We start from the raw sequence: 63,538 nt of genomic DNA, 5'->3' as shown, positions 1-63,538 counted from the left end.
GCGAGGCTCGCCGAGTGTTTTAAATATTTTAAATTTAACTGTCGAGAGTGGATAAATATCGTATTACACGAGATTTGGTGGTGGAATCTGTTTCTCTAATGATTTTCAAACAATACGCAGGCAAATTTATTCCTTCTTTTCGAATGATCTGCAAAAAGATGCGTTCTTTCTATGTGACGTCATCAGGCATGGTCGCCTTTTTTCATGCCGTCACAATAGGAAATTTAGAGGAAAGCAAGAAAATTCGACGTCATAATCGGATTTCAACCAATGAAGAACTGAGATCAAACGAACCACACGTTGATTAAATTTTTTTATACAATGGGTGCAGAAAGGGATAAATTGACGAAGAATTAGAGAAAAATTGTTATAAGTAACAATTCCCGTTAGTAATTTTACAAAGGAAACTTTCAAATGTTCAAGTTTGAGGACGTCATACTTGTTATTTAATTTAAATAGTAATAATAAACTCGCCGAATGCTCGTTTAATATTATATTGAAATTAAATAACTAGGGTTGATATCATGCGATATCCAATTCTCGCTCGTTATAAAATCTGTAAATATACCATCAAATTGAATATTCATAAACATGAAATCCTCAATTCATATGAAAATATTTAAGGAATGACTGTAATATTTTTTCTGTCTATGAAGAACTAACACCAAAAATGTGGTGCACCTTGAATAACCCGCTGTGTGGGTTATTTAAAAGCATGCATCATATTTTTAAGGTTATTTCGAATAGACAGAAAAAATATTACAGTCATTCCTAATAATTTAATTTTAAATTCCATTTTTAAGGAGTAAATTTTGAAAAATAAACGTTGGTGACGTCACGGTCACATGACAAATTATGTCTATGAGCTGAAAGATAGAACACTTTCAGCCAATCAGAAGACGTGTTACATCCAAAATTGAATTATTTCAGAATGCTTCAAATTCTTCAAAATAGTGTAATACATGTTTTTAGAAACTTATGTTTGCGTTTAGCAGAATGATAACGATTCTGCTACATATATTCCATTTAATTCCATAAAGTTAACTGAGGCTTGATATAGACTGGACATGATTATATTTTATAGAAACCTTATTATGTGCCACGTGCAGGGTTATTTTAAATATAGTATCAATCTCAATGTAAATTAATGTTTATCGTTATTTAAATAATTGAGTTTTTTTTATTGCAGTTTTTGGGAGAGTTTCCTTTGAATTTATTCACAACTTATACACTCGAGACGATTAAGAACTTTAATATTGTAGATACATCTGTCTGTATGTTGCCATCTCGATGTCCGTTGGTTACTTGTGTCATTAAGTTGCTGTCTCATTGGCGTATACCATACATTTCCTTAATTTTTCAATAGGAGTGATAACTAACGGAGTTGAAATTAACTCTAAACGAAATGAGACCATGTGTATTTTTTATGAAAATGCATCACCCGTCATACGTTTCCAAAAATGTTAGACGGTACCATAATCAATAGTCATAAAAGAACAGACAAAATTGTGACCAAAAATAAAATATGGAAAGACAACAGTAAAAAATTAAAAACCCACTGAGAACGATTCAAACCAAAAGCTTGGAGTTAATACGTTATGTAATATCCAATTGTAACAGTTAATACCAAGTACGTATAAAAGGAGGATAATTATCATGTATGATACCAAGAACATATATAAAACGGATAACATGTATCATACAAAGAACATATAAAACCCTGATATAAGATAAGCTGTTATCTATTTTCTATTGTATAATCCGAAATGGGAATTAAGAAACAGTAAACTGTAAAAAGGTGTAGTATGACATTAATACTGTAATATCTATTTTTCTGGATTAGGTCATAAACTATATCATTAATCATAATATTGAATTTAGATTATCATGTACAATTCCGCATTTATAAATAAGAAGATGTGATATGAGTGCCAATGAGACAACTATCCATCCAAGTCATAATGTAAAAGTAAACAATTATAGGTCAAAGTACGGTCCTCAACACGGAGCCTTGGCTCACACTGAACAGCAAGCTATAAAGGGACCCAAAAAGACTAGTGTAAAACAATTCAAACAGGAAAACCAACGGTCTAATCTATATAAACAAAAAACGAAAAACATTTATGAACCACACCAACAAACGACAACCACTGAACAACAGGCTCCTGACTTAGTGCATAGGTGCATAAAGGTGCAGCGAGTTAATATAAAGTGGTAAATGTTTACGTAGTAAGCAGTTATAGGCCACCGTACGGCCTTCCAAAATGAGAAAAAAACCCTTACCGTATAGTCGGCTGTAAAAGGCCCCAACATGAAAAATGTGAAACAATTCAAAACGTTCAAACGAGAAATCTAACGGCCTACAAGTAATTTACAATTAAACAATTAATGAAAAACAACTAAGACATACATAAACCAACGACAACCACTATACTAAAATTGATCGTAAGTTATACTGAAATGTGTATGACTTACGAGTATTTTTACTCTTAAGATTTTTTGTGAAAAGAGCCGCTGACTTGGGACAGGTACATAAAGAATGTGGAGGGGTTAAACATGTTTATCAATAGTTTAATAAACATTATGACAACAACCAAAATAAACTAGAAAAAAAGTAAAAAGCCGACACTACCAACTGCTGCTCCCCGAACTGCACATGCATTGACCATTTTTATTTCAAAGGTTTAAATATAAATATGCTTAGAGGGACAAATAACACATGCACTTTTATTGCTAGTTTTTACCTAGTGTTACAAGTCATTATGAGATACTTGAGTTATCACCCAAAATCATTAATTTAGCAAGGACTGTATGCTCCATGGAATATAAAAATTAAGGTATCTAGAAACCAAAATTGTAACCAGTACTTTTCCCAGAGTTCCAATACGAATAACAGCCCTTTTTAGGGAATCCAATACAAACAAATTTGGCAGGCATTTCCCTGACCCTGTATAATCTGAAAGGTCTAGAAGCACGTTATAGAAACCAACAGTTGTAAGAATTTCATACTACGTACAACTATCCTTAGCAACTTTAACCTTTACGTTTGACACACTGCCCTTGAATCTATAAGCCTCCTACCCTTTTCTACATTAAAATACAACAAGTATACCCCAAAATATCACCCAGAAACAGCAAGTTGCATTTTTTTCCCTTAATTTTCAGTCTATTTAAGCAGTTGTGACCTTCCGCATTGATCTTTTGACCAGAAAATCAATAAGATTGTCTCCCCTTTCTATCTCTTTCATCTGTACAAGTTTCAGAAAGGCAACTAAAGTTACCATTCTGAATAAAAACTTTCTAAAACACTATTTTAGTAACAGTGACCCTGATCTTCACTCCATTGACCCTAAAATCAATAGGCTTATTCCCTTTTCCTAAATCTTCCATCTGTACAAGTTTGAAAAAAATCAATAAGCCGAAGTTCAAGTTTCAATTTTTTTTCTGTTTTAAGTAACAGTGACCTTGAACTTTGACTGGTTGGCAACACATTAGTAGGCTTTTTCCTTCCTTTCTGTTTCTATAATCTGTATTTTCATTCCTATCAAGCAGGGGTTACTCAAGTTATCATCCAAAAACCATTTGTTTCAGACACACAGAAGGAAGGACGGAAAAAAGCGATGGCCATGTACTCCCGAATTTTTTTCGGGGACCATAAAGAATCAGTTAAAACATGACAACTTACGAAATTGAAAAAAAAAATAAGTTTGCAACCTCTTTAGGTAAAAATAATCTTAGACATCGTATACTTCTGCTCAGGCATGTAGCTGTTGCAATTATTTTCATACTTATATCATGATAACTTTTAATGTTCAACACGATAGAATGTGTTCACCAATCTATATGTATGTCTCCCCCTACCCATGAAATTGATAATCACTCTTTCTGTTAAGTGATACAAAAACTCTAGTCTGGCGTACAAAATTTTAAGCTTAGTATCTTTGGTGAGTTTATTAACATCAGCCCTCGGATTTTTAGTTGAAATGAGCAACACGACGGGTGGCACTGTAACGGGGTATTTTCTTGGTCAAATACAACAAAACAATATTTAGACCCTAAAACATATAATAACATAAAATAAATATTCACATGACAAGATAGTACATGTAACAGATAAGCAAAGGGAAATAACTACAATCTACACTTATTCCTTTCAAATGTCTATATATTTAAATAAGGCCTCTAACTCTTTAATTACCTTTCAAATACAATATTCATATGTATCTCATAATAATAACTAATTGTATACATCTCTTTTTTTCTAGTAATATTTTCATTCTGTCAATAACGACATATTTGTGCTCATTTTATGCCAATTTCAACGCCCTATAGTAGACACAAAAGTCATGATTAGGTACAGATAAGAGGGGATCCTATAGTTCTGCTTATTAAAAGTGTTTTATTTTCAAATTGGTATTTATCAAGTTCTCATTATCTTTGGCTTAAGGTAGGAATTTGCTTTGAACAAGCAAACAACTGCTGTGCTCACTTTTTGAGCACTGACTATTATGTATTAGTTTGATTGTCATTCTTCAAATATAGGTGGACTGATATTTATTAAACACCAAATAATTTATATATCATCATCAACCCTGCAGTCAGTGCTTCATCACTGACATCATATATGACATACATATCTCAAATTTATATAAATAGATTTAGACATTATTGATAAAAAGAAGTTGCCAACTTCCTCAGGCAAAGTTGACCTTAGACACGTCTTAGATGGTTTAATCTATTCTGTTTTTAAATTTTCCTTTTGGTCATATAGCTCAAGTATTTATTTATCCTCCGCTTTCACATTTTTTTGTTTTTAAAGTTCTTGAAGAGGGTACATCCAGAAAAACGCTTCTGATGCATCATATTTATGAAGTGTTTATTTTTATTTTTAGCATTGGGGGAAACTGCTGCCGTTAGACTATCTCAAGGAGGATCATCAGCCCAGTAGTCAGAGCTTTGACACTAACATGATTTATGACATACATCTGTAAAATTTTCCATTACTATGTTTTAACAAAATAAAGAACTAAGATTTCAACTCTCTTAAGCAAATTAGGCCTTAAAATGATTTGACTATCATGTTTAGTTCCTTATTGGTCATTTTAGCTCCTCTACTGTTCAGTTATTTAAATATTCTTGGTCATCAAACATTTTGTATTTAGCTTTCCTGAAGGTTAGTCAAGTAGAGTGTTATGGATGCACTAAAATCTGTGTTATTTTTATATTTTTGATATATTTTATGCTAAATCTTTAGAATTTGGTCAATTAGTTTGAAAGTGACTGCTTGAAATTAAAAAAAAAATTTCATGACTTAAACATATATATGTGTAACATATATATATATAAGTAGAACTCTGATGCAATTGTTTTTTTTTTTAATATGCGCAACATTGAGATGTGACATATAGAATATGACAGGACAATTTTTCACTATGTACCATTTTAGACTTTTCGTTTTTATTTACAAATAGTCAGTGGATATTGATTATTCCTGCTCTCTAAGTTTAGTTAAAGTCTTGTAAACTGATGTTTGTCATTAGCGTCGAATTATTTGTCATGATTTTGTGGGTCTTGCGCAGACCTTTGAGATTTGATTGTCACTTTGGTATCTTCCACTTCATTTCTAATGTATATACGAAGATTCAGAGATTTTCCTTTTTGAATATAGTACATGTAACAAGTTGTTAGGCATAAGTGTACATTATGTACAGACTGTAGACTCAGTGATTCGACATTTTTTAAGGATTTATATACTTCACTGATTACAGTGAATATAGCGTAAATCTAAAGCTAAATGCGCAATGGATTTTTTTTTAAAAGTCTTTTAGATATGTTCAACAATAAACGATGTCATCATAACTACAATTCAATGTGAATCTAGTGATTTTGCGTGAATATTTTGATGTTGGATAGGTTAATACAAAATAGTTCAAAAAGCCGATAATGTTTTCGAGATTTTATATACTTTTGAATAAAAATAAGACATTTCAAATAGCTTCTTGTTTTATTGACAAAAAAGATGACAAGAGAATACGCACCAGCTATGTAAATATACAAACATAAAATTGAGAATGGAAATGGGGAATGTGTCAAAGAAACAACAACCCGACCACAGAACAGACAACAGCAGAAGGCCACCAACAGGTCTTCAATGCAGCGAGAAATTCCCGCACCCGGAGGCGTCCTTCAGCTGGCCCCTAAACAAATATATATACTAGTTCAGTGATAATGAACGCCATACTAAACTCCAAATTGTACACAAGAAACTAAAATTAAAAATAATACAAGCCTAACAAAGGCTAGAGGCTCCTGACTTGGGACAGGCGCAAAAATGCGGCGGGGTTAAACATGTTTATGAGATCTCAACCCTCCCCCTATACCTCTAGCCAATGTAGAAAAGTAAACGCATAACAATACGCACATTAAAATTCAGTTCAAGAGAAGTCCGAGTCTGATGTCAGAAGATGTAACCAAAGAAAATAAACAAAATGACAATAATACATAAATAACAACAGACTACTAGCAGTTAACTGACATGCCAGCTCCAGACTTCAATTAAACTGATTGAAAGATTATGTCTTCATCATATGAATATCAGGCACAATCCTTCCCGTTAGGGGTTTAGTATCATACCATCATAACATATATGAGAAGAACATAACCCGTGTCATGCCAACAACTGGTTTTTAAATAAATGTGTTTAGTGCCGATGCAAAGACCCTATAAGTGAATCAATATTAACGCCAAAATATGCAATCTTTAATGACCTGACAACAGTATCGTAACTATATCCCTTCTTAATAAGTCTATTTAAAGGTTTTGTTAGTTTCAGAGGTGAATACTGACATTTTTGTGCTTTATAAAGAATATTTCCATAAAAAATTGGATGTGAAATACCTGAACGTATAAGAAGTCTGCATGCATGAAAGTTTCTCTGCTACACAATAAATTCTGAATTTATTGCATTATGTTCTTCTAATTTTGTTACCTTCCTTAAAGTAGTGGAATAAATATTTATTCAAATTAAAGGAACTATAAAATTTATCTTGAATACAATATGTATAACATGTATAACTCTGTAAAAATATGTACACATTAACAGTTGAATAAACCTTAAGGCAACAAATCTGAAATTTTGAAGTTAGGGACTTAGTTGTTTCAGAGGAAAGCTACTTCAAACTTCACAATAGCTATGTTGTTGCAGTATGTTTGTACATTAATCGTCGAAAATGATCTTCTATGTTTTGCAGAACGAAATCATTTCTTTTTCATTAATGACATGATACGTTATTTCTTGTCCTAATTTCGATGACCTATCAGTTTCCTCTGTTTCGAATTTTGTTTGCTGAGGATTTTCTTGTGGGCCAAATAAGGACTGTATGTTTGTCCAGGAACATATGAAATGAAATAGTGTTTGTCTATATTTCCAAACTATGACAGTACCTACAACAAGTAATCCTAACGAAGCAATACAAGTCATATATATGACAACGTTATCATCTGTAGATTTCTGATCTGAAATATTAAAAAAAAAGGTCTACTATAAATATTTTGTGTTTAAGAGATAGGTTGGGATAATGGCAAAACCTTAAACCTACCCATTTATGACTACTTATTTTATCTACATAGTCTCTAAAGAGTTGTTTCCTTTTGAGCAGATACCACATCTAGTATCTCCACTGAATATTTATCCTAAACTGAGTCGAATTTGGCTCGTGTGAAGTGTTTGTTTTTGGTTTTTTGATTGCCAGCGACTGTATATAAAGTTTTCCTTTGGAGCATCTGATTCATTATCTCACTTTGGTGTAGTAACGGGAGATTTGATCGCATGAAACTAAATACGTTCGGTAATTTTGGGTGGTATGTGCATACAAAAGGAATCATTTTATTGTCTACTATAAATATTTTGTGGTGATGAGATAGGTTGAGATAATGGCAATGTCAACCGCACGTGGCAGGTTCGCACTTCTCCAATGTTTGTTGACTGGAATTGTCAGTGTTCCTACTGGTAGTCGGTGATTCTCTCCGGGCACTCCGGCTTCCTCAACCAATAAAAACTGCTCGCTACGAAATAGCCAAATAGTGATGAAAGTGGTGTTAATCACCAGTAAATCAATCAATCGATCTGGATCATTAAAAAGTTTAAATAAGGACTTACTCTCATCAGCGGCTGCCATCGCTTTATTTTTCTTCTTGTTATCCAATGTTGGTATTGTTTCCTTTACAGCAGCTGAAAATGTCATGCAACGTTTTTCAGTTCTTTATATCCTTATGTATTTTGTATTGTTTGAATGCATGTTCCGCTACTAGTATATGAACGCATGAGACAATACATTTGCTTAAAATGTTTTTCATCGTCTCTTTTGTTATCGCTTGAAACTCACCAATTGAAAACTTCGAATTTAATTCTTATATACGCACTTAATATATAAAAAATAATAGAATCAAATAATCAATTATAGTACTAATAGAATTGCAATGTTATATTATTTACAGCGGTGTTAGACGTTTCAAAAGTTTAATCCGTTTCCATACGATATGAAATTTGCATATTTTTCATATTTTTCATCTCACAGTAATAATTTCGACATTTAACCGGCCGTGAGAGGGAATTCAGTTGAAGACTGCAGCTTTAAACATATGAAAAACTAGAAGACAACAAAGGGAAATTAGAGAAAATACACGTGTAAAATGACAGGCGGACAACATCATGACCAAAAGAAAGAAGCAATGTAAACAATTCGCAAAAAAAAGTATTAAGCGACAGGAAACCTATTTAAAATCCGCAGTGAAAATAGGTACTACTGAAGGGGAACCAGTTGCTGCATCACTTCATCACAAGTTGGAACCTTAGTTTCTTAATGATTTCTTTACTAGTAATATTATTATATATAATTTATTTATAAAGAGATAATTTGAGATACGGTATTCCAGGCCTTGTATTTGCTATCATGATTTCCTTGATAGAGGGTTGCTGCTAACAAGGAAGCTATCAAACCACGAGTTCTATGTGGTGAAGTTGAAATCATCCCTTCATAAATTCTACGGACGCCATCACGAGTTGGTTTGACCGTAATGTAATATCCGTTTTACACATGACAACGGATATGTTCCAATTGTCGTATCTACATTCTTGTCCCCTTTTTCCCCGAATGTAATCTGCCGAATAAGACTTATCACCGGGATTGTACTAACATGTGCAACACGACAGGTGCCACACGTAGAGCAATATATGCTTATCCTTCCGGAGCACCTAAGATCACCCCCATGCACATTTTGGTTGGGTTTGTGTTGCTCAGTGTTTAGTTTTCTACATTGTGTTTTGCGTACTTTTGTTTGTCTGTTTGTCATTTCTTTTTTAGCAATTACGTTGTCAGTTTTTTTTCGACTTGTGAGTTTGAATGTGCCTTTTGTATCTTTCGCCTCTCGTTGAGAAATAAATGTATGTTATAAATCATAATTGTACGGAATAAGTGGTGTCATTCAGAAACGGATTTTTGTCGAGCCTGCGACTTTTGTCGCAGAAAGCTCGAGATAGGTATAGTGATCCGGCGGCGGCGGCGGCGTTAGCTAACTTCTTAGAAGCTTTATATTTTAGAAGATGGAAGACCTGGATGCTTCATACTTTGTATATAGATGCCTCATGTTACGAAGTTTCCGTCAGTTACATGTCCAATGTCCTTGACCTCATTTTCATGGTTCAGTGACTACTTGAAAAAAAAGTTAAATTTTTTTGTAATGTTAAATTCTCTCTTATTATAAGTAATAGGATAACTATATTTAATATGTGCGTACCTTGCAAGGTCCTCATGCCCGTCAGACAGTTTTCACTTGACCTCGACCTCATTTCATGGATCAGTGAACAAGGTTAAGTTTTGGTGGTCAAGTCCATATCTCATATACTATAAGCAACAGGTCTAGTATATTCGGTGTATGGAAGGATTGTAAGGTGTACATGTCCAACTGGTAGGTGTCATCTGACCTTGACCTCATTTTCATGGTTCAGTGGTTATAGTTAAGTTTTTGTGTTTTGGTCAGTTTTTCTTATACTTTATGCAATAGGTCTACTATATTTGGTGTATGGAATGATTGTAAGGTGTACATGTCCAACTGGCAGGTGTCATCTGACTTTGACCTCATTTTCATGGTTCAGTGGTCAAAGTTAAGTTTTTGAGTTTTGGTCTTTTTTCTTATACTATATGCAATAAGTCAACTATATTTGGTGTATGGAAATATTTTATGATGTACATGTCAGTCTCGCAGGTTTTATTTGACCTTGACCTCATTTTCACGGTTTATTGCTCAGTGTTAAGTTTATGTGTTTCAGTCTGTTTTTCTTAAACTATAAGCAATAGGTCAGCTATATTTGTTGTATGGAAGGATTGTAAGCTGTTCATGTCTACCTAGCATGGTTCATCTGACCTTGACCTCATTTTCACGATTCATTGGTCAATGTTTAGGTTTCTTGGTTAAGTTTGTTTCTTAGAAACTATAAGCAATTACAGGTCAACTATATTTAGTGTATTGGATGATTGTAAGGTGTACATGTATTTCTCGTTTGGTTTATATGACCTTGAACAGTCTCCGGGACAAGTTTGCACTTCCGCTGAGTGCAAAAGTTGTCACCTTAATTTTTGGAGTTAAGTCAAAATGAAGTTGATAACTTGGTTGGTATTGGTTCCCTGATATTTGTCCTAAAAAATTTTGGCTCTAGCACCACTGTTGAAAAAGTTATGCCCCTTTTTTCAACAATTTCCTCAGAGGAAAAGTAGTTTTCCTCAAGGGAAATCAAATTTCCCTAAAGGAAAAAGATTTTTCCTCAAGGGAAATTGTATTTTCTTCAAAGGAAAAAGATTTCCCTTAGGGAATTTGCTGCATTAATATTTCCTTTGAGGAAATTCTATTTCCTGTGAGGAAATTTGCGGCTTCAAATTTTCCTTTGAGGAAATTCTATTTCCTCTGAGGAAATTTGAGGCTTCAAATTTTCCTCTGAGGAAATACTTTTTCCTGTGAGGAAATTTGCGGCTTCAAATTTTCCTTTGAGGAAATACTTTTTCCTGTGAGGAAATTTTGCCAACAGCTATTTCCTGTGAGGAAATTTTTGACAGACACTTTTCCTTGAGGGAAAATTCAAGACCACAAATTTCCTCTAAGGAAAACATTGTTCTCCAAATTTCCTCTATGGAAATTTCTGTTATTCAATTTTCCTCTATGAAAATTTCAAAACAGTAAAAACAGTATGAATATAATTTTTCTGAGACTGACTAATTGATACAAAAGATAATTAAAACTTTAATAAAATGTTCACTGATGAGTAACATGACATACAAAAACAATAGGCTAGCTGTTTGAGACAATACAATAACAAGCAAAACGCTATGAATATCATACTATTTGTGATGTTATTAATATTGTGCTCATAATTTGCAGATTAAATAAAATAACCACTTTTCATGTTAATTTAACTTTTCTTCTGTTTAGGCTGCTGCGTACAATTATTCAATCCCCTACATAACAGTTCAGTGAATAAATAATTACATCCACCAGACATCTTCCTTCAATTGGTAAAGAATACATTTTTGCAATTTGTTCTTCAAACGTCTTCCTCTGTATATTTGATATGACAGAGCTATGTACATGAATGGATAAAGCAGGTGTTTATTTCGACAACAAAATACTATTTTTTCTACATTTCTCCATAATCCTTCAGTGAATATGTAGGTTGTTGCAATTACATAATTGTGTTCTTGTGCATCTATGATTGTACTCCATTTTGTTTACAGCCATTTTGTAGAAATTTCCTATTTTCTTTTTCCAGGTAAGCACACATTTCATTTCACATTAATCCAATTAGCTCACAATGTAGAAAAGTACTCTTCTGTATTGACCTGTTGATGATCATGAAAACCAAGAAGTCTCACCTATAAATACACAAAAAAATAAATTGAGAAAAAAAACAGCAATATGAAATAAGCTTATTTTATCATGTTTAATATGAACATTTTGAGAAACTTAAATTTGATATTCTTACTAATCATGATTATGAGTTCTGTTATTTCAGTGCTTTGTGTCCACGACTTAATATCAGTCGTTTTAGTGCCTTGCAGTGATAATGAGTTGAGCCACTTGCAACAGTTTTTACAGTTTGTTCATATGATGTGCTATTTGAACCACTGTCCTAGATTATGGTTAGGTGGAGTGCTCACAGACATGATTTTTTTATTAATTGTTATTGGCTTTGAACTAATTTGGATTGTTTAAATCTTTTCATGTTGGGGTCTTTATTGGCTGACTTATAAGGTATGGGTTTTCTCATTATCGAAGGCCGTCATTGGTTTTTAATTGCTTGCATCCACTTCTTTGAACTCTGGTGGATAGATAACTCACATACCACATCTTCTTATTTTTATAATAGGTACATTCATGGGCAATCACTTTTATTATATAGAAGTGGTCTTACCATTTAGGCCTTGTTGTCTTCTGTTTATGTTGTTTTGCCGATCATTTCTACTGTACAGTTGTAATTGTTTATATTTTTCTTTATCTTCTATATTTCTTGCCCTAAACTTAAAAAAGGTAAAAACTATAATTTAATGACTATAACTATTATTGTACATCAGTATGTGTTTTTCTATATACCATGATATATAAAAAAGGAATGAAATATTTGTGCTATTTCATTTCACAGACTATTTGCCAGTCAACAGTTTCAAAGACATAACCACGGTCAATAGTTTAACAAACAAACATTCCCGTACTTTTTCATCGTGTTCATACTAATTTTTCAATGGACAACAATGACGTGATTAACTATTCTTCTATGATGTGTGTGCTTGACAACATTAAACTCTGAAATATTGTTAACGGTATAATCTGTATGTGTCTGTCGTCAAAATTTCAAATTAATATATTACTTACAGAAGCAATTAAAACAAGAGGCTCACAAAATGAATGGGATCTAAGCACTTAAAAATTTCTAATTTACCTATTCAAACCATATCATTATTATTTGCTTTAATATATAAATCATTCAGAAATAACAAAATTTTAAAGAAAACAAAAGGAAAAAAAGGAAAAAAAATCCCCCCCAAAAATGTTTTGAACCCCCTTATGATTCATCACCCCCAAACTCAATCCCAGCCTTCCCTATGAGGTATGGTACCTTGCTGTACAATTTTAGAGAGATCCATACACTTGAACACAAGTTATTGTCTGGAAACTAGAAAAATGCTTGTTTTTTGGCCCCAAATTCCTAAACGTTTAGGGCAATTACCCCCAAACTCAATCCCAGCTTTCCCTTTGTGATATGGAACCAAGTAGTACAATTTCATAAAGATCCATACACTTACACACAAGTTATTGTCCTAAAACTAGAAAAATGCTTGTTTTGGACCCTTTTTGCCCCTAATTCCTAAAATTTTGAGTCAATTACCCCCAAAATCAATCCCAGCCTTCCCTTTGTGGTATGGTACCTTGCAGTACAATTTCAGAGAGATCCATACACTTGAACACAAGTTATTGTCTGGAAACTAGAAAAATGCTTATTTTTGGCCCCTTTTTGGCCCCTTATTCCTAAACATTGTGGGTAATTACCCCCAAAATCAATTCCAGCTTTCCCTTTGTGATATAAAACCTTGTAGTACAATTTCAGAAAGATCCATACACTTACACACAAGTTATTGTCATGAAACTAGAAAAATGCTTGTTTTTTGCCCCTTTTTTGGCCCCCAATTCCTAAAATTTTGAGGCAATTACCCCCAAAATCAATCCCAGCATTCCCTTTGTGATATGGAACCTTGTGGTACAATGTCAGAGTGATCCATACACTAACACACAAGTTATGTCTGGAAGTTACAAAAATGCTTATTTTTGGCCCCTTATTCCTTAACTGTTGGTACCATAACTCCCAAAATCAATCCCAACCTTCCTTTTGTGGTATTGAACCTTAAGGTAAAATTTCATAGAGATCCATTCACTTAAACTAAAGTTAGAGTGCGAAAACCAATGTGTCTTTGGACGACGACGCCAACGTCATACCAATATTTTGACCGCAAAATTTTTTTGCGGTCCTATAAATACTGCAAAGTTTCCTTAAAATTACCAATCTAGTGGCAGCAACCCAACAATGGATTGTTAGATTCATCTGAAAATTTAATGACTGATAGAACTTGAAATAATGAACAATTTTACCTCACATAAGATTTGCTCTAAATGCTTTAGTGTTTGAGATATAAGCCAAAAACTGACAATTTTATGTTTAAAGGGTCTATAATTTAGATTGACAACTTCAGACATACTAATATTTGACCTTTTCAAACTATACATTACCAAATAACTACTTAAGGATGTTCGCTACTCTGTTTCAAAATAACAAGCTTTTTAAAAGACTGTTATAAATTGAAAGTATATGAATAAAGGAACTAAAAAAACAGAAAAATGAAGGGTCCGTGTGCTTGTTTTTAAGATATAAGCCATTAAAAATTTGGCGGGAAGTGATTCTCTCTAGACTTTTCATACACTTAACACTGGCACCTTTTTCTTTCAAAAGCTATGGAAAAATAACAAGGATTTTATAAGATTTTCAAATATGGCTTTTTAAACTATGTAATAAAAATATGAAGTAGGGATTTGCGGGCAAAATTTTTTAATGGCACTGCATGGATAAAACCAGAGGATTCCGAATATCTGGTAAAAACTCAAAATCAAGAGGAGCGAACATCCTTAACCTAAAAAAATTGCCACATTTTTTCCAATGTAATTTGGAAGGAGTATGAAAATAATTTGCAAGTTATACACTATCCACACTATCCACACTATAGACCTAATAGAGCATGTAGTCAGAGTAGAAATACTAATTTTAATCAAACTTGGCATGAACTCAGATTAGGGAATTATAAGACAGTTTACCTAGTTTCGTGGCAATAGCATATATACATTAAAGACCATAAGTTCATTCTTATATTTGAACTTTGGGTGTTAATTTTTTGCCGTTTAATGTTTAATGTTTAACTATCAAGATTTGGGCCTACATAATTTAAATATTGCAAAAAACTGCTTTTTAAATGTCTTTATAACTATTTATATATAATTGTGTATGTCACATGTATGTACATGATGTATTTTAATGTAAAGCAGCTGAATACTCATTTGCTGTCTCAGATTTATTTCAATTCTTCAAAAGTCAAATTTATATGAGCCTATGCCTGAAAATAAAGATTTCAAATTAAGGGGGGGGGGGGGGGGGGAGGCTAATATAAAAATTCTTCATGTATATTTATAAAGATATTTGTATTTCAAAAGGAAAGAAAGTTACTTATCTGCTTATAGCATACCACATGAGTAGAACAAGGTCCCATTAGGCCATGCAAAACTGAATAACATTTAAGGTCAATATAGGCAGTAACACATTTTTACATGTATATGAAAAGGCATACACATAACAATGCATAAGCTAGAGGAAATAAAAATGTGTTTCTTTTTGGTAATTTGTAGGCTAAGGTGACATCATACAAGAAGTATGAGTGATTCTTAAACTAAAATAAAATAATTTCATCCCCCTACTTCATTGTACAATTAAGTTTACTTTTTATGCATAAAAAATATAAATAAATAAATTTTGAAGTAATACATGGTCCACACTAAGGAATCTTTTTGTAAAAAATGAAAATCAATGGATGATAACTATGAACTTGGAATAACAGTTAAGATTTCACATGCTGAAATGTCTCGTCAGCCCAATATCTCAGTCAGTGAAATAAATTATTGTTTCTTCTTCTTCTGGTATACAGTTACAGCTTCATTTATATTGAAGATTATGAACTGTTGCATGCGCGGAGTATATGATTAAAATAATTAGTTTGTTTTTTTCACAGGAATCGGAAATTCTATCAATAAAATTCTGTAAATAATAAAGTCGACTATCAATAGAGCTTCTCGTAGAGAGGCACAGGAATTGGAAATTCTACCAATAAAATTCTGTAAATAATAAAGTCGACTATCAATAGAGCCAGAGACATATGTATTATATGTCTCTGATAGAGCTTCTTCTCTTCTCTACGAGAAGCTCTATTGATAGTCGACTTTATTATTTACAGAATTTTATTGATAGAATTTCCGATCGGAAAAGCTCTAGTGATAGTCGACTTTATTATTTACAGAATTTTATTGATAGAATTTCCGATTCCTGTGTTTTTTTAAAGTGATATGGAAGTAGTCCAAATAATAATGACGCATTGCAAGGCTTTTTTTTCTCTCTCTGACGCCGTAGGAAGTAGAAGTGAGTTGACATAACATGTATGTTATCATGCAAAATCAACAGTAATGAGTATACCTATGATTGTCATCGTCACTGCAAAAGGATCATTAATACCAGGGGGAAAGGAACCAATAAATTGATCGGATCCGATATGAAGTTCCCAGTAACGGAGAACCTCTAACCTGCTAACTTTGAGGTAATATTATTAGTGTCGGTGGTCTCACAAATGAATCAGGGTGAAGTGCAGGTTACATTAATTAGCAGCGAATCAACTTGATATTCATTATCTCGCAGTTATTTACGGTTAATTAGCTGTATATATCCCAAAACAGGTGCTCGGAGCTAGTACTAGTCTATGACTAATAAGTAACAATTATATTTATATTCACAATCAGTGGCGGATCGAAGGAGGATGGGATCCGGGGGTTTGACTCCTCTTTTGGTGAACGATCAATGCATTTAATGGAGACATATATTTGGACCCCTTTATCCTGGCTGGAATCGCCCCTGATATTACATGTAAATCAAGTCCCGGGTTACTGTTAGCATAATAGCATAACGGTAATCACAAAGAGTGTGGTAATTTTAAAAAGGACGAGGATTTATAAATATACAATTCTTGAAGGTAAACGGACAGAAAGTCACAGGACAAAAAGTCACAGGACATAAAGTCACAAATTGGATAGGACAAAAAGTCACAGGACAAAAAGTCACAAATAATTTGTTGACAATTGTTTGAATATATAAGAGAAAGATCTTCAAATAATTTCTTTTTTTTACATTTATTCATGTTTAAGTTTCGGAAATTGTTCATAAGCCTTAATAAATGAAAAATTATTAAATTTTAATCATGCAAATGATATATTTTTTTTGGAACCATGCAGCCATTCAAGTGCCAAACCACTTTGACATTTTGTTATCATAACAATTATTTGATCATCATTGATATTTATTGAATAAATTTTATTACAATGTTGCTTCATATATTATAGTTCAAGAAAAAATCAAAAATTTATTTTTAAAATTAGTGTTTTCTTGTTCAGAGAAAAATAATCTCAAAACTGAATTGTGACTTTTTGTCCTGTGACTTTTCGTCCGTGACTTTTTGTCCTGTGACTTTCTGTCCTGCATTCTTCTTGAAGAGGGGGGAGAGTGCACTTTACGATAATCGAAAAAAGTGCCTTGCACGTTATTTTCATCATCTTGTCTGAAACAGTCTGAATAATGAGCTCCAAGGCGAAGCTTGAAAACAATAAGTCATGTGAAATACTAATGACAAACACGTTGTACGGACAAACCCTTAAATCCCTCAATATTATGTCAAATGAATTATAGCGAGGAAAGGTAAATTTAATTTAATATCAAAACTAAATATTTGTTATATTTCGCTCCTGATTTCTCAAGAAATCATAGAATCAATAAATGTATAAATTTTAATTATGCATGTCTGTGTGAGATCCATTTCATGAGACCAAGGATTTCTATAAAATCCTTGATGGGACCCTTTATATATACAGTTTTCTATTTTCCCTGGAAATTTAAAAAAAAAAAATATAATCTTTTGGGAAATAATCCGATTTTTTTGAATTATTTCCCTTCATAATTACGATAAATCCTTTTAGTTCTTCAATTTTAAATTAAAATAAATATTTCATTTTGATCTAACGACAAACTTTTTAAATTGTAGTGGCATGGTCAGTCAACTGATTAGTTGCATGGCTGATTACCAGTTTACTGGCGACCCAGTAATTTTCCATATAACAGTGGCGTGTACCCTTGGGGTGTGTATAACTTATTTTGAATACCTTAATTTTCTGAGGAACATCCTGTCCACGTGTAATACTTAGTATATATTGCAACAGATGACATTAAACAAATTTTCTTTGTAGCATCGGTGTCCATTTCATGTTCAACCACTAAAAAATTTCACAAAAAAGATAATATAATAAAATCATTAAAAAAACACTAGCAAATAAACTTCGCAATGAGTAAACGGATATTTGTGTTTTAAAGGGCTTATTTCCAGTGGATATATTTCATACTAGATAACTAGACCTGAGATAAACTTTTTTTTTGTAATATATATTTTATTATTTTCATAATTGTTACAAATTAAAAAATGGTAAGTCAATGCCCGATGTGCCGCCGTCTGTTGCAAAACTACGATTTAATCTTTTAAATGAAAGACGTGCACTGCCTTCATCGGAACAGAGGAAAGTCCACCTAGTGTACATTAAAGAGTATCCGTTTGTTTTGCTGAAAAAAAAGAGATCATCATAAACTTTTTAGCAGATCTTCTCGTGTAAAAAAAAAACCAAACTTTTAACTGAATTAAACAAAAAATTATCATGCAAAACTCATTAGAACACTCATAGCAACATTTTGTTTAGACCTGAGATAAATTATAGTAAGATTATTTATATAGAACAATTAAAAAAAAATGTCCGATCTGATACACGTACCTATAATGTACAAAATTTTGAACAGCTTCAAATATATGGCCTTATCATTGGTAATATATCATATTTGTATCAGTTATTGCTGAACGTGTAAACAAATTAAAATGAAGAAATAGGCTCGAAACCGCATTAGACCGTATCACGGGCGGTCTCAATTACAAGACCTACATGTACCTATCATATATTATTCGGTACGCCAGACACACCCGACATTAATCAACCAAAAAACTCAATATTTTACAGTAGGGAATGAATATCTCCCACGTTCACTTGTCCCTTGAAGGATCAATATTGAATTTCGTCCAATCGCCCCCTCCCCCCCTTTTTTTTATAAGATTACATTATGGCGTATTTTTTTTTAAAATTTTACGAAAGACCAACAAATCGATTTTTATCACCAAATTTGTCTGTGCTGAGATTAACACTAAAAAAGTATAACAAAACGTAACGATTGAAAACTCACAGTTCAGTTTTTAAGATATTTTTTTCTTTGGAAACTTACAGACTAATTTTCAAAAAGTTTTTTCTTGAACCATTATTTATTAAAACGAATTTGTAAACAAAAGTTATTCTTAAATATTGATAATGATCAATGATTGTAAAGAAAAATCCATCATAGTAGTTTGTTAATTTACTGGATCCATGGTGTTAAACATGTCACCTTTCTTTTACAAATAACTGATTAAAAATATGAAGCCTTTACGGTAAAATAAATCATTCTAATAAAAATAAATTCATCCAGATTTTTCTCTCATAACCTTTCAACAGTTATTGTAAACTAATTTATTCGAACTATAATAGTCCTATGACTTGCTGTCCGTTTACCAATATTTATACTTTATTAAGTGTTTTCATATTCATTGATCATTAACTTCATGCGAATATTTATAAGGGGGTAATTATTATAGCCAGTAATAGCTAACAATTTATCTAAAGAAGACGAGATGCTATATTCAAATTCTGAGATACGAATCTAGTTCTTTAAAAAAAAAAATGCTCAACAACAAAATTCTACACTTTCATCTATCTTGGTCTTTTTGTCTCCGCTTCGAAGCCGCCATCCCGTACCAAACATATCTATTCGTTCGCCAATATACAGTCATGTAAGCAATATACAACAGGCAGTAGATCTGAATTTGTAAATTGTTATTTTGGATTTTACCTGATTAGGACGTGTCTCGTTGAATTTTCAAATAAACTTACACACACATAATCTGACTTTTAATCGTAATGTTATGAGATCTATAAGAACATAGAGCTACTGTATATATAGGCCTAGTTGCATGCAAGTCTTTACAACTTATATATTTTGGTATGCTATAGTTTGTTTTTATAGACTATTTGTCATTTGGTCGGGGTTTTTTGTTGTTGTTGTTTTTAGTTTTTGACATGGCGTTGACTCGAGTTTGATATATTATGCATCTTTTGTGCTGTATTTTAACAATTATTTACAAGAATGCTGCATGTTTACACATTCATCACTATACCGCATCTAAATATAGCTTTATTGTAAAAAAAAATAAGGAGATGTAGTATGATTGGTGATGAGACAACTATCAACCAGAATTTAAAATACCTGATATAAGCAATTGTGACTAACTTTCTTTACTCAGAGTGATCGTGAATTAATCAGATAAGCTGGAGGAGGTTTTGTTTTAAACTGTTTTTGACGCGTGCTAAAAAATGCAGCACCTGGTTACATGGGCTCATTTGACAAATTATCACCTTTCGTAATTTAAGTTATAAAATCTAAATTTAAAGTGATCTAAAATGTTCATGACTAACGAGTATTTTCACTTGTACGCTGTGAAATGAGTCTAAGAGTATATACATGTATATCGGGATACTGACTGCATAGTAAAATATGTATGTACCTATTAGTTGCGGCTCATTTTGGTCTTTTAAGTAAGTGTCCTTCCCCTGCATTACTTGATCGCTTTTGTAAAAAATAAACAGCACAACAACAGCACTCGACATCAGTATAATTTGTACCAAAAAATGAAGAAAATATTCAAAAAGAAGGCTCATAAAATTCAAATATTGGTAAGCACGCACACTAACTTGTCACTACGGACATGATCTTTTTGTTAATGCGCCAAACTCGTTTCTTCCACAGGACGATGTCGATGGTGGGGGAAATGACGTCTTGCAAGGCTATTTAGGCGTCCCAGAAAAAAAATTAAAATAGCCTTGCCAGACGTCATATTTATTTGGACTAGGGAAAACCCAACAAATCATTAGTTCCCCAAATGAGTATCCTAGTTGAAAGGTTTTTTAATATGATATAGCTATTTCATATTGGAATGGCACATATTCATGAAAAATCAACAAATGATCCGAAAGTCGGAAAGATGAATATAGTCCTCTGACTTCACAAACTTGGAAACAGTTGTGATGTTGCTTCACTGAGCTATAGATAACCGTACGACCATCAACAATGAGCAAAATTCACACCATATAGACATAGGTGCTTGAGGACAGGAGTCGAGATTCACGTTGATAGTAAACATGCATATTAAGAGTAAAAATATGGTATATTAGTATATATATGGCACAAATAAGTGATATATATTGAAAAATCTAAGATTTATGATAAGAAGGGGGAGGGACTATGGTGTGTGTGTGTGGGGGGGGGGGGGGGGGGGGGGGGGGGGGGGCTCAAAACAGGATCCTGTCCTCAAGCACCTATGCATATAGAAAGCTGTAAATATAATAAAAGGCCTCGAAATGACAAATGTAAAACAAAAAAAACAAGAAGCCTAACATTTATAATAGAATTTAAAATAAAATTGAAAATAGAAATGGGGAATGTGTCAGAGAGAAAACAACCCGCCCAAAGAGCAGATAACAGTCGAAGATCACCAATGTGACTTCAATGCAGCGAGAAAATCCCACAACCTGAGGCGTGCTTCAGCTGGCTCCTAAACAAAAATGTATACTAGTTCAGTGATAATGGACGTCATACTAAACTCCGAAATATATAAAAGAAACTAAAATTAAAAATCATACAAAACTGACAAATGCCACAGGCTCCTGACTTGGGACAGGTGCAAACATATGGTGGGGTTAAAAGCCTATATACTGTAAATTTCAGAAATTATTGCATGCATTTACTAATATTGCCAATTAACATAATCAGTCAAGGATATAACTCTATAGCATGTATAGGGTTATTACAGAAAAATAACATACATTTGTTATTGTGGACTAAAAAATCAAAGAACTGTGATAACATATGCATGTTACATGTTTCAAAGGGACAATATACATCATTAGTTTTCTTAAAATGTACACAGGTTCTATTGATATTACTATTGTCTTTATGTATACTTAACTATAGAAAGATATAACAGTTCATAGCTCGCCAATCATGCATAGTACACCTATGTTATTACTGAAAAAAATATGCCTATAATAACTAACGGGTGTTATTACAGCTCCTCTACATCATTCCTAAGCATTTGCTCAGACATTCATCATGCTTAATTACAATGTATTTTAATTTATTGTAAGAAATAATGATCAGAGCATGTAATGAGGTTCTGCGCAAGCTTCCCAGTAATTCCCAAGTGTCTTATATAACAAGTTAAATGCCTTTAATAACTAATATAAAAAAGAAGATGTGGTATGATTGCCAACGAGACAACTCCCCACAAGAGACCAAATGACACAGAAATTAACAACTATAGGTCACCGTACGGCATTCAACAATGAGCAAAGCCCATACCGCACAGTCAGCTATAAAAGGCCTCGAAATGACAATGTAAAACCATTCAAACGAGAAAACTAACGGCCTAATTTATGTACAAAAAATGAACGAAAAACAAATATGTAACACATAAACAAACGACAACCACTGAATTACAGGCTCCTGACTTGGGACAGGCACATACATACAGAATGAGGCGGGGTTAAACATGTTAACAGGATCCCAACCCTCCCCCTAACCTGGGACAGTGGTGTAACAGTACAACATAAGCCTTGTTATTACAGCTAAGTTTATCCCTTAAAAGCCTCGTTCATTGATTTGCCATGGTTAATGAAAAATGTATTAATTTAATTCAAAAATTAGTTATCAAGGCTATGCATTTAGTTTCTGCGCAAAGTTTCAAGAATTCCCTAGAGCCTACTAAAAATCAAAATATTTATGATTTATTTTACAAATAACAAATATATGTTATTACAGATTTAGAAAATTTAAGGATTTAAGAGTAGACAACTCATGAAAGTATCTGTAATAACACATGCAAGTTATTTTCTGTAATAACCCTATAGAGTTATATCCCTGACTGATAATCATGATAATTTCCCTTTCAATTTTAAAAAAAATCTGATTTAAGTTTTTGTTGTATATTGGGACTTTGGATAGTCTCAAGAATGCTTTCACCAATTGTTATGAAACTTTGGTGAATTGATTTTATATATTGACATAAACTCCCTTTTCATTGTTATGACCCTTAGTGGGTCAACCCTTGACCGTCTGTCCCAAAGTCATTGGTTTTTGTTCTCTAATTAAGTTTGCCTCAACCAAATGTTATAAAACTTTTACAAAAGCTTATTACCACAATACTCAGATCAAGTGTGGTGGTGTCAGTGTTACCGTTCTAGAGTTATGCCCCTTTACAAATGGAAAAATTGCTGAATTTTTGGTTTCCCGCTCTCTAACTTTAACTTTAGTTTGCCTCAACCAAATGTTATGAAATTTGCACACAGTGCTTATTACCACAAAAAAACAGTTTGAATTTTGGTGGTGTCACTTTTACTGTTCTAGAGTTATGTCCTTTACAAATGGAAAAAATGATGAATTTTTCGTTTCCGTCCTCTAAATTAAGTTTGCCTCAACCAAATTTTATTAAACTTTAACGCAATACTTTTTACCACAAAATCAGATCAAGTTCAAATTTAAGTAGAATAAATTTTACCGTTCTTAGTAATCTTCCTTTATAACTTTATATGATATGCAAGCCGGAGTATCATCCTCTATTTATTTTTATATAAGATGCAGAGTTATGGAATTTTAGTTGTTGGAAAATTGTTTAAAATTGTCCATTTTCACACTTTGGAAGGTTTTAGAATTGTATTTGTTCAAAAATCACGGCCTTAAACTTGTATACACTTGCAATATCCCTAAATGGAGCCAAATTATTTTCATGTTTTGTTTCAATGTATACCACTGTGTGCATGTCCTTTTTTAGCTCACCTGGCTCGAAAGGCCAAGTGAGCTTTTCTCATTACTTGTCGTCGTCCGTCGCCGTTGTTAACTTTTTATATTTTGAACTTCTTCTAGAGAACCACTGAATGGAATGGAAATAAACATGGCATGAATGTTCCTTATGAGGTGCTGACCAAGAGTTGTTACTTGATCCAAGATGGCCGGCAGCGGGGGACTTAGTTTAAGATAGGACCCTATAGGAAATACATACAAATGTCTTCTTTTAGAGAACCACTGAATGGAATGAAACCAAACATAGCATGAATGTTCCTTATAAGGTGTTGACCAAGTGTTGTCACTCTGTAGCCGATCCATCATCCAAGATGGCCGCCAGCGAAGTACGACAATATTAAACCAAATATGGCCTCAATCATTATTAAAGTATGTGTTATGATTTTTATCTTTTTTTATATGATTTCAAAAACCCAAATAGAGTCAGGTGAGCGACACAGGCTCTTTAGAGCCTGTAGTTTTTTTTTTAGGGGGGGGTGGGGGGGGGTCTTAGTTGCGCAGTGCTCACAGTTTTTCTATAATGATTAATGTAGTTGATCATTAAAATTCATTTAAAGCATAAACCCAAGCTAAAAGGACAACAAGCTTATCAAGCACTCATGGTACAGCTTTTTATTAAACACGCATTGATATATATACATTAAACAGCAAAATGATTATTGATGCAAGATGTCATTAAATAATAATTTTTACTCGTTGTATGTGTAGGACAAGAACTATAGAAGATACAGAGAAATTATAAACAGCAGAAATGATAGGCAATTTTAAATTTGCAGAAGTCAACAAATCCTAAATGGTAAGTAAACTCATCATAGATACCAGGATTAAATTTTGTATTTACGCCAGACGCACATTTCGTCTACAAAACACTCATCAGTGATGCTCGATAAGACTCATAAGGCCACTTTTATAAAAATTATTGCCCTTGAAAGATGATTATCATGATTATTATAAAAATAAAAAAGATGTGGTATATTAAATATGAAAACTATTGATCATGGCTCTTAGAAAGCAATTATAGGCCAGGGACGGCCTTCAATAATGAGAAAATCCATGCCCTATTGTCAAAGTAGTCATAATAAAAGGCCCTCAGATGAAAAATTGAAATAATCCCAACTGTAGAACTAATTGCCTAGTTTATAACAAAACAAATTAAAAAAAAATAAATATGACAGATATGAAACAACTACAACCACTAAATTTTAGTGTCAGAATAAACTACAGATTCCGAACTTGGGACAGGCACAATCAGAATATGGTACGGTTATATAAAAATAAGAAGATGTGGCATGATTGTCAATAAGACAACTCTTCACCAGACAAGAAATGACATACCGGTAGATTTCTTGCAAAAAAATAAACAGTCCGGACTGAGCAGGAAATTTATACCTTTCCCTTAATCGAAAAGACACAAAAGATCTGTTAGTACTCACAGTTACTGACAGCTAGTTAAAAATCAATAAAAACTAATACATGTAATAAAAAAAATCAGGTTTGTGAGCACTCAACCCTACCTTAACTTTGGACAGTGGTTTAACAGCTCAACATATAAAGAACAAACTGTAAAATAACCGTTGCAATTGCCTCAATTCAAAAGATTGATAAAATGCACAAAATCAACAAATATAAAAACCCATAGACAAAAAGCACGGAATTGAGAGAACTCACAAGTAAGAAAGGAAATATTCTTAAAATGTTCATTAACATGACAAAATAAGCTTTTTTATTGCTGTTTCTCTCTCCATTTATAACATTTTATTTGTTTATTTTGTGTATTTATAGGTGATCAGACATCTTGGTTTTCATGATCAATAGGTCAATACTGAAGAGGACACTGAAAGTTGATATCTATCTACATGGTGCGCTAATTGGATTAATGTGAAATGGAATGTGTGCTTGCCTGCAAAAAAGAAATAGGAAATTTCATCATAATCACATGATAATGGCTATAAACAAAATGGAGTTCTATCATAGATGCAGAAATTCACAATTGTATACATGTAAATGCAACAACATATTATATATATTTGTCGAAAGAAGGGAGAAATGAAGAAAAAAATAGTATTTTGTTGTTGAAAGGAACACCAGCTTTATCCACTCATTTCATTGTTACCTCATATCAAATATACTGAAGAAGATCTTCGAAGAACAAATTGCAAAAATGTTTTCTCTAAGAATTGAAGGAAATTGTTAAGTGAATGGAATAATTTATGCATTGAACTTTTACGTAGTGGATTGAATAACTGTACACACATGACACAGCAGCTGAAACAGAGGAAAATTAAAATTTACAAGAAAAGTGTTTATTTTATTATTTAATTTGCAAATATGAACGCATTCTTAAGAACACCACAAATGGTATGACATCCAAATTGGTTACTTATTAATGTATACAATTGAAACAATAACAAAGAAAACAGAATACTTTGCTACAAAAAATTTTTAATAAATCAAAGTTAAAGTCTTATAAAGTATGTACAATACCTTGACCTAAACAGTCAGACTCACTGTATTGTTTTTGTATGTCATGATAATTTTGAGGCAAAAATTTATTAAAGTTTTAAATATCATTTTTATCATTTATTAAGTCTTGTAAACATTATGTTCATACTGTTTGTATAGTGAAGAAATTTACAATGAGTAAAAATAGGGGAAACCATTTCGTACAGGGAAAGTTGATGTACAGACATTTCCTTTGAGGAAATTTGGAGAATAATGTTTTCCTTAGAGGAAATTTGTGGTATTGAATTTTCCCTCAAGGAAAAGTGTTTGTTAAAAATTTCCTCAAAGGAAATTGCAGTTGACAAAATTTCCTCACAGGAAAAAGTATTTCCTCAAAGGAAAATTTGAAGCTGCAAATTTCCTCAGAGGAAAATTTGAAGCTGCAAATTTCCTCAGAGGAAAATTTGAAGCTGCAAATTTCCTCAGAGGAAATAGAATTTCCTCAAAGGAAAATTTGAAGCTGCAAATTTCCTGAGAGGAAATAGAATTTCCTCAGAGGAAATATTAATGCAGCAAATTCCCTAAGGGAAATGTTTTTCCCTTGAGGAAAATACAATTTCCCTTAAGGAAAAATCTTTTTCCTTTAGGGAAATTTGATTTCCCTTGAGGAAAACTACTTTTCCTCTGAGGAAATTGTTGAAAAAAGGGGCATAACTTTTTCAACAGTGGTGCTAGAGCCAAAAATTTTTAGGACAAATATCAGGGAACCAATACCAACCAAGTTATCAACTTCATTTTGACTTAACTCCAAAAATTAAGGTGACAACTTTTGCACTCAGCGGAAGTGCAAACTTGTCCCGGAGACTGTTCTTGACTTCATTTTCTTGGATCATGTTAAGTTTATGTAATAGTTGTAGTAAAGCTTTCATTTAGGACTATCAACATAATATCAATGGTTAGTAAAGAAGGCGAGACATTTCAGCGTGTGCACTCTTGTTATATATTTAAAAGATCTACTCCTAAATTTTCATTTACATGAAATATAATTTTGCAATGACAACAAAGCTTTTGATATTTTTTTCAAAGACCTATTTTATTATTCACATGCTTAATTGAAATACCGACTACATCGTATCATAAACAGAACTTTTTCTATAAAAATGAAACTCGTAAATACAAATTCCTGGATTACAGTCTTGAAAAAAATGTTACTTTGTGAGGAGCAATAGTGATTCAAACAACAAATAGACCAAATATGAGATAATTAATTCTGCACATCTTAATTGACAACTTATTTTTCTAATTTGGTGGAGTGATATTTAATCAAATAGTCAGCATTCAAATGAGCATTTAGAAGACAAAAAGTACCTTGCAAATTTCATTTATTTGGAAATTTTTATTTTAATAAAAATGATTAATTACTGAGGAAGAAATTTCCATTCTTGCTAGATTTAACTTTTTCACGGATTCATTTTTTTTTCTGCTCTTAACGAATTAAATTTGTTTAATTGCTACTTAATTTCATCCTAAGTTTGTTATAACTTTTCTTATTGGATTATCAGTTGAATTCTACTCACTTTCATTTATCTGTTAAATAAAAAACCTTTTTTCTTCACTCCAAGAATTGTTTTCACACGGTATTATTTTTGAATTTGAGTTGAAGCGTCGATCAACAATTTTGATAGTTTATAGAACATTTTTAACCCGCCCACCCGTGCCCTATTAGACGTGTTAGGAAAGGGATTTTAGAATATAGCAAAGTGCTCTCGACCAATGAAATTATAGGATTTGGTGTTTCTTAATTGTGAAGAATGAATGAACTCATGTTCTTAGTAAGGGATTCTCCTGTTGTTTAGGCCTACTTACAGTTCAAAACAAAAAGTTTCTATAAGCGAGTTACAAATGGCCCGAAGCTTGAAAGAATCTGTGATTAAAACTGACTAAAAGTTGAATATTGAAACAAACAAAAAAATCCAATTAAGATGAAGTTTACTGGTGCAATAACATTGGTACCGTTAATGTTATTATGAGAATATTAATAACTTCAAATTACTAAAAAAAAAAAATAAACAATATCAAAGCAATGCAAAAAAAGAATAAAAAGTTTTAGAGTTAAATAAAACCTAATCTAATTCTTTAGCTTATACTCTTTCAAAAACTCAGACTATTGGATGCGCGGTTGGTGAGAATAGTAATTTCCAATATTCTGATAAAATTAAAAAAAAAAAGAAATTTAGTTTAATTTTTTAATATATTTTAAACTTTTAAAACTATGTATTTGAACATTTCCCTGACATAATGAAGTAGTATTTGATGTTAAGGACTGGACTAAAATATTAGCTGTAAAATAAAATTTAGTTGTAACTCAAATTTTAAATTTATTGATTTGAACTGGAAATAAACAAAAAGATAATTCCTCGCTAAAATATTACATGATTTACATTCATACTCACAATCAGGAAACATTTCTTACCATTTCATTGTACTGTTGTGTCATCTAATGTCTAACACACAATCTATTATATTTTCCAAAATTATAAGAAAGTCCTTACATCAATAAAACTAATCCACAAATGAAATGCCTAAAAAGGAAGTCATGCATTAATTACAAACATTGCACTGACAATGGAACTAATTCTTAAATACAACCAATCAAGATATCATTTGAGCCTTGATCACTTTACAATATTCTAAGTTTGTAAGAGAATGTTACACCCCAGTTCTATTGTTATACTTCATAGTTTCTATTTCTGAAACAAGAGTAAATTGAATAGATCTATTGTTAGGAATAACAATGGATTTTGACCACAGGGTGTGACGAGCGGGGTTTCTGGAAACCCCTGCTTCTACATCCCGAAAACAAAGTCCATTGTTACATGTATTCATTACAATAGAAATTGATTATTTTTTAAATAGCATGAACATAAGAAATCACTAATAGTGTTCACTACAAGTTGTTTCAATATATTAAAAAAACACATAATAGGAAATTCCAATAGCGATAAAAATATTAAGCATCTATTTTAAATAAAAAAAAATCCTTTAAGGGAAAACTAATTTGATTGATAGCGTTGAAAACTAAATAAAATTGTTCGCAAAAAAAACATACCCCCCCCCAACATTGAAGTTAAAATGGTTGCTCCCTTAATACTCCTTTGCTTGAAGGTAAAATTTTTGATCCCAGTCATACGTCTCTATTCTAAAGCATTGATCTTTAAAAAAAATTGGGGATTCTAACTCCCGGACCCCCCCCCCCCCCCCCCCCCTCCCTGGATTGCCCCAAAAAAGGGAGTTCCTAAATATTCAATCTGTATTTTTGTATATTGAGCGTGTCCGGTCGTCGGATTTCTAATCCAGACACACCTATCCCTCATGAATGTCTGTTTATTCTCGAGAAGAGGGGGGGGCTTCTTTTTTTTTTTTATAAAGCCTAACATAAAAAATACATTTATGATTACCTTCATTAAACTGATACAGGTAAGTACTTTGGATTAAAATATTGCCTTTATCTTTAGTCTCTTCTACCAAATCCAACGCTTGACTCAACCTGTCGTCCGTCTTATACCCGTCCATATTGACAACTGCATACAAGGAGCATGATATTTTTTTTTGTAATAAGAATGCACGAAACGGTCAACCTTAAACTGCTGATCCATATTAGCACCAGGATTTAACGGGAATATGCAAAACAGCAACTTTGACATTTGTAAAATCTACTCACTTGTCAAAGTTTGAATGAATATAGCCAAAGTAAGGTTACTTGTGGGGTTTCATGTAAAAAAAAATGTTTTTCTTATAAATCATGGTTTGATTTTGTCAATAAATATGCTATCCGTTCTTTTTCATTTAATAATCAATGTTAACAAATATAGGGTTTAGCATTGGGTGTAAGTTAGTTATACACCTCGGGATACGGCGTGTCTGGATAAGAAACCCCTCCGGCCTCCGGCCGTCGGGGTTTCTTATCCAGACACGCCGTATCCCGAGGTGTATAACTATCTTACACCCCATTCTAAACCCTATTTGTTAACATTGATTATTAAATGAAAAAAAAAAAAAAAAAAACGATAGCATATTTATTGACAATATCAAACCATGATTTATAAGAATATTTTTTTATTACATGAAACCCCACAAGTAACCTTTCTTTGGTTATCTTCGTTCATACTTTGACAAGTGAGTATATTTTACAAATGTCAAAGTTGTTGTTTTGCATATTCCCGTTAAATCCATGTGCTAATATGGATCAGCAGGTCAAGGTTGAGTGTTACGTGTATACTTATTACAAACAAAAAATACATCATGCTCCTGGTATACAGTTGTCAATATGGACGGGTATAAGACGGACGACATTTTGTGGCAAGCGTTGGATTTGGTAGAAGAGACTAAAGATAAAAGCAATAGTATAACCCAAAGTACTTACCTGTGTCAGTTTAATAAAGGTAATCATAACTGTATTTTATAATTAACGACTTTATCAAAAACAATACCCCCCTCTTCTCGAGAATAAACAAACATTCATATTCGAACATACTAAGGGATATGTGTGTCTGCATTAGAAACCCGACTATCAGACACGCTCAACATACAATATTTAATATTGAGGAACTCCCTTTTGGGGGGAGGGGGTCAATCAGGGGCTGATCCAGCCGGGGATTCCCAACCCAAGAGAAAAAAAAGGGGGGGGGGTCCAACCATTCAAATGCATTGATTTTTTAAATAAAAGTCAGGTCCAACCCGCGGAACCCCCAACCCAGGATCGGCCACTGGGTAACTGGGGGGGGGGGGGGGGATACGGGAGTTAGAATCCCCATTTTTTAAAAGATCATTGCTTTAGAATAGAGACATATGGCTGGGATAAAAAAATTACCTTCAAGCAAAACTAAGAGTATTTAAAGGATTATTTTTGTATTCCATATAGATGCTTATTGGAATTTCCTAAAATGTGTTTTTTTTCTAATATCATGAAACAATTTGTAGTGAACACTATTAGTAATTTCTTATGTTCATGCTATTTAAAAAATAATCAATTGCTATTGTTACGAATAACAATGGACTTTGTTTGCGGGATGTAGAAGCAGGGGTTTCCAGAAACCCCGCTCGTCACACCCTGTGGTCAAAATCCATTGTTATTCGTAACAATAGATCTATTCAATTTACACTTGTTTCAGAAATAGAAACTATGAAGTATAACAATAGAACTGGGGTGTAACATTCTCTTACATATACTAAATACTGCGCTGATGTTAAATACCAATACCGGTACAAGATTTAAGTGTGGACTTTCTCAAAATGCAATTGCATTGAAAAGTATCCCGGCGTAGTATAGTTTAGCTTTGTGATGGGTTTGATACAATATGAAGCAAACGGTTAACGTCGACTCCAAATTTTAAGACGTGCATTGGTCTTACGTTAATCTCCATACATTCATGTGTATTTGTTTGATTAAGGAGCGCAAAACAAAACTTTAAAAAGATATATGTAAGGGTCAAGATTGTGAATGACGGATTTTACGGCCTCAAGTCCAAATATATATATTAAATGATATGAGTAGAATATGTTTTAATAGTCAAATAACTCAGTTTGCTTCTCCACAAGTCCAGAACACAATTCAACAATTTGATTTGATTCGTGTCTTTAATGTCTCCACAAAGTTCCGACAACCCTAAATGTTTTAAACGTCTGATGGCGTGTTCGATATAAACTTGACATTCTGAAATTCTTCTATTTATTTTGTTTGCATTTTATTCTTTTCCTTTTCAGTTTTGTCTTACTAGGTGTCTCCTATATGGCATAACAATTGGTGGAAGGTTTGCATAAATCTTATCACATAGATTGACACAGTTTGGAGGAAAATCCAATTCCAAGTTGGTGCCAATTCTTGGAAGAAGGTTGTCTTGCTGCGCATCGTTTTAATGTTCAAGAAAACCAATTTTCATGAGCCGTATGTGATTCGTATCTGGGTTTAAATGCAATGAACGGACAGATAGACGAAAGAACGGACGAATGCACCCATCCGACCAACACTCTATATACTGTCCAATTTAGAAGCGGAGTGTATAGTGAATATTAGGCAAAGCAAAATGAAGGAAATCGGAAAACAATTAGACGATATATAATTTTAGCAGGATTTGCAAGAGGTGAAAATGATTATTCCATTCTCAAAATATCCTCCTGACCCAAAGATAATAAAATTAACTTCTCCATATGAAAGTTTAACGCCACTTTCAACAGTATCTTAATTTAATCGTGGTGTTCTGTTTTGTTTGTAAAAGAAGCCGTGATACAAAGGAAAAAAACTTCCGACCCTTCACTGAAACGTAAATTTAACATGCTTGAATAATGCCTAAATGTGGTAATCTTTTAAAACTTAATTCGATAACCTCTTTTGTTCGAAAAACTAATTGACACAAGTTGATAGAAAGAAAATGTCAGTTATAACTTGAATTAGAATAATTAATTCACAAATGTTAACGTTTTTTTTTTTTTTTAGGTATTGTGTCTTTTCAGCATTACATTAAATTGCCAGAATGACCTTTCTAGATAAAATAAAAAGAGAAAGATAATCAAATTGAATACTCTTTTGTTTCATTCTTTTATTTTTTTTTACTGTCAAGTACACAAATTTCTAGTTTTTTATTAGAATTTTAAGCTACACATAATTCTCTATGCTAGAAAATAATATAAAATAAGGAAATTTGGTATGATTGCCAAAGTAGATAACTTTCTATTAGAGACCAAATGACGTCAATGTTTAAAATTATAGGTCACTGTATGGCCCCCAACAAGGAACAAAACCCATCCTGCGTAAAAGCTATGAAAGGCCCCGACATGAAAAGTATATTTTAAATAAATTTCAAATGAACGAACATTTTGAACAAAGATTGTTGTAGATTAAAAAATCTGATTCAGGTGTGATTTGATTGCAGTGTTTTTTTTTATTCATTAATTTGATCACTTTGCAGATTTTCCTTGTAGTCGTTCAACAAAATAGTAAGAAATTGGGGAACAACGATCTTAAACCGAATCGATCACTACTATGAAACAATGTAGTTTTATGATGATAATAATGATCGTGTTATTTTGCTGGATCCTCGTTCGTGTATTGCAAAAATAAATTGTTATTATTTTATTGTTTAAAAATCATCTCAGTATTATTAAAACAAACTCATGCAGGTATCTTTAATGAATGATTAGCTGTACTTTTTGAGATGGTCCCCACTATAGCCTGTAGTGGTATTGGTTTTTAACATCAGCGTCAAAATCGTATTGACTTTCCTAACACGTCTATTTATAAATGGGTATTACATTATATTTTTCTACTGGTCTTTAGGGTTAATTTTATGTATTAACAATTTTTGAATTTCTATCTTGGTTATTCTTTAATGTGTTTATTGATTATTATTGAACTATTGTGTTGCGTGAATCCATCTCATTAGCCTAATAAATGTTTTTATTATATTAGTTGTTTCATGTTTTTGAAAGTAATTTCAATTTCAAATATAGATGATGTCCTGTCACTCAACAAACATTTCAGTGAGTGCTTTCATCTCACATAACCCAGTAGACACCTCCGAAACTAGAACGTCTGCTTAATATTTTGATCTTTTTTTTTTTGATATAATGACACAGATTGAAGACTTAAAACTAGAAATTATGACAAACGTGATGATTTATTTAAACTCACTTATTGTCAACTTCCAATTTTGCGGCAGTAACGTACCATCTTCCAATCGTACTGCATTTATATATCTCAACTAATACATAACGCTTGCGTATGTTCTTGCCGCAACAGAGTTACGCTGTCTTAGATTTTTAGATACCAGTCCTGATTCTGATTTGTACATTTTGACTAAGTGTAGATTCACATGGCGGATGTTGCACCCATAGCATTAAACGCAATTTCACTATGACATGTGTGTAAGACTGGATAAAACTAGAAAGATATTTATATTTGGTCAATTTGTTATCAAATCTTCTCATCTCCTCTTTAAAAATATGTGAACAAATGACATTCCACTTGACATGCTGTCTGTTTGTTCACATATCAATAGACAAACATGCTATCCTTTGGAAAGGCATACTAACAAAAGTGTTTCTTTGTTATTAAAATGATTATATGAAAACAAAATGTACATTTACATACCAGTACAGCCTTTAACGTTATCACACCTGCAATTATAAACAATATTATCATATGTATACTTATAATATATATGGTTGTATTCAACCATTAATTTTAGAAGAATGAGAAGTGAATTCTGTAAGTGAGGCAATCTTTATGAAAAAAAAACATGATGTACGAACCACTATTAATTCTCAACAATGAACAACGAATTAGAATATGTTTTTTATTTAAAGGTATTATTTGAGTTGCAGTGCTTGGATTAAGAACCTCAAACTCGACACGGAGCTTTGTTTTATCTTTACATTCTACACTTGAAGGCATTTTCACTTTTATATTCTACTTTTTTAAATACTATCATCACAAATGACCTTTACCAAAATCTAGAGAGATTTGTTACCAGAAAAAACAAGGAAACTGGCCAATGAATATGGTGGTGCAATATTAAAAATCGATATAGACTAATATACCACAATTAGTACGCATATTTCCCCAAAACCAATATATATGTATATAGGAAAACCGTTTAGGCTTACCCCATTAAAAAGACTTTGAGAAGGGTTCCTCTGACAGAGCTAATTACATACGGGTTTGAAGAGCACATGTCCACTTATACATGTTATATGTATGAACAAAGTTCTAATTCAAGATATTTCATCTAGAAATGAAATAAGGTTGTTCTGTGCTTCCTTGAAAGACCTTATATACACTTACCCTTTTTTGGAACATTATACAATGATCCGATTCGGGGTTTCCCCGACCCTGTCTTACCCGCAGGTAGGCATATTCTTAATATGAAACAAATGCTTTCTGAAAGGCCTTCAAAGCAAACCTTTAGTGTTAACTGATCCATCAGGTCAAAGGTCACTTGTTTGCTTATATCCGACAATAAGATGTACAACAAAATTAAAACAAAACTATGATGAATAACTAAATGTGTTTATTCTTGTTTTCGTAAACAAATTAAAATTGTATTTCACATTCACTTTGAATATACGGATTATATTTGTTCCGTTTGACATGTTCTGTATTTTAAATATTCCTTTCCATTCTCTATTTTAGAAGCGTAGCAGTCATTTTGAATATCTTAAAAAAAGAGATTAAACAAGGAGGACGAAAAACTTCTGTTTGATTATTTGTACCGTTATCGGTATTGTTTTCAGTTGGCTTTATATACAACAAGTGCTAGTTTCTATAGCATAATATGAATATTCCTAGAGAAATAAAAAAAAGATAAGAAATGTTATCCCAAAACCAAGGTTTAGAAAAATATCATATAATAATTCATGCAATGTATAGGTGTCATCAATGTACCAGACTTATGTGTTTAGTTATGTTACCTTCACTTTTGACCATTTGACAACATATATATACTTTGTTACCTTCCTTCTATATGCCATTGAATAAGTAAAACTAAATGCAACACGTGTACCTCAATTAATTTCCTGGAAAACTCATATTTCTAATCATCAGTCTATCTTAAGTATCCGTTACCTTCACATTAGATCCATCAAAAAGCAATATGGTGCTTTTCAGTCATTTATCTATTATCTGCATAAATTTTACCATAACCTTAAGATAAAATCTTAAATTATCATCCGGAAACCAGTTTTTCCCAAGAAATATTTATTTCTAATTACAGCGGTCTTGACTTACGACCTATTGATCCAAAAGCAATATAAAAAAGAAAAAAAAAAGAAATTAAAAACCAATTGTTCAGAGAACAATTGAAGATCTTTCCACAAAAAAAAACATGTATTTTAAAATGTAAATAGTAAAATTCGTTTTAAAATGTCATTTCCAGGTTCAAAGATAGTTTATTGTACGCTGATTCCAAAAAATATATGGTTTCTATACAATATTTTTTTAATAAGGGAGATAATTTGTTACTTTCGGTTTGAAAAATGTTACTTCCGGTATTATTCAAACGTTAAATTGACACTGATACCAAAAATATCTGGTTCTATAAACTTTTACATTAATTAAGTACAAAAAAGGCTACTTCCGGTTTACACAAGGTCACTTCTGGTTGGCTTTTCTAAGGTTAAATGGCTTGAAACCTAATGCAAAAAGTCCCATGGCTTTATCATGTATACATATGAGGTAAAAGCAAAGGTCAAAATATAGAACGTCAATTTAACCAATGACCTTGAGCTCAATTTCAAGGTCATCAACCAAGGACCTCAAACCAAAAGACCCTAGATCTTAATTATATTTGGTTCATGAGTTATATCACTATATGCAAATTTTTAAATAAAAGAGGGGAGAAAACTCTAATTTGATGTAAGCGTACCCTTTAAACCAAAATGTATGTGTTATGACATGTCGCAACTTACAATTAAGTAAAAATATGTTGTCGATATCTTATATTGTGTTTGAAAAGAGGTGAAAATAAACCAAAATCCAAATTTAGAAATGACCTTGACCTTTGACCTTGACCCTATTTTTTTTTGGACCAACGACCTCAAATCAAAAGACCCTAGGTCTCTATCACTTATGGTTTACTAATTACAATTACATGTTACTTATTCTAAATACAGAAGGGCAAATAACTCTCGTATGGAGTTTCCGGACCGCTTCGCTCAAAATTATTTTCAAGATCCTGAGGATATAACGAGCAAATTGGTGAAATAATTTTGTCGTTATCTTTAACGGTTGCGAAGGAGATGCGTACACAAGAATAACAGTGTTTGGGGAGATAACTCTTACAATAAAAAGTGTTCGGTTAAACAGGGTCAGTTTCAAAGTTGCAATAACTGTTCGATATCATATACAAAAAATCTAAGCGACATCTTGCGAAACAAAAAAGTACCGTCAGAAAAAAAGTGGCGGAAGAAGAAAAAAATAATAATTAAAAACCAATTGTTCAGAGAACAATTGAAGGTCTTTCCACAAAAAAACATGTATTTTAATATGAAAATAGTAACATTCGGTTTAAAATGTCATTTCCAGCGTCAAATGATAGCTTATTGTATGCTGATTCCAAAAATATATGGTTTCGATACAATATTTTTTAAATAAGGGAGATAATTTGTTACTTCCGGTATTATTCAAACGTTTAATTGACACTGATACCAAAATTATCTAGTTCTATAAACTTTTACATTAATTAAGTAAAAAAAAAAGCTACTTCCGGTTTACACAAGGTCACTTCCGGTTGGTTTTTCTAAGGTTAAATGGCTTGAAACCTAATGCAGAGTCACATGGATTTATCATGTATACATATGAGGTAAAAGCAAAGGTCAAAATCTAGAACGTCAATTTAACCTATGACCTTGAGCTCAATTTCAAGGTCATCCACCAAGGACCTCAAATCAAAAGACCCTAGGTCTTAATTATATTTGGTTCATGAGTTATATCACCATATGCATATTTTTAAATAAAAGAGGGGAGAAAACTCTAATTTGATGTAAGCGTACCCTTTTAACCGATATGTATGTGTTACAACATGTCGCAACTAACAATATAAGTAAAAATATGTTGTCGATATCTTATATCGTGTTTGAAAAGAGGTGAAAATAAGCAAAAATCCAAATTTAAAAATGACCTTGACCTTTGACCTTGACCCTATTTTCTTTTTTTTGGACCAAGGACCTCAAATCAAAAGACCCTAGGTCTCTATCACTTATGGTTTACCAATTACAATTACATTTTACTTATTTTAAATATAGAAGGGGAAATAACTCTCATATGGAGTTTCCGGACCGCTTCGGTCAAAATTATTCTTAAGATTCTGAGGATATAACGAGCAAATTGGTGAAATAATTTTGTCGTAATCTGTAACGGTTGCGAAGGAGATGTGTACACAAGAAAAACAGTGTTTGGGGAGATAACTCTTACAATAAAAAGTGAACGGCTTAACAGGGTCAGTTTCAAAATCACAATAACTGTTCGATATCATATGCAAAAAATCTAAGCAACATCTTGCGAAACAAAAAAGCATCGTGACAAAAAAAAAAATGGAGGAATAAGAAAAAAATAATAATCAGAAGAAAACCAATAGGTCTTTCCACAGAAAAGTGGAAAGACCTAATAATCAGAAGATAACCAATAGGTCTTTCCACAGAAAAGTGGAAAGACCTAATAATCAGAAGAAAACCAATTGGTCTTTCAACAGAAAAGTGGAAAGACCTAATTAAAAACCAATTGTTCAGAGAACAATTGAAGGTCTTTCCACATCAATTTTCAAAGTTATTGAAAAGAAGCTAGTTCCGGTTTACTCAAAGTTAAAATTGGTATCCAATCATAAGTTTCTTCAAACTGATGTGATAAATGAATGGTTTCTATATACTTTTGAGTGAAATAAGGGAGATAATGTGCTACTTCCGGTGAAGTAAACGTCACTTCCGGTCTCATTTGATAGCTTCTTTTACACTGATTCTAAAAATATATAGTTTCTATATATTTTTGCATGTAAAACAGGAGATAATTGGCCACTTCCGGTTTATCGAAAGAAACTTCTGGTCTTTAGTGATAAGTTTATGTATTTATAATACAAAATATATGGATTCTGAGTACTTTTCCATGAAAAAAGTGCAAAAAGGCTACTTCCGGTTTTCTCAAGGTCATATGTCACCAAACCTTTTGTAAAAGGTCATATGGCTTTATAATGAACCAAGATGAAGTAATAATCAATTAACCTTATAATTAGACATTTCAGGGGCACTAACTCCAATAAGATGCCATTAGATTCTTTCAAACCAAATGTAACATATCTTCATTACAATGAAGCAAACATTTTGCACTTGTTCTTTCATATATATCTTTAAAAATGTTGGAGAAAATGCAAAAACAAGGAAAAGTCAAAATTGAGAACTTGACCTTGACCTTTGACCTTGACTTCATTTTCTAAGTTAGGATCTATGGGCCTCAAATAAAAAGATTCCAGGGTTATATGGTTAAAGGTTTATAAGTTAAAAAAACATACCGACAAATTTTTTGGTAAAGGTAGATAACTCCTATAAAATTTCATCGAATCGCTTCGATCCAAATTAGCCAAAAATTTCTGAGGATGTAACAAACAATTTAGAAAAAGAATTTTGTCGATATCTTTTTTTGTTACAAAGAAGATGCACACACTTGATAAACAGTGAATAGGGAGATAACTCTTACAAAAATAATTGTTCGGCTTAGCAGGGTGAAATTTAAAAGCGCATACACTGTACGATACAATGTAAGAAATATCTTAGCGACATATTGCGAAACAAATACTTATCGCAAGAACAAAATTTGGCAGGAAAAAAAAAATAAAAAAAATTTACAAACCAATTGTTCAAAGAACTATTGAAGGTCTTTCCACATCAATTTTCTAAATAATTGATAGGAAGCTACTTCTGGTTTACTCAAAGTTATTAATAGCGTCAAAGTATAGATTTCTTCATACTTATTCAATAAATAAATGGTTTCTATATACTTTTGTCTGAAATAATTGCCAACTTCCGGTTTAGAAAACGTCATTTCCGGTCTCATATGATAGCTTTATTCACACTGATTCCAAAAATATATAGTTTGTATATACTGATGCCTGTAATAAGGAAGATACTATAATACTTCCGGTTTATAAAATGTCACTTCCGGTCTCAAATGATCGGTTAATCTATAATCATTCAAAAAATATATGGTTTCTAGGTACTTTTCCATGAAATAAGTGCAAAAAATACTGCTTCCGGTTCACTCAAGGTCACTTTCGGTTTACTTTTTTCAAAGTCATATGTCAACCAACAGTTTAGAAAAGACCCTATGGCTTTATCATGTACCAAGTTGGAGTAATAATCAATTAACCTTAAATTGAATCATTTCAGGGACAATAACTCCTATAAGATATCATTGGATTGTTTCAGACCGAATGTATCATATCTTAATCACAATTAAGCAAACATTTTGCACTAGTTCTTTAATTTGTAATTTAAAAAATTATAGTGGAGATCAAATAACAAGGAAAAGTCAAAATTTAGAATATGACCTTGACCTTTGACCTTGGCCTCAATTTCATTTAAATGAACCAAGGAACTCAAATCAATATACCTTAGGTCTCTATCACTTACCATTCATGCTATACATTTATATATCCCTTATGTCAAATACAGAAGGGGAAATAACTCTCACATGGAGTTTACGTATCGCTTCGGTCAAAATTGGACAAAACATCCTGAGGATATAACGAACAATTTGGTAAAATAAATTTGTCGCTTTCTTTTACAGTTACGAAGGAGATGCACTCACAAGGACAACAGTGTTCCGGGAGATAACTCCTACAAAGAAAAGTATTCGGTTAAGCAGGGTCAATTTCAAAGGCGCATAAACTGTTCGATATCATATACGAAACATCTAAGCGACATCTTGCGAAACAAAAATTCATCGGAAGAACAAAATTTGGCGGAAGAAAAAAAAAAGAAGGTCTTTCCACCCAAAAAGATCTATTTTGATATAGAACTATTAAAATTCGGTTTAAAATATCATATCCAGCGTCAAATGATAGCTTATTGTACACTGATTCCAAAAATATTTGGTTTCTATACATTTTATTTCTAAATAAGGGAGATAAATTGTTACTTCCGGTTTGAAAAATGTCACTTCCGGGTTTTTTTATAGTTTACTTGATACTGATTCCAAAAATATATGGTTTAATATACTTTACATTAAATAAGTACAAAAAATAGCTACTTCCGGTTTACACATGGTCACTTCCGGTTGGCTTTTCCATGGTCAAGTGGCTTGCAACGTATTGCAAAAAGTCCCATGGCTTTATCATGTATACATATGAGGTAAAAGCAAAGTTCAATATCTAGAACAACAAATTTACCTATGACCTTGAGCTCAATTTCAAGGTCATAAACTAAGGGCTTCAGATCAAAAGACCATAGGTCTTAATTATATATGGTTAATGAGTTTTTTCACTATATGCCTAATTTTTAATATAAGAGGGGAGAAAACTCCATTTAATGTAAGTATACCCTTTCAACCAAAATTTTTGTGTTACGACATGTTGCAATTTACAATTTAGTAAAAATATGTTGTCGATATCTTATATGGTGTTTGAAAAGAATTGACAATAAGCATAAATCAAAATTTAAAATATGACCTTGACCTCTGACCTTTACCTTATTTTCTTTTTTTAGGACCAAGGACCTCAAATCAAAAGATCCTAGGTCTCTATCACTTATGGTTTACAAGATAGAAATGCATATCACTTATATCAAATGCATAAGGGGAAATAACTCTCATATGGAGTGTTCGTATGGCTTCGGTCAAAATTGGACAAATCATGCGAAGGATATAACGAGCAATTTTATAAAATAAATTTGTGGCTTTCTTATACGGTTACTGAGGAGATGCAGTCACAAGGAAAATAGTGTTCGGGGAGATAACTCCTACAAAGAAAAGTATTCGCTTACGCAGGTTGAATTTCAAAGGCGCATAAACTGTTCAATATCATAAACCAAACATCTAAGCGACCTCTTGCGAAACAAAATTTATACGCAAGAAATAAAAGTGGCGGAAGAAAAAAAAAAAATAAAAAAAAATAATAATCAGAACAAATACAATAGGTCTTTCCACCGAAAAGTAGAAAGACCTAATAATCAGAAGAAAACCAATAGGTCTTTCCACAGAAAAGTGGAAAGCCCTAAAAAAAAACTATAATATGTTTATTGTTTATATACTATTGAATAGGACCCGAAATAGAAGATCGCCGACAATAAGTTAAAGAAGTAATGGCACTAGGGAAGTCAGCTAAAGTGTGATAAATCAAGTAAACTCGTTCACCTAACATGAATTCAAAGATAACCCTAATCCAGGTTAAAAAACAACACAGAGCTCTGTTATGATTTACACTGCATGAGTACTGATCACTTAGCACATAATAACGGGAATATGTAAACTGTTGTATCGATTACCAATAGAAAATACCTTTGACTGTCTTGACATTTACAATGGAATGCACATTTTTTACCGTACATGCCAGTTTCACACTGTTTACATGGTTGCCCTCCAAAAGAGTCATATCCTAACTTACATTCTGAAAAAAAGTTTGATTACAGAACAGTACGTCAATATATATATATATATATATATATATATATATATATATATATATATATATATATATAATGAATGACTGAATAATGGCCAACGATAAATCTTACGGGGCGATGGATCATAAAATTATGATACAGTACACTACAAAATATAATATATAACAAGTCTGAAAGGGTACAACATCACCAAAAAATAATTAAATCATGAACAAATTTTACATATTTCGGATAACTAATATCCTTCATCAGTAAGATGTAAAATGAATCTTATCTTGACATGTGGTAGTCAAACTGAAATAAAAATCTTGAATGCTATACAAATTATCAATAATCAATACGCTGGTAATTGTTTTCAATATTGATGTTTGGGAGGAGTAATAAATTTCTTAAAACTGTAAGAGTCCAGAACGGAAGCCTGAGTTACTGGAAACAAGTGATGGTAGGGAAAATGAGTGACACATTCTATGTTTTTCATCTATGCCCTCTTGGAAAACTGTCCTAAGCTTTCTTATCCAAAACCTTTCCCGAACAAGTCTGTCGGCCCTTGACCAACCCTCGTTGTGGTCTATGATAGTGATGGTAAGGTGTTTGAGATCAGCTTGGGCGTGCCCAGGTGATCTCAAATGACGACTTACGGGGAGGTCGGGCTTGCAGGTGTAGTCACCTCGATGACCATTCATGCGTTTGTTGAATGGCTGTTCTGTCTCGCCAACATACTGCATGCCACATCGACACTGAAGAAGGTATACAACATTCTGGGTTTTGCAAGTTACATTGCAAAATATAGTGTACACAGACCCGGTTTAAGAAATTTATTCCTCCTCCCAAACATCAATATTGAAAACAATTACCAGCGTATTGATTATTGATAATTTGTATAGCATTCAAGATTTTTATTTCAGTTTAACTACCACATGTCAAGATAAGATTCATTTTGCATCTTACTGATGAAGGATATTAGTTATCCGAAATATCAAAAATTTGTTCATGATTTAATTATTTTAATTTCAAGATTGTTATAGTTTAATTTAAGAAGACTGATATATGATTCATTCAACATCACAATCATATTAACTGATGAAGGATATCTGTTATCCGAAATATTTATAAATAGTTACATTTATAGTTCCTTTTTTTGTTATTGGTGTTGTTGTGTACACTTTTTTAGGCGTTTATATAATTTATTTATTGTGTACATGTATCGTTACTCGTAACGATCCAGCGCCCTCGTGGGAAAAATCGTTGACTATTATTCAGACGTTTTATATATATATATATATATGTATATATTTACATAACTAACTAAACAACATATTAAATCTGCAAAATATATATCTGTTCTTATACCTATTATTATGTTGGTAATGAGTAATGATTTGAACCTGTCGTAGTAAATCCATCCTATTCACAAACGAAATCATCGGTATAACTACTTTTCTGAGTTCTTATTTGGTGTTTGGTAACATCTTTTTTTGTTGTTGTTGTTGCAGGTTCTTTTCGAACCTTCTTTAATTTATTGTGTGGTATTTTGTAAACTGTTGTTTGTCTGTTTGTCTTTTCTTTTTGCCATCGTGTTGGCTATCTTTCTTTATTATGGTTTTTGATTGTTCCTTCCCCTTCTTTGTCATAATCCTTTAAAAGAGCGTAAACCATTTCGTAAATTACATAATTCCCAGTAATCAATTGCAAAGAGAGACACAAAACATACCAACCACAGTAAAGTTCTCAATTTTTGTCTAGGGAATGCAAAATAAAGCTGTCATTCAAAATTGAAAAAAATACTGTCGTAGTTGAAAACAATTTTTTGTTAAGTTTTGTCCAGCGTTTTTTTAGCCTTCTGACATCATTTATTTAGATTGTGTATTTAAAACCGACAATCAAGGCAATGCATTTGACGTTTTTCCTGTATCTTCAGCCAATATAGGTGAACTGGGGTACTCCGGAAGGGTAAGAATTTTCTATTTCTGTAGCAGCACCCGTAGTTATAATGTATTTTTCCGACATTGAAAGAGGGTTTAATACAGTTGAGAAATAGGTCGACTTCAGGTCAATATTGAATTAAGAATATTTTAGCCTTTTCGAGTATTATATCCGACATTTGACTATGGTTAAGTTTGGCGTCAAGTAATTTTGAGTAAATTTTAGAAGTATTCAGAAGTGAGATGACATGTTTAATGTTGGGGTCGGTTATGTACAATCTTTAGTGTCTGTTCAATGTTTGTTGGATTGTTTGCTGTTTGTTTGTTACTTTTTTTTCTTTTTACCAGGTTTTTATTATTTAATGGTTTTTTTATGCCTTTTCGTATCCCCCTTTTTACGTAAATCTGAGATGCAAAAAGATGAAAATGAGAAAAAATAATAGAATAATAACATTGATAGAATGTCATAGTCTAGTCAAGTTAAGACGGAAATATCTTTTGTGGTGTCACTCTTACAACATTAGCATTTGAACAATTTAACAGCATTTTGAGTACGAGATTCTTTGCTAAATGGATGAAAAGCTTTTGGGATAAAATTATATGTTGTATTATCATTAAATATATGAATCTTTATTCAATACTTTGTCATTATTTTCATCTCGTAAATAAATATGTTAGGAACTATGAAATTAATCATGCACGATAGTTTATTATACGCGCTCTTAATTTACATTTATGTCAATAAATAAAAATAGAATGAATATGTTTGATTTGATAAAATTCTCACTATTCTTTCTCTCTGATGTAAGTCTGAAAATATCAGAATATACGATTTAGTACAATAAATAGTTTACAATGGCTTAAACCTAAAACAAAGAATAACCAAATATTTATAAGACTGAAAGTGGAAAATATTAATAATCACAAATGCGGAAAATGTCGAAGGTCAAATTCCATTGTATCGGCGACAATGGGAAGTGTATAAGCGAACAAAAAATTAGAGGAAATTGAAAGCAATTGTCATATGACAGATGTGTAACATTTCAATGACAATTGGGGTTCTCTTCACAAAAAATGTTCGTACATGTTATGATGATTTTTTCTTTAATTTGATTTTAAACGATTCGTAGTGCCTTTTCTTAAATTGTTTGTCTTGAATTTTCCGATATTCTTCACAATGTTTACGTTGCTTCTTTAAAAATGACCTTGGCCATCAGTTGTCAAAAACACATTTCAACATTTTAACATTCCCTTTCGTCATTCCGATAGGAGAAATGATATATACCGATGGTTAATAAGTTAAGTAATATCAAAGCCAGAAGTAGCCGATATGACAGGAGTAAAAAGGTGGGTTTCACTAGTGGAGCACAAAATGCTGAAAATTTTTAATTTTTGGTGGGGTTTTGCTTATTTAGTGTTCTCTGTAGTGTTGTTGTGGAGTGTTTGATTTTTTCTTCGGTAAAATTGTTCAAATATGGTTACATTGCCTCTTGGTATATATATATCCGTTTTCTTTCATATTTTCAACGCATATCTTTATATAAAAAAATCAAGATTAAACTAAAATCGAGGTTGAATTTTATTGTGAACATATTTTAGTGTTTTCGTTTTGTCGTTCATCATAAATATTCGTTTTCACTCATTTGATATTTAACACAAATGAAGTGTGATAGTAAAATATACCTTTAGATTAGAGATATGGTGTTATCACTTATACTAAGTGTATTTAAAGGGATCCTAAAAGTGAACTAAAGTAAAAAAAAAAGATAAATTAAATCATCTTTTATTTCTATATTTGCATTTAGAATGAGAATGCATTTCAAGTTATCCCGAAGTTAATACCTGAATGATAGCTAACATTTTTTAAAGATTTTTGAAAGATAAATTTGACATATTTGTATGGTCCTTATGCGTCGGGTCTTTATACTATCATAAAAACGAATAAGTGGTACATCACAGATCTCGTTTCACTCTGATAAAGATCTAAAACCTATGTATGGTGGATAGTCAACAATGTAACAGGTGTATATACTGAAGTTCTGAGGAATTTTGTATCAGGACAGAAAAGGGACGACAATGTATTTAGTGTATTGTCATATATATTGAAATATTGAAAGCATTTTAAATAGGAATTTAATACTGCAGTTTATAAGTTCTGTACATGGAAACTAAACAGTCATATTGTACTTTTGAATTTTTATATGAAACCTGTTAGTAACATCCTTAGCGGATATAACACAGAAAGTTTGTTCGTTTGAAGGAAATTGTGAATTTTATATAGGTTTCAATCCATTTGTTTTCTGAAAATATTTGCCACAGCATAGTGACTTCTAAATGATTTAAGAAAAGCATTTTTATCGTTATTTCCTTAGTCTAATCAAAAATAAAGTTTTTTTTTAATTGTGACCATACTTCTCCACGGCAAAATGTAGTGTAATGATTATGTTGATACAAAACAAGGACAAATCAAGAAATCTGACAAAAAATATACACATTTTGTCCTCGTTTGTTGCCTTGGTAACTCGTCAAATGTGAAAATGTTATTTTCTGAACAACTTGCACATCAGTCAAAGTTGAAAGATAATGTATGGTATGTTTTAGAGAAGAAGGTATGATCTGACCATTTTGTTTGGTTCTTCAGATAACAAAAACAAGTATTTTAAATCTACCAAAAAATTCCTTTAAGTATAAGGTAAATAAGACTGTTGGTTATAAGTAATTATAGCTTGAATTTTGTCTTTTATGATTGGATTATGGATTAAAACTTGAATTTAGTATAAGATTGCAAACACTATTAAAATAGCCTCACTTTGCGAACTTGTCATTAATATTCAAACACAACTTGTATATACCAAAGTCTTACCCAGAAAGATATTTCGCCACAAGATGTTCATTATCAAAACTTTATTTGGCCTTTTTTAGAATTTGTGATTCGGGCGTCACTAATGAGTCTCATGTGGTATTTAATTTGGTATCTGTGATAAGTTTATGTTAATGAGTGTAATATATCGTTTTTATTAAGGCCTTAGCACATATCTAGTTCAAAAATGGCCATTCTAGGTCGAATACGATCAGTTCGACAAGCTTATTGCAATTTCCAGACCAAATAATAACTCTTATAGTTATTGTTTCTTACTCCTTTGAATTTAATTTTTAGGTCATAATTTTGAGCATCATTGCCTCTATCCCTTTACATCGACTAATGCTAGCTTTCGATAATTAAAAATGTAAGTCATCGCAATCACACATTCAAATTACGACTACTAGTATCCCTGAAAAAGTTGTACCAACTTAAACTCGATTGCAGGGATAAAAATAAGATATTAGTCAAGAGGCATGCAAGAGATCTAAAGTATAACACACGGTACATTCTCTTGTAAATTATTAACAAATTGACAACTATAATATAAGATTATTTAAAATATAATACCTGTACATCTGTTGTTGATTTTCTCATAATGTCTACAGCAATACATTTTCTCTACGGCATCAGTGCCATTTGTGGATATTACACTACAAAATAAAAAGATCTGTACTTTAACAATGAAATTCCGGTACAAATGAATTTTTGAAATCAATGGTTATTACTTTATAGAAACTAAGGCTACAGCAGTTTACCGATGTTCAAATCTCGTAAATTGAAAAGACAAATAAAGGTATCAAACATAAAACTGAGGGTATCGAATGCACCCCAAAAGAAGCAAGACCGGATGCGTTGAAAATGTAATGGTCTTCTCACTCAGTAATTAAAAATGTCACACTCGGAAAAATGACACACTCCGTAAAATGACACGATTATTTATACTGGTATCTGGAGATCAAATAATTTCCTTTTTTTTGTTGAGTTACCAATATATCGTATCGATCAACCAATTCATGATGGTTATCATAAAACATGTGTGGTGTCGATTTCAGTCGTTCTTATTCATAATTCTGTTGGAGCATTTTTGTGTGTGAGAAACACAACCCTGTTAATGAAATCCGTATAGTGTGAAAAATGAAAATAACACTTTATAAAATGTTATGCTTCGTAAACCTTCACTATAGTAACATATTTAACTGAGATATTTAAATAAACCCATCATAGATACCAGGATAAAATGTTTGTACGCCAGACCCGCGTTTTGTCTTAAAAAGACTCATCAGTGACACTCGAATAAAAAAAGTCACGAAGGTTGAATAAAGTACGAAATTGAAGAGCATTCAGGACCCAACATTCAGAAGAGTTTTGCCAAATACAGCTGAGGTAATCTTTACCTGGGGTTATACACCCTTAGTATTTCTGAAAATTCAAAGTTCAATACACAGTTGATTTATAATTATGACCATATCAATGATAATTCATGTCAACACAGAAGTGATGACTACTGGGCTGGTGATACCTTGGGGAGAAACCTCTACCAGCAGTGGCATCGACCCAGTGGTTGTAAATACACTTATCATTGATACCATAATAAAAATGTTTGTACGTCAGACGCGCGTTTCGTCTTTCAAAAGACTCATCAGTGACGCTCGAATAAAAAAAATTAAAAAAGACAAATAAAGTACGAGCTCAAAGAGCATTGAGGACCCAAAATTTCGAAAGGTTTTGCCAACTACAGCTAATGTAATCTATACAGGCAACAGTAGTATACCGCTTTTCAATATTACCGACATACGACCAAGCAGAAGGTATGTTAATACTAAGAAACGGGAAATTGACAATTGGAAAATTAAAATCATCACCTTTGTCACAGATTCTGGTTTGAACACATCCATCTGTTTTAATATCGAGGAAAATTTCAAGATCACTGGCGTATATAATGTGTAAGCGCTCATTAAAATGCAAGTTATGGAGTGACGGAACATCATCACTATATCCGAAAGTTATTAAATTAGCTCTGCAAGATGTTTTGTTTTTCCTTTTTGATTTAAAAAAAGGTTCTAATGAATTCTGCTTCATATGAGTGCAAAAACAAGTCGGCCAGTAATGGTGCACAATCAGTACCCATTGCAATTTATTTTTTCTACTGAAATATTATTTAAAAAAACTAAAAAAAAAATCTTGATCAAAATGTCTAGCATTCATTTTGATGATTTCATATTTGATGTATCTATTATGGAAATCAGTGAGGTTCTTCACAAAGTAAATGTTTTGATATTACTACAAAATTGTAAAGATTGTAATTGAAGATTTCGAAGTAGGTCTTTTGAATTGTTCAGAATCCACCTTTGATTGACACCTTTGGTTGAATATACCTCATCACAATATTTCTGCAGACTATATTTAACTGTTTAAAGAAAATACAGTTGTTGTTGTTGGTTCATGTCGGTCATTATTTTTTTTCGTTAATTGTTTTGTAAAAAATATGGCCGTTTGTTTTCTCGTTTGAATTGTCTTACATTTTTTATGTCGGGGTCTTTTATAGCCGATTATACGGTAAAGTGTTTTCTCATTTTTGAAGGTCGTGCGGTGGCGTATGATTTCTTACAACCATTTCATTTTAACTCTGGTGGATAGTTGTCTCATTGGCAATCTTACCAATCTCTTCTCTTTCTATCCTAAGAACTGCAGAAAGATGTTTGGTCAATCATTTTGAAAACCTGGCTTTATATCGTTCTTTATACGGATTTGTATGAAGTTTGGGTACCCAGTATAAAGATTGGAGATTTTCATCGTCTTTTTTATGTTAATACCAAAGAAGAGAAGGACGGATTTTTGATTTTCGAAAAACTATTCTTATGTGAATGATGTAGGGATATATGTGAGATTTCAAGTTTTGTTGTGTATTCCAAGTTCTTTGATGAGACATTCCAAATAATGGTTTTTACTTATAAAAAACTATATTGTGTGAGGTTTTGATTGCTTGAACAACAGCGTTGTTGTCGTGAAGGGAGGATAAATGGTCTACAACCGCTTGCTTCTTGAAAGGGTAAGAAACCCGAAAGAATATATTAAAGAGTAAAACGGCTTTGTCAGAGCATCTGTGGATTCGTGTTGGTAAATAAGATTTTGTGTTAAGTGGTTTGTGGTCCGTTGTTAGTGTTTTCGTCTTTTTATTTTTAAATGGTTGTTGTTTGGTCGTTTTTAAGTGCTTCCTCTTCTCTTTACGCTTATTTTGATATGTTTTTGGATTAACATCTATTCTCAAATAATGGTAGCAATTTAAGCATTTTGTTTTGCTTCATTTTCATTGAATTTCTTTTGATCTTGGAAATGCAGGCGATCGTGTCTTCCTATCCTGTTTATGATCCGATTGTATTGAATTCTATATGACGATTTAACACGTTGAGATTGCTGTAAGTAGTTGCAAGCATTCATTGACATCATATACATAAACTTTTAAATATTTTGTTTGTTTTGAAGAGCCACATCGACTCCAACAACAGACACACGAATGTGGTATCATAAAAGACTTCTGAAATAACAACATATTTTTCAGAGTATGCTGCATTTATATTTCAACAAACAACATGTATTCCAATGTGTTCTTATTGTGCAACCCTTTTGAAGAATGTTTGCGAGCGTGTGGAGTAGAATTTCTAAATAATTCTTTGCAAAAACAGATCTTTCAAATTTCTCATGATGTCAATTACTCATATTGTGTGTGTGTTTGGATCTCCTGTATTTGTTTTCTGATCTCATTGAGGTATACTCATTCTATTCTTTTTTCATATTGAAGGTAACTCAATAAAAAAAAATTCTCACAAAAAGGAATAATAACAAAACATGATTCTCGCGATATACAGGAAATATATGTAATAAACAACATTTGATTTTACTTACGGTATATTTTCTTTTGTACAATATCCATCTGAATCTATTGCATTTATAGTATGAACATAATTCATTACAAATATTAGAAAAACTACTTTTTGGTATATGCCATCCATATTATTTATTGGTAAATGGCAAACAGACTAAAGTTAAAACAACTCAGATATGCATTGTAATGGATACAAGGAAATATAATAACTGTTGTTAATGATACAAGGAAATACTTAATGCATGCAAAATGTTATCCTGATCAAGTGGACTTTATACTAAAATTTCTATTTGAAATAACAGATGGATAATAAATTGCTTTATTATCCATTCGGCGTTCCCCTACTTAGATTTAATAATATGGATAATATAAATAAATACGGATAAGCTATTACCTTAGAACACACAGATACAAGGTAGAAACTGGTGATCAACTATAGTTGTTACTAAGGCCAGACGGCAGTGTAGTCATTTGATATCGGTTTCTAGTCAATCAGAATTTGGCACTCTATGTAATTGAAGAAACTCTTTATAACGCTATTGTGAGAAAATGCAGAAATCAAATAGACAGACTTCCCTGTAGATTTGAAAGAGCCCAAAATATTCTAAACGTAACAAGTGTAATGACAAAAGCTTAGGACATTTACAATTTCCTTTAAGTTGAAAATTTCACTCATATACACGCCCTAACATGTTATAAATACATACATTTTACCCATACTTCAATTTTGATAAGATAGGAAAAAATCATTGCAATCAGTAAGTAAGAAAAGGATGGAGAATATATATAAGATTAAGCGACAGTATACGCATGACACCTGAAATATCAACCTTGTTCGAATAAGTGACAACAATTTTGACATATAGGCTAGGAACAAAACTATTTACGCACAAATCTTAAACGCTTATCTATATAAGCCTGCAACATCATAAAAAAGTTAAACTAATTTTCAATTCGGTTCATACTACGGAAGCGTATTAGCGCCACACAAACTTTGTTTTATATTTCTTCCTATGTTTGCGTTATAACGCAAACCTTTGGAAGGTAACGCAAGCATTTTGATTTGAATTATTCATCAAAGTTTGTATATTTTATAATCAAAAACTATATTGAATTAACACATGACATTTATCATATAACTTGAAAGCCATGTTTTGTAAATATCGGCATTTGCATGTTCGTCTACCAGTAAAATTTTGTTGTAATTTAGTTTAGAGAAGGACCATAAACACACGGCAAAAGCATTATAATGAATATACATCGGAATAAAGGAATGATGTATCGCAATCATATACAATTTAAGAATGATTTTTGTTTTAGAAAATTATATAAATTTAACATGAAAATATATGGGATAAGAAATTTAAATTGAAAGGCCAAGATTTTGAAAATATAAAATCAAATAGGAAAAATATTTTTTTCGGCTTTAAAATGAATTATTTAGAATAAAAAAAAATGAATTTTGATCTCAGAAATTGTTTGTTGAAATCTCAAAATATGATAAAGATTTTTTGATAAAAAATTATCGGGTTTGAAATTTCAGTCTAATATTGTAGCTATTTAAGATGCCTTGGCAGCAATTTGAATGTAGATAACATAATTATAATCATAGGGTAGCTTATTTGAATCCAATTAATCTTACACAATGCTAATACGAGCACCCACTTTGGAAGTGTATTTAAATTCGGATACATTAACAGGTGTGATTTTTATTTTCTTCGGTAGAACTTTAAATTATTAAATTTTCTCTGTAAAATTATCCTGTAATAGTTTATTATTATGCCAGAATATGTGATAAACACTCCAGTATTTTACTTTGTTATAAGTGAGAAGAGTGATACAATTTAATACATGCAGCCTCCTCCATTTTTAACAGCTGCTTTCCTTCAAGCTTAAATCAGAAATAAGATATCATACATGTTTGTGTTCAAAGGGTTGCGTTATTGCGCAAAGGTTTGCTTTAAGAAACAGAGCATAGTTGGTTCCCATGGGAATGCCGATTATTTGTTGAAACACACGTCTTCCAACTTATCAAATATGTTGTCAATCAAGATATCAAAGCATCTTGATAATGTCAGTTCGGGTGAATTTTTTTTACAAGAACGATTTATCCTCCTAGCGACTAGACACTCGTATCTTCGTTGGCCATTCCTTTTTATGAACCAAAGCAGGACCAATTCTGTCAAATTGTTCTTCAGATTGGATTCGGAAATACTTCTGTAAAGGTTAAACAAGTCAAAATGTTTTAATAATATTGACAGAGGAAAGAAACTTAGAGTGTATGTACCTCTACATATCTTCCGCATTTTAACGTATCCTCGTCTAATTCATGCTGCCTCTATAGTAAGTTGTTGCACAATAACTTTGAAGCCCGCTTTACTTGCTGATAAAATTGATTTTTAATAATTTTGAAAGAGGTTTCGTGGCGCATTTTGAAGACCCAACAATATAACATTGTTTAGCATTTTCAGCATCAACTAATAGCACCTTATACACATCAAATATATAATATGAGAATGCTAAACAACACGTTTTTAGCCAAAATGCTTTTATAACTATTTCCCGGCCAGTGCAGCTACTGGTAGGATCTCCATATCATTCTATAAATGGATTTATATGAAACATTGTGTGCGTAGAAATTAAATAAATTAGATAATTATACTAAAGACTAATGTTCAAATTCCGCCAAAACATACCTCGAATTGCAGACGACGATGTTGGCTGTTCTGATTCAGACAGTTTAGGGTTTTTTTTGCTTCGAAAAATATAGGTATATGCAAGTCTTTTTTTTTAAAAGCGTAACCAATCAAATTTATTCAAGAAACACGTATTATACGCATTGCACTCGGTATTATGCGTTTACCTGAATAAGGAATGACGATTATTTTGTAACTTTGGGTATTTTGTCTATCTAGAGGTCAAAGTACTTATTACAGTAGAAAAATATATCCTAATAAGACCAAATTACAAACGTTCGATTTTTTATAATGCGCAATAATAATTTTCCAGTTGAGTTTGCAAAGTTTATTATTTAAAAATCAGAAAGGATCTTAATCTAATAATACTTTTGTGATTGCACAAAAAAAAAGAACACAAGATATTCCGTAAATTTGTAGATATAGTTGACAACAAGTATAACATAACGCAATCTCATTCGATTTCCCTGTCAACTTATAAGGTCCTCAATAAATAATTCATGATTTAAATCAGACACAAATACTGCTGAATCTTTTTGTCAATACATGTCTGTCCAGATTCTAGGTATTGCATGGAATGATGTTGGAGGTTAATATCGCACTAATTTTGAAAATATTTTGCATTTCTTCGTTTTTTTTACAGAATGAAATGAGCCTTTAAAGCTTCTTTAACATACGATTTTATATAACAGGACACGAAATTAGATTGAAGGGACAACTCAACTGATACATAATCAATATGTGAGGATATGATACAAGCTTAAAGGTCTACCTTTGTCGTTTCAAGTATAAAAGATTAGATTTCATCATTAAATAATATATTTATACGCTAAAACGTTGCTTAAAGTTGAAAAAAGTAACTGTATTCATTCGTTAATACTGATTATCACGGCATATATATAAAGCATAATAGCATGACCAACAAATGACCTACACAAGTCTTACCGTCACCACCATATATGTTTTGCTTACCAGTACGATGTGTTTGTTATGTCTTACACAGGCAAAATTTGCTAACGTAAATTTCACATAAAATTTCACACAAATCTCAAGTAAATTTCACATAAATCTCACATGAAATTCACGTGAAACATTTCACGTGAGATTCACCTCAAACGAGCTTAAACATGAAACTCACGTGAAAATGTTCATATGAATTTCACATGAATTGAGATTCACATGAATCTGACGTGAAATTTTGCACGTGAATTTCACGTAAAAGTTCCCGAAAAAAAATTGGTATTTTAAATGATTTTAATTCAATTTGAAAACTTAAATGTTATTTGAAATACTTTTTTTAGAAAAGTTCACGTGAATGCTCCAGAAGGGTGAGCAGATCCTGCTCCACATGAGGCACCCGTCGTGTTGCTCATGTAAGTATAATCCCATTGATAAGTCAAATTCGGTAGGTAACATTCGTGGAAAAAAGGACGGGATTGTGGCTACAATTAGAACATGTCCGTCGTCATCTGTGAAACAGATATTCCATAACAGTCAACCGACTCGTTATAGCGTCAGTAAAATTTACGACGGAATGATTTAAACTTCGCCACTTGGAACCCTTGATTCAATAGCTTCCTCTTGCGCAGCAATCCTCTTTCAAGGAAATCATGATAGGAAATACAAGCCCTAGAATATCGTATCAACTGGAAGGTATATAATCCAGTAGGTGCTGCTGGAATATTGCTACATAAAAATGGAAAGTTCACAATAGGGAAGCTTTTTTTTTCGTAAAGTTTTGTTTTCAACCGACTCTTGTTGTCAATTTCTAGATGTAAGTCAGCTTATTTGGCTGTAGTGAAGTGGCCTACGTTTTTTGATATCATTAATGTATTTATTTAGTGTATGCACATAAAGGCAGCAATAATTAACCGATGCCCAAATTATATCAATCGACTCATAAGATGTATCAAGGTATCAAACAAAAACTGAGGAAAACATTTTTCTTAGATGACTAAATAATTTTTCGTTCACAATTGTACCATGATAAAAAAAAACTTCAAGAGGATGCCCCCTCTTTACGCAGTCATATAGTAGGCTAATTTTACACACTCATAGAATCTACCAACGTTCAACATTAACTAAATCTACGAAATTTGTGTATGCATGATACTGTATAATTGTTTGGTCAGAATCATTGCATTGTCAGTCAGTTAATGGTCTAACAGTGATTTTCATACAACAATAACAATAAATTACTTTATGTTATGTTAGTTTGTTTAATATCTCCAGAAGTAAACTTAGGCAAACAAAATTGTATCAACCGACGAGTAGTACTAGATAAAATGGCTTTAGCTTTTTAATTTAAGATCTACGTTAATTGCAATATTTGTGGTCTGACCCCTTTGTTTTAACCTACGAGAACAAACTTTATACTGCATTTATACTGCATTTATGGTTTGCTCTGAAAGGAGCAGTAATGTTGCTTGACAATAATCCTTCAAAAGTAAAAATACAAATTTTGTCTAATGTGCCAACCTGACTAGAGTTTAGCTTGAGTTGTTCTGATAAAAAGCAGTATTGAAAGTTATCAAAGTGTTAATACATTTGTAATCATGGTAATAAAGAGCTTGCTAATCTGTACCAAGTTTCTCCGCATTTGACAAAGTGCTTGCTATTTACTACAAAATTCTGTCCAGTGTGGGAACAATTGGTTCAAAATTCGTTAAATCGTCCGAAAGACGAATTGTTTCCGTTTTACCGTAGATTATCTTTTTTTTTTAAACAAACACTTCGTCGTTCTTGATTTTAAGCTTTTTAACAGAATCAGTGCCAAATATGTCTTAAATGATTGAAACTGTATCATATGATATACCATTGACCTAGTTTCTCATGTTTATCAATTTCCGATTCTTGAACTTGGGTGGAATGTAATAGCTTAACTAGTTTTACTTTATAAGATATATCAGACAACGAAAACATTAATCGTCTGAACAACCATGGAGAGATTTATATTCATGTGAATCCCTGACATGACTCAGTATGGGTTGATATTGGTTCAAATAATCGGATTTTCTTATTTGTGTTTCTGACCCCGATGAATCGGAATCATTAGTTTCTTGAGTAAATACAAATTCAGGAATAGCATTGTCAGCAGTATGAACGATTGGTTGATGTTGACGTAAATTGCTAGATCTTCTATCCTGTTTACCAGAGCATGATGTGGAATGGCGATCATTTGTGGGTTGATTACAAGCATTTGGTGTCCCGGAAGATTCAGATTTATCATCTTTTGAGTTTTTGTAATTTGAATCGTCACCAACAGGTTGATACGGCGTAAGATAATCGTTTCTATCAGACTGACGATACCTGTCATGAGTGTCTGTAACTGAGCTTCTTCTATCAATGGCATTCTAAAGGTTATCTATCATATTCGATTCATCTATCACTTCATATATTCTCTCAATATTTCCCAGGGCCAGAGGAATATCTGGCAATGGAATCTCAGGTTTATTTCTTTTTCGTATACGTTCAGTCTTGTTCTTCCTAAAGTTGCCATAAATATGTTTGTACCGGCGCTGACACACAATACACAGTAGTATTACGCAAATAAATGCACCGGCGCAAATTGAATAAACAATTATTTCTCTTCGATTCAAACCTGCAAATAATCATAATCAGGCTATTTACAAACACACACATATATATACGTATCTCAAAACCAAGTATAAAGGAAAAAGCTTTAAAGGAAAGACCTCTTAAAATACAATAAAAAAAAATACATAAAAAAAAACACAATCACAAAAAAGCTGAACACAAAAACCAAATAACCCACCCAGTCTTACACTGATATACTGATCATGTGTCCACGCATCGATTACAATGATTGGACAAAATTTTTTGTTCTGCTTTCTGTAATTTTAACATCAGCAAATGAAATTCCTGCCTACAAATTTTGAAAGTGTTTATCATTTAGATGAAACCAGAGGATCGAACGAGTTCTACCATGTTTAACCTCACCACATTCTGTATGTACCTGTCCCACGAAAGGAGCCTGTAATTCAGTGGTTGTCGTTTGTTACTGTATATCATATTTGTTTTTCATTCATAATTTTGTACATAAATCAGGCCGTTAGTTATCTCATTTGAATTGTTTCACATTTGTCATTTCGGGGCCTTTTATAGCTGACTATGCGGTATGGGTTTTACTAATTGTATAAGGCCGTACGGTGACCTAAAGTTGTTAATTTCTGTGTCATTTGGTCTCTTGTGGAGAGTTGTCTCATTGGCATTCATACAACATCTTCTTATTTTTATATTTGAACAAAACGTACAACGTAGACCCTTTCCAGATCGTTGTGAGCATTTCAAAGGTTGTTATATTAGCTGTCAAATCTTATTCATAACATACAGAAATTTCTACAAGTCCAAAAGAAACTAATTACAATGGATCCTTTTTAACGTATCAATATGTCGTGTGTATTTTAGAATAGACGCCATCTGATTAACCATCGAGATGATCTCCGAAGAATTCTGTAGGTCATATGACCTGACCTAAAAATACTAGGTATGTTATGATTTCATGCACATATATGTTATAAATTTAAAAAACCCAAATGTAAATAAACCCCTTTACCTGTATTTGAATTATTTTTTTGTGGGCAGAATCAGTCAAACATGTCAAAGAAAGGGATCTTCCTGGAGGCTGCATTCTTTCAATTTCAATGTTGACACTTTTACGTTTTAATAACCAAACATGCCCAGCCCATACGTAGTCTATCCCATTTAAGGGTTAAATTGACGTTCGCATGAATACGGATTCAAATGAGTTGAATTCTTGACTTGCAAGCCAATAATACATGGTTTGGAGCTTATTGGAAAAAAAATGAACCAAGGCTGACTACTAATAGCAAAATACTATTTCACAATTTCGCTTTTAAAAATGTTTGAAGCAAAATAGAAATTATATTTTGACTCAAACTAGAAAGAATATAAAGTATAGCCAAAACTGGGCAAGGAATGAGAGAGGAATTTCCTTAATATCAAATAATGCCACAGATTTTGTACATTTTGGATGCTACGTCTATATTGAACCGAAACTGAAAAAGAATAGTGCATTTATACATGTATCAAATATCATGTGTGTATAATAGAATAAATGTTTTTTTAAATAGTTGTTTATTTTCCGAGACTAGCTTGATATCGTTATACATTTTTTATGTTTCTCTTTAAATTAAAAAAAATATATAAGTTATCAATATATATCGAAATACATATTGATGTCTCAAGTTTTATTGATGTATTAAGCATCCTAGAATAAGATTCATCTCATTGACAAATTGGTGCATTTGAAGTGAACCCATTTTTTAGTGAATTCCTGTGACTCAACCTTAATTGATGTTAAATGTTTTCTAGTCTGTTCTTTTAGATATGGTTATATTTGTCTTTTATCAACTTATACATATTTTTACCTATGGTATTCCCCTATAGATGACCATTATGACATTTCTCCTGCTGATACGATACTTTTACATTATATCATCAAACAGGCATTTTTATATTAAAAAAAAAAAAAAAAAACGCACCAAAGAACGAAGTGGATAATTAAGATGAAAATATATTTGTTGTAGTCTACCTAAATAATTTTTATATTAAAAAATCACCAATCAGTTTTGATTTATTCAGGCAACCATAATTCAAATGAATAAACAATCGAGTTGAATAAAAGGTATTGAACACTTTAAATGACAAACCTCTTAATCGAGTTAATCTGGTTGAGATGTAATAAATGGTTTGATCGATTAATGGTATGGATAACAATGATAATAAGCTCAAGAAGATTGTACAGGTTGGTGTTGGTTGTACTTTAAGGTCTGTCCAAATTTACTATTCAAGTTAATGATTTTTTTAGTACTCTATTAATCAAAAAATGATGTTTGTTCTGCAATAATACTATTTTGTCAAATCAATTTCTTATCAGGAAAAAATCCACACCTACTTGCCTTACCAAATATAAAACTTTAAAACAATTTGTTATTTTTTATTTGAAAGTAAAGAATATTGATAGTCTTTCTATTTTATATTAAAATGGAATCCACTTGAAGACCATTACCCCACGTGATTTTCGAAATGTTCAACAACTACCCTTGCCAAAAACTGTCTTAGTTTAAGGTAGATGGGAGGTCTGAGTTAATATCCATAGAATGTTTAAAAAAATTGTCAAAATGTAGTTTTTATCATGCTTTTTTCAAAAATATAATAAAAAGTATTGGTCACCGGGCTTTTTTTCACGCTACAGGTTGTGCAAAATTGTCCGATTTTGTATAGATTATGCATGGAATACCAAATTGTGTGTGATTAAAAGAAAACTAAACCATAGAATTTTAAGATAAAATATGAAAAGATAGCTCTAATAATATGCTTTCAGATAAGAAAAAGAAAAAATGGGGTCACCGGACTCGTTTTCTTGCTACATAATAAAAAAGGTAAATTCACAACACATTCTATTATAAAAGTTACCTTATCTGTGTTATCTCCCCTTATATCTGAGTTATCTCCCCTTATCTTGCAAAGTTGAAAAAATATTTATAAAAAAAAAATATAAGTACAGCCGTAAATATGATAAAACACATGATTTTCTACATCAATTATGATTAGTCTTACACACAAATTACATACTAGTCCAGAAATTTGCAGATTATATTAAAGATTTAGACCAATTGTTATCTGCTATTTCAAAATCCAAGATGGAGGAAGACACCCGAACCACCTTAAATCAATAAAGATCAATAAAACCTTCAAACATATTGCGACGAGATATCATTTCAAATTATTATATTTCATTTCAAAATGACAGCTTTTGATCTAGTAATAAGAGGGAGATAATTCACTCGATCACATGGCAAATCCTCTATTACCCTTCACACTTGATCAATTGTGCGCTTTATCAAATACGGATGGTTGCTATGTTAAAGAAGTGATGTGTGTTACTTTGAATTTGAAATTCAATAGACAGTTATAACAGAACCTTCATTATGATAAATTAATTTGTTGTCATCTAAACTCATTGAAATAAAGTACAACTACAACTACAACTACTTTTCTACCATTAAAGGCATTTTCACTTTAATTGTCTTTTTTCACAATAAAAGACAAATTAATATAGACCCAACAAGAAGTACACATATTTCTAAAAAAAGAAACAACCCCAATATATACATATATAAAATAAATCTTTAGTCTCACCCCAGTTAAGCACATTTGGGTAGGGTTCTTCTGAATGGGCTTATCACAAATCTGAAGAGTACATGTCCATTGATGTGTATGACAAAAAAAGTTCTAATTTAAGATTCAACATCTAGAAACAATATATGGTCATGTGCTTGGTCGAGAGACCTGATATACATTTACCCCTTTTGGGGACCCTGTTAAATGATCCCATTCAGGCTTTCCCTGATACAGGCTTACCTGCAGGTACGCCTATGCCTAATTAGATACAGGTGTTACCTGCAATGTCAGCGAAGCAAGCTTTTAGTTAATTGATCAAGTAGGTCAAAAGTTACTTATCGCTTATTTTTTACATTAAGTGGTTACAACAAAATGTAAATAAACTTTATAAATAACCTAAATGTATTTAATCTTGTATTCGTAAGCAGGTAGAATTATACTGTATTTGACATTTACGTTGAATACACTGAATATGTCTGTTACGTTTGACATGTTCTGTAACTTTAATGTTCCTTTCCGTTCTGTCTTTAAGAAGCGTAGCAGCCACTTTGAATCTCATAAAAAAGAGACTAAAGGGGAAGAAATGTTTTGGTTTAATGATATGTATAATTATTGGTATAGATTTCAGTTGGATTTATATACCATAAGTACCAGTTTCGATGGCATAACATAACTATGCCTGGAGAAATATAAAAGAGTTAAGAAATATTATCGCAAACCAAGATTTTGAAGAAATTCATACAATGAATAGGTGTTTAAATTTTTTTCTTAAAGACACCGGGCTGATGTTGTTGTGCCACGATTATTTACAGAAACATTTTTAGCATTAATTTCATTCGTATTTCCCGGCGTATATTTTCCGCGAAACTGGGTTATACTTATTTTCACTTTTGCACACTTGCTTGTTATGCGGAATAATCTTTCATAGTTACAACATAATTACCTTATTCAAAAGTTATTAATGCATCCTATTTCAACCATATTTATCCTTTTATAGTGTTAGAATTATCCAAAATCATACTTGTCAACTAGAACGTCACTTTGGTTTACTTTCATATTAGTGTACACATGTACTATTTTTAGCGTGTATTGAGTGACGTCGTTTAACAAACGTTTTCAGAAAGTATAGTCAGTTTCAAATTATAGCCCATAGAGAACAGCTGATTTTAGACAGTGATCCAGATTTATTTATTCAGGTATTTTGGCACACACTGCAATTCTATTCACATATATTGTAATTTATCAATAATTATTATTAATGATATTAGCTTTTAATAAAGCTGCTTTTATTTATTTAAACAATCTTATTTCTTGATTATCCAAAGTTTTGACTTCAAAACAGTTTTATTACTTTGACTTTATAATTGATATTTGCATAATATCTGCCAACCATTTACAATAACGGTTGGCGCATCAGATGTGTTTGTATATGTTAATAAATTAATGGACGTTTGTCCGTTGTTATTCTGTGGTTTACATGTTGTAATGTACTATTATATTATTTATCTATGTATTCCTCTGTCCCGAGTGTTCTTGCGTTTATTTGTACTGTATTCTTGTCACGTAATGTTGTCATTTTAGCGGTAATTTTTAGTGGTACAATGCCATATAAGCGGGAGGTTTGGCTAGCCATAAAACCAGGTTCAACCCACCATTTTTTCTTAAAATGTCCTGTACCAAGTCAGGAATATGGCAGTTGTTATCAAATAGTCCGTTTCTATGTATGTTGGCGTTTGTTTTTGTTGCAGTTTAGTGTTTCTGTTGTTCCGTTGTTTTCCTCTTAGAGTTGACGTGTTTCCATCGGTTTTGGTTTGTGACCCGGATTTGTTTTCGCTTAATCTATTTATGACTATTGAACAGCGTTATACTACTGTTGCCTTTATTTACCTTCACTTTTGACCACTTGAAAAAATTATATATATATACTTTGTTCCTTTGATTCGATCTGAAACGAAAATATGAAGCTCTCTTATGATTTACGCTGTATGATTAGTGATCAATTATAACATGGTAACGGGAATATGTAAACTGTTGTATCAATTATAAATACAAATTACCTTTGACTGTCTTGACATTTACAATGGAATGCACATTTTTTACCGTACATGCCAGATTTACACTGTTGACATGGTTGCCCTCCATTAGAGTCATATCCTAACTTACATTCTGAAAAAAGTTTGATTACAAAAAGTACGTCAAAAATACTCGTATATATATTCTTGCATTTATGTTGGTATAGGTATAATTTCAACCTGTCATAAGATATTCCACCCTCCTTCCTCACTTATGACATCATCGGTATGACTTATTTTCTGATATTTTTCTTGCCATAAGCAACATAACTGTTAATATGAATATGAACTTCTTATATTTTGGAACACCCGAGTTTGGTAACATCTGCTTTTGTTATTGTGGGTTCTTTTTTTTTTTAACATTCTTCAGTTTACTGTGTGGTGTTTTGTAGATTTT

General features: G+C 32.0%; 2 long non-coding RNA genes across 2 annotated transcripts; one reads left to right on the top strand and one right to left on the bottom strand.

Annotated features, from left to right (window-relative positions):
* Positions 1-11,279: 11,279 nt before the first annotated feature.
* LOC127714312 (uncharacterized) lies at positions 11,280-17,024 on the bottom strand. The gene is made up of 3 exons (XR_007987684.1): positions 16,331-17,024; positions 12,461-12,566; positions 11,280-11,921 (listed from the first exon to the last, which is right to left on the bottom strand). It is a non-coding gene; the product is annotated as an uncharacterized LOC127714312 (long non-coding RNA).
* Positions 17,025-20,396: 3,372 nt separating this feature from the next.
* On the top strand, positions 20,397-26,508 carry LOC127714313 (uncharacterized). The gene is made up of 3 exons (XR_007987685.1): positions 20,397-20,757; positions 24,647-24,734; positions 25,721-26,508. It is a non-coding gene; the product is annotated as an uncharacterized LOC127714313 (long non-coding RNA).
* The last annotated feature ends 37,030 nt before the right edge of the window (positions 26,509-63,538 follow it).

Source organism: Mytilus californianus, unplaced genomic scaffold (assembly GCF_021869535.1).
Source record: "Mytilus californianus isolate M0D057914Y unplaced genomic scaffold, xbMytCali1.0.p SCAF_9, whole genome shotgun sequence".
NCBI classification, from domain to species: domain Eukaryota; kingdom Metazoa; phylum Mollusca; class Bivalvia; order Mytilida; family Mytilidae; genus Mytilus; species Mytilus californianus.
This window is presented reverse-complemented; position numbering and strand designations above follow the sequence as displayed.